Source organism: Magnolia sinica, chromosome 6 (assembly GCF_029962835.1).
Source record: "Magnolia sinica isolate HGM2019 chromosome 6, MsV1, whole genome shotgun sequence".
Lineage (NCBI taxonomy): Eukaryota > Viridiplantae > Streptophyta > Magnoliopsida > Magnoliales > Magnoliaceae > Magnolia > Magnolia sinica.
The window spans coordinates 2,658,016-2,730,104 of record NC_080578.1 but is presented as its reverse complement, the minus strand read 5'-3'; the positions used below and the strand labels follow the sequence as shown (position 1 = coordinate 2,730,104).

The window sequence follows — 72,089 nt, the reverse complement described above, 5'->3', positions numbered from 1 at the left end:
TAAAACCTATAGGCTTAAAAAAATAAAGATAAGCCGTGGGCTAATCTTATAAAAATAGGCAACGAGTTGGACATGGTAGTAGCTGTGGTGTCAAAAGTTTTCCTTATAAAAAATTTGGAGTGGGTACTAGACGCTTGTACAATTAGGCATGTGTGCAAGGATCCTAGCATGTTTACCTCCTACCAACTATTACGAAATGATGAACATGTGTTCATGGGTAATGCTAGAACATCTCCAGTTGTAAGAAAATGGAAAGTACTTTTGAAAGTCACTTCTGGGAATACTATGCTATTGAATGATGCCTTACATGTGCTTGATATTAGAAGAAACTTGGTTTCTGGTTCACTTCTCAATAAGGCTGGTGTCAAGTTAGTATTTGATTCAGATAAGCTTGTAATGACTAAGAATGAAACTTTTGTTGGTAAGGGATACAGTAGTGATGGTTTATTCATTGTAAATGTATCTAATGATAATAATAAGAAGACATCCAATTCTATTTATATCGTTGAACCATTTTATCTATGACATATTAGATTAGGTTATGTAAATGTAGTGCCTTTGAAGAAAATGAAAAGATTGAGTTTATTACCTAATATATCTAATGAAAAATTCGATAAATGTGAAACATGCGTATAATCAAAATTTATTAGAAAACCCTTTAAACAAATATAACGATCATCTGTTTTATTAGAGTCAATACACAGTGACTTAGGAAATTTTAGAAATCGCACGTCCAAAGGTGGAAAAATTTATTACATAACTTTTGTAGATGACTACTCTAGATTCACTAGAATATATCTGTTAAGGAATAAAGATGAAGCTTTAGATGCTTTTTCTAAGTCTAAATTTGAAGTTGAAAATTAATTAAATATAAAAATTAAAAGACTTAGAACAGATAGAAAAAGTAAATATAAATCTTCTTTAAACTTCTTATGATTGGTCATGACCCTCCAAAAGCTTCGTTTTAGATAAATATCGATCAGGTCTAAATCTGCCATTAATGGCGAATCGTCTCCCTAGGAAATCATTGGTCATTGTCCTACTATTTGTTGCATTATGAGTACAACTGAGAGGTGGGAAATGGGAGAAGGGAGAAAAGAAAAGGAAAAGAAAAAGAATAGATAGAAAGAGTGAGAGTGAGCAGCTGCCCTGTACGGCAGCAGCTTGAACCGAGTCGAGCTTAGGGTGCACTGGCTCGCTGGGCCGATTAAACCACCAGCGAGTTGCTGGTCGCTCTTAGAGAAGAAGCATGAATGAGAAATAAAGAAATAAAGGAGATGAGAGAGTAAAGAGGACAGAGAGAGAGGTGGTGCGTGTTGTACCAACTCCAACCGAGCCGAGATCGACTCGCTGATGGGTTGAGTTCGAGTTCAGGTCGAGCGAGCTGGGTTGAGTTGGCTTGGGTCTGCTCCAGACCTCATTGGAGTCCTAGCAGATGAGAGAGAATAGAAAGGGGAAGAAGGAGAAGGAAAGCAGGGATTCGAGTTGGGTTGCTGGTGAGTCAATTGGACTCAACTCGGTTTGAGTTGTAACTCAAACCGGTCAGTCTTCTTACTGGGATTTTCCAGTGGTAGGAGAAGAAGGAAGAAAAAAGAAAGGAAAGGAAGAAGGAAGGAAAGAGGAAGAAGAGGAAGGAAGAGTTGAGCCGAGTTAACTCGTACGCCAAGCCGAGTCGATTTAAGTCGAACCAACTATAGGTGCGTTTCCTCTCATACATTGCATTGGGACTCTAAATAGAACATTAGTGGATTATTTGTGCTATAACTGTCCATTATAAATAAAGATTTCATTAATCGAATAGTAGTATTTTAATCGACTCTCTCAAATACTATCCTTAGTAATGGATCATGGTATTTATCATCATCATAACAATGGTTATTACTATATTAACTAGTATTAATTTTAAACTAAGGTTAATAAATATTTTCTAGCTATTTAAGTCAACGTTGTAAATTATTATACACCAACTACAATTCAAATCCTAGTGTTAGTTACAACTAAACTCTATGATAAAACCCTAAACCTAGGTCAAGACTGTAACTATGATCACTGTGATTATCAAGCATGATTGAACATGGACTGATTCTTCATGCTAATATTAGATGTTATAAACAAGCCTAAGATTATTGGACATTTATATTTTATTTACTATCCTTGAGTATTATTATGAATAGGTCCAGAATAACTATTATTATCATCACGAAAAAATGCTATAACTTTCATTATGAGATGAGCATAAGTATTGTCAACATGAATATCATTATTAAACATCATCATATTATCATTAATAAATATTCTATCATTATTATTTGTGCTATGTAAGAAATTATTAGTTGTTATAAGAATATTAGATAATGTCGGTACATTTAAATATGAACATACGAACCATCATTATCAACATTGATGGATTAATACTCCTATCATGAATATTACTCGATCCGTTATATAATAATAATGATAATAATAATATTAATATTAATACTAATTTTGTCATGCCCCGAACTCGGAAACCGGGCTCACAAAATTTTCGATTGCCGAATCTGGCGCCGACAGCCTCCGTAGAACCCCTATTCTCGGCTCCCGGTACCCATTTACCAGGTTCCGATCCTAGGATACTATAAGGATGATTTATAATTATCAGTCTGATTCATAATGAGCATAACTAAAAGCATAACCCACGAACAATAACCACAATAACACCATCACAAAATTCACTATGATAAAAAACTTTTGGATATAGTGCGTATGAAAGGAAAATACAATATGACGAAAGCAACAAAACTCTAGAAGCTTGTTTGTACACTCCTACTGCTACTATGCTACGGCTGCATCCTGGCGTCACCTGCACGCATCAATCGTGCATAAGCCTATAGAAAGCTTAGAGGGTGGTGTAAGTGTATGCGCAATATAAGCATGCTCAGAATACAAGGTTAGAGTAATTCGGAATCATGGTGATGAGTACATGAATGCAACCAGCCGTACTAAGGCTATGCAGTGCAAGATATGAAAGTTATCGACCATAACACGGCCATGCGATACGAGATGCAACTTAAGCATGCCAATCATTATCATATATCAGCATTTTAGATACTCACCGGGGTTCGGTACACTCCAAATAGCACTGTCGCTCTCCTAGCTGCACAGTCCAAGTGAGCGTAAAAAACTTCACTATCTGTCTGGCCAATAGTCTACCAATACCTATCTGTCACGTCGATAGCAGACCCATTCACGAGCTACTCAAACTCAGCCTAGTATTGCCCCCTACCCTCGAGCAAGTAAGGCCACGCCCCTTTTTCAACCGACCACGACATAGTGAGAGACGCGACCTCCTGGTATTCGACCCTCGTGCGCTCATATATCCACTTGGTCTCGACGTTGGAGTCAGACTCTGGTACCATCGGGTTTAGAAATTTTCACCCAGGGACATCTATGGCACCCCGATGCTTAGTAACAATATTTTCGGTATCCAATCCAGCTACCCACGATGTGTCTGTGGAGGCTATGGCCCTGATGTCATCAGGGCATATAGTAATCACAATCACACTAATGCAAGTGCATGAATCATACTATCAGACATGCAACAATCCTGTGCATACTGAGCGCTTATGTGGGGTAACTCCACCTGTCAATGAGCCCATAAACGATCTGCCCGAAGGCATATGCTATGATCAGTCACTTCTCATATCAGGCATACATATGATGCGTATGATCATGAATCATGGATCTATATTATACATGTTATGTGGCGATGGGCTCTGATCAAAACGAAGATGGGCTTAGACGGCCTACACGTTACAGGTATGGGCTTATCAAAGGGCCCTAGGGAGAGTGACAATGCACACATTTAACCAACATCATCCTCGCAATGTGGACATCAAACCATCATTGCCATGGTGGAATCACCCTACAATGGGCCTTATGCATGTCCTAATGGGCCTCAACCCATGGGCCTCTGATACATCAAATGGCCTCATATCATGGGCCTTATATATATATCAGTGGATGGGCCATAATTACATTAAGATGGGCTTAATCATATGGGCCATATGTTCATTACAATGGGCCATAACCCATGGGCCTTGCACACATCACAATGGGCCTTAGACAAATTAAGGTGGGCCCAACTTAATCATATAGGTCTCGTATATGGGCCATATGTTCATTGCAATGGGCCATAACCCATGGGCCTTGCACACATCACAATGGGCCTTAGACAATTCAAAGTGGGCCTCGATGAACGGCTCACAAATACACCAAGATGGGCTTCATCACACGACCTTACATGTTTCAAGGTGGGCCTCATAAGGTAGCCAATGATTTGGCAAACAAAGATGGGCAGAGGGTTAAACACGTACATCACGGTCGGTTCCACGTGTTATGGCGGACGACGTGGATAAAACATTCATCATGAGAGGTCCACTGCCTATGGACGGTGTGGATAAACACCACATTAGTATTAAAGTAGGCCCCACAGACCTTGGTAACATCACTACAGCAGCTATATAACTACAATGACGTCCACCCCAGCCACCCCACTCCCCACACGTGGGGATAGAGTGGATAAAATACTTACATCAGTGGGTCCCACGTGGGGCCCACCATAACATTTATTTATCATCCAACCATTGACACGGTCACACAGTCTTGGATGAGCAGGAAAAACAAATTCCATAATTGATGACAGCCCAGAAAGGTTTCAACAGTAGACGCTCAATTAACACTGTTCATGTGGCGTGGGCCACCCATGTCCCATGTACGACTGATCTTTAGGAGGGGGCCCACTCACCTATGAGTCTATCAAATGGATGGTGTCGATGCACACACACATCATGTTGGGGCCCACGGCTGGGACCGTGGGTCCCTGCCTCTTCCGTCCACGCGGCAGCGGCGAACGCTGCTGCTGCTTTTTTTTTTTTGAAAATTTATTTTTCTGAGGAATTTCTTAGGTGGGGCCCTCATTAGTAAAATCCAGCCCGGCCATTAGTCCCCACGGCTCAATACAAACCCATCAAGCCTAATATTGGATGGGTTTTGATGTACAGCAACATCAGAGTGTATTTCAACGGTAGGAAACTTTGTTTGCTATGCTATGGCCCACCAGAAACTCGGATTGAGTTCTTTTTTTTTTTGGCTCAACGCGTGAAATGAGCTGGGGAACAGGATAGATGGCGTGGATTATATACATACATCAACGTAGGGCCTGCATAAGTGGCCCACCCCTTAAAGCATACTTTTAAAAAAAAAAAATTAGCTTTGTTAGTACACACCCCTGTCAGTACACGAACTCCCTGTTAGCTACCCCTGCCTCACGACGCTGGACGACTGGGATAAACACTGCATCATGGTAGGTCCCACATGCACGTGGCCCACCTATTCGGATCAACATGATATTTGTGCTTTTCCTTCCATCCAGGCCCACTAATGAGCTAGACGGTGTAGATCCATTACATCCGTTAGGTGGGTCCCACATGAAGGTGAATGACATAGATAAAATTTAAACTTCATGGTGGGACACATATAACAGATGGGCCACACACCCATTCATCATCACCATCATACAAAGAATGAGAGAAAGGAAGAGAGAGAGAGATACGGTGAGATAGAGAGGAGGGACCCTGCCACTATGGGCCCTCCATTGATACATCACATACATTGAAATGGGTCCCACCAACAAGTGGGCCCACAAATCATGAAATCAACGGTAGAAACTCAAAGATCACTCACCTCTGGGCCTCCTCCTTACTCTCTTAGCCTTCAATGCTCCTTGCCTTGACTTTTGATGGTGGTTGATGGGATTTTGATGGTGTGAATGAGAGATGAAAGAGTAGGAAAAGTGGGCCACACTTGGCATTTAAGAGGGGGAAGCTTGGACGTATGAAATTTTTTTGCTTGGGAGACAGTTTTTAAGAAAGAAGAGAAATAGAGAATTAATGGATGAAAGGATGGGTGGAGTGGTGGTTGTAAGGAGAGGTATGAGTTGGGTTGAAATTTTGGTAAAAGAAGAATGGTGAGGTGGAGAGAGAGTGGACTTTTGAAAAATGTAGGGATGAGTTGTTGTACTTTGGGTAAGGCTTGTACTTGACATTGATTGATAGGACATATCGTAGAGATTCCCTCAATATTCGCAACGAGCGGCGTTTCTTCAAAATAAACGTTGGCCTACATCTCCTGGCCTGGGTATCGGTTCGATGCGCGAGTCGTGGCGTTGGAATCGCGGCGACGACGCGGTCGCTAAGATATAGGTTTTGGTTCGAACTGACTTAGGTATGCGGGACCTGATTTAGGATCGCGCGTAAACGACGGATACGATGTGAAGATTGCTGGAATTCGACCGGAGGGACCGCGAAAGCTAATGAAACAGTATGGACTAGGACATGGGTCTTACAAATTTAGGATTTAGATCTTAGAATTTATGTTTAAAGACTAAACCCTAATCTCACATCGAAACCCTAAACCCAAGTTACCCGAACCCTAGGTTATGATTTTAACCATAGGAAACGTAAAAAACTTGTATCTAACTATAAACTTTACGATTTATGGTAGGGGTTGACCCTAAGGGCGTACACACTTCCTATCAATGACGCAGACGGTTTAAAACATCAGATGATAATTTCTTCCCCCCGAGCTTTCCAATTTTCCATTAGCTTAAGTTGTAGTTTTATTTTAATTTATAAATGATATCTCCATTCTATAACCACATCTGTTAACTGCTGGAATTGAGGTGCTACATCACATGCTCAATGTTATCCTGTATATTTAATTTATGCTATTGGATTACTTGTGGATTGTTTCTGGGATTTAAACTGGTATATTAGTAGGAAACCCCCACTTATAAATGTACACCCATACTTATGATGTAACTCGATTGATGGTGATTGCAATGGACCTTCGATCTAGTCGTTATTGGGTGGTGGTCTAAATTGATCATTGATGTGGGCCTATCATCCAGGGTTGTTGTGTCCAAGTGGCTTTCAAGAATGATCTTTTATCGCATGGTTTTAATATTTGCTCTATGTGGCTTATTTTGATAATTGCCCTATGTGGCTTATCTTGATATTGGCCCTACGTGGCTTTGTTTTGATATTTTTCATATATGAATTCGATATTTTATACGGTGCAACCATGTGATGGTAAGCCTCATATACTGAATATGATTGGCTACTAGTCTATTGAGTTCCATTGGACATCCTAATGTGGTAGTCTCATGAGCCAGTGATGGTGGAATGAGACACTATGCCTGAGCTGTCGGCTTGCGCTGGGCTCTGAGTTCCTCGTAGTGACCTTTGAGCTTATTAAACCAATTGGTTGTAAATGGATTAATAATGGTTGTGCTAATCATGCATTCATAACATTCAGGCAATGACGGGTGATTAATTCTGGATGTTGTAGCACGTGCCTAATATAATTTAATTGGGGTATCGTTTCGCTATCTCCCAGACCATCAACTATCGCCCCACTTTTGGTGAGTTTGGCACTACTTATGTACTATATACTTTCGCTGGTGACGGGCCACATTGCATGGGTTTTTCCCAAAAGCAAACTGGGTGAGCATCCTCAGTTGATGTGCATTCATACATCAATGCATTTAATAAGACTGCATCATGTATTGTTTTATATACTTTGTATGTTTTCATAAATATGCTTACCTAATGCAGTGATGTATAATCTTGAGGGGAATTCACACTGAATTGGTCACTCATCTATCAAATATATAACTGTACAGGTAGTAGAGGTGGCCAATGTGATATTCACGTTCTTATTAATGAGGAGCAGACTATAATTGACAATGTCGCATAATTGTATCTGCTAAGGATTGCTCCAGGATTTTACCTCCCAAGATTATTATAATTTATTTTATTTCACATGTAATATTATTCTATTTCAAAATTGTTAATTGCAAAGACATTGGTTGTATAAGTCATTATGAGCAGCTTCTTATATATTTGAATGATCATGCAACTTTCCTTTACATTTGATTTGTCTATACTACGCTAACTATTAACTCTAATAAAAGAATATATATATATATATATATATATATATATGGAATTTGACTATTTATAGGTTAACACTCTAGTTTTTAGGAAACGGGTCATATACCTGGATCTTGAAAACACGGGGTGTTACATTTCCTAAATGGAGATTTAGAAGAATAAATATATATAGAGCAACCTGAGGGTTATAAAATATTAAGTAAAGAAAATAAAGTATGTAAACTAATTAAATCACTATATGGTTTAAAACAGACTCCTAAACAATAACATGAAAATTTTAATAATGTTTTAAAATCAATTGGTTATCGTATAAATGATATGGATAAATATATATAAAGTAAAATTTATGGAAATGATTAAGTTATTATATGCCTTTATGTCGATGACATACTTATTTTTTGAACTAATATTAAATTATTTATTGCGACTAATAAATTATTGTCATCTAAATTTGACATGAAAGACTTAAGAGAGGCTAGTGTAATATCGGGTATTGAAGTAACTATGAAAGATAGTATTATTGTATTATCACAATCTCATTATATTGAAAAGTTACTGAGAAAGTTTAATCATCTTGACTATTTACCTGTCAGTGCTCCTTATGATTACAATGTGACTTTCATAATGAATACATGAAGTAGTATGTCTCAATTAGAGTATTTCAAAATAATTGGTAACCTCGTGTATCTAACAAAGGCTGGATCAGAAGCCGTGTGACTTAAAAATATCTTAGTTGATATACCATCATGGTCAAAGCCTGTATCAACCATGTTTATTAATTGTGATTGCCAAACAGCTACAACAAAAGTAAAAAGTAAAATATATAATAGAAAGAGTAGACATATTAGACTCAGACACAATACAGTGAAACACATGTTGCCTGATGGAGTCATATTCATTGACTTTGTGAGGTCAGAAAAGAATCTGACAGATCTTATGAACAAAAGACCACCTAAAAGATTAGTCAATGATACATCGAAGGTAATGGGGCTGAGCCTAATATATGAGCTGTCAATGTCGGCAATCTAACCTATATAAGTGGAGATCCTATGAGATAGATTCTATGGGTAAGCAACAAGATACGAGGTAGACGATTGCACTAAGTTACATGAGCCCCTTATATGGTGTATAGTGTAAACAGCAACGCAGAAATATGAGTTTTTTAGAACTCTTAATGGATCCATAGCCATATATTTGGTGGTGCATACAGTTGTTGCATACATTTGATGGAATTCACCTATATGGGTGTGGAGGTGGATGTTGCTTTATATGAGAATTTAGGCTAATTTTTTAAAGCACTCATGAAATTCAGGTAATGGTGTATACCCGAAACGCACCAAACTACAGAATCACTTGCAAATGAAGAGTTGTGTGGGTGACATGTACTTACGATTTACATTAAAATGATTCAGGTTCAAGACTATTGTGTCACCTGATTCCCGTATACCCGTTTTGCTTACTCTAATGTGAGTTCAAGTCTATTGTGACACTGGTACCATTGCACAACTATCATGCTTTAACCCGAAAGATTTTTTATTTTAAAAAATGTGGGACATTGTTGTATTTTGTTTCAAAATAAACATTAAAAATTGATTTTCAAATTTTTCGATCTCCCTCCACATTTGAAAATTTTGGTGCTTTTGGATTATGGGTTTTGTTCCACATCGGATTTCACAAAAAAAATCTTCTTGTATATAGGATAAGCTTTTTGCGTTTGGGCTTGAGCCCCATTTAGGAGGCATGTGAATTTAGTTCTGTGGGGGGTTAAGCCAATAACTCTAATATATGCTGTTGATCATGCCTGCGTGCGCGCACTAAAGCGAGCCGTGCCGTGCCAAGTCTGAGTTCGTGTTCGTATGCGCGTGCGCGATGAGACAGGTTGCACTGGGCTGGGCTGGGCGCGGATGTGGCGCGAGTGTACTCGCATGAGTGTGTGTGTATGGGTATTCATGAGACTTTATTTGCGAGAGTGTACTCACACTTGCTCCTTTTCATTTTAAACCAGAGAGATGTATCCATTTTAGCTGGTCGCATCTATTGGGTTTAAATCCAATGGACCTAACCCTTTGTAAAGGGTGCTTATGCACCACTTCAGAGTTTATATAAAGACTTCAAATTCATATTTCAAACATACGAAAATCCTTTCATCTCTTACAAAACTATCTCTGCTATTCTGGTTTAAGAAATTTTGCTGAGTTCATTGCTGAGTCAACTTAATACTTTTAGATTAAACTGCAAGCGGTTCGAGCCTGCGTACAATGAGTGCATTGCCGGAACTGGGTCATAGTCGTTTTATTCTGAAGGTCGATTGCTCTGAAAACCTGTTGCACTTGGGACACTGTCAAGGGGAGTAAATTCGATTTCAAGTCGAGTAACTCACATCACGCCTCAACTCAGTTCAATAAGTCTTTAAAAAAAAAAATCTCAATTTTTTTTATATAATCTATTTAATTTAACATATATTCCAACACACATCACCAAACTCGAAGAGGAGAGAAGAGCCCAAAATTTAGCCAGTATAAGCAACAGGCTACCACACCAAAAAGAAACAGTGGACATCCACCAAACCTCATAAAGATTACACTTGAAGCAGTGGCCCGCATGATGGTTGGATTAGTCTTGAAGTGGTGGCCGACATAATGGTTGGATCTGGTGGCTTGTATGATGGTTAGATTAGCCTCCAAGCGGTGGTCCACATGATGGTTAAATCTACCTTGCTTTTATACGGTTGTTTTTTTAATTTATGGATGGCGGGAAGTCCTAATTGGGTCAGATCTTCTGCACATACACTGGTGAACCTAACGGCAGAGTGGTAAAATGTTCCTTATTTTACAAACGTTGCAGATGACACGCAGTGAGCGAGGCTCTCAATCTCGTACCGGGCCGTCTATTTCGGTGGCCCCTTCTGGTCCTCATGTCATGTCATCCATACCATCCAGATGCACTTGTATCATACGGCCACAGTGAAAAGGGGACGGATTGGCTACTCCCCCTGACACCAGCCCAGTGGCTGATGGTCGGTGCTCTGTGGGCCCCACCATTATTTATTTGTATCATCCATCCCGTTCATCCATTTTTACAAATCATTTTATGGATTGATGCAAAAAATTATAGAGATATAAATCTCAGGTGGACCACACCACAGGAAAACAATAACGATCGGATATCCACCATTAAAATCCTCCTAAGTCCCACTGTACTGTTTAATTGACATCCAATCTATTGATTAGGTCATAAAGACCCAGATGAAGGGAAACAATAAACATTAGCTTGATCCAAAACTTTCGTGGCCCCAAAACATTTTTAATAGTCAACGTACATTCAACACTGTCTCCCTTAATGTGGTCCAATTGAGATTTCGATATATCTCAATTTTTCTCATATAACATAAAATGATCTATAAAAATAGATGGACAGCATGGATGAAACACATACATCATGGTGGGGCCCGTAAAGCACCGACCATCAGCGATTGGCTGGTGGCAGGGGGAGTAGCCAATCCGTTTCCAAGTGAAAAATTCTCACTGATAGGAGACCATCAACCGTGGTGGGAAGGTGAGTAGAAGCTGTTTTCTCGAACGTTGTTTGCTAATCACTTGATAAAATGATGAGAATAATTTGCCGAGGGAGATTTTTCACCATAAACCATCTGCAGCAGACACTTCTATATGAACGGTCTGGATCAGAACATGGCTGGACAGAAACGGGCCAGGCTCTACGGACGAGATCCTTGCTAGATGACCTCCTCGGCCTACTTTACTGCACCTCGTTAATTTACCCCAAACGGCACACCTACACCCTCCAAGTCAAAAGCAAAAGGGCAGAGGGGCACGCACCTCGAAGAAGCCAGTCCAGCGTGGCCTCCATCTGGTCGTTGTATCGGGTCCTTACACGTGGTTCACCTACAGCGGATCCAGCTCAGAAAATAACTTCGGTACTTTCGCATGGTCTGACACTAGGTCATACATTCATACAAAAAACGTACACGTACACACATAAACCTCAAATCAAACCGCCCAGATAATTCGTAGAAATTGTACACTACAAAATATGATCTAAAATGTACACGTACACACATTACAGATTACAGATTGATCATGGGTCGAATAATACACTACAAAATATGATCTAAAATGGCTAATTCGTGGACATTATTTGGACTGTTAAGAGGGAATGCTCACCGGTTGAAGATCGACAAATAGATACCTTTTGATCTTCGGTTTAGATTCATTTGATCCTTCTGATTCGGGGGAGACCCACCTACAGCTGCCACAATAGCTGGCTAGTTTGTTGCACGTGTACATGCGCGGTGAACATCACAGTCCACCGGAACATTTAACTCTTCTCTCTCCTTTTGTCTGGACTGCCCCGCAATGGGAGTGGGTTAGGTGCGGCCCTGGCTACAAACCAACGCGGTACGGCCCTCATGTTAGAGCCCATCTTGGTGTATATATTGTATATCCACTCCGTCCATACGTTTTAAAACTCATTTTATAAGTCAATATTAAAAAAAAGAAATCAAAATTTCAGGTAGAACACAGTAAAGGAAAGAGTGGTGATTGACCATTAATAACTTCTTTTTTTGGATAGAAAATATTTTTGGATAAATATGATATATTTTTTAAAAATTTCATACATATAGTTTTAAAATTATCAACAGGTTGGATGAAAAATAAACAATACAGTGGGTCCTAGGGGAGTTTTTAATTATGAGCGTTCAATCACTACTGTTTCTTGTGGTTGTTATAAATGAGATTAATCTATTTAATTTTTTTTTCAGAACCAAAATGATCTTTAAAAACTTATGGACGGTTTGGATTTATGGTAAATAATCAATATGAGCGTTATGATCAGAGCCGCACTGTGTTGGGTGATGCCGCGGCCGCTCCTAATCCACTCCCTGCAACGATGGGCCGTGCGCCTGCTCCGCTCTTATCACTTTTGCAAGAGAAAAGCTTTGATACTCCGCAAGACTGTGGTAGATGATACGCAGACACTTAGAAATTACACATGTGTAATACAATAGTCAAATAAAACCGTTTAAAATTTTTATATCCATTATGAATGTATCATAGACCAAACATTAAGCTGATTTGATTATCTGACCATCTGATTGTGGATTTTTACTGGACGGTTGAAATGAAACGAACATTCTATTTCCACAAACAAGTGTCCACGAATTAGAATTTAGGATTGTTCAACAAGGAACTGTGACCCGGAGACAACGAATTTCACAATTTAGCCAGTCTTATTTGAGTGAAGTCTGCCACGTGTATAAACTCCGACGGCCAAGCGTCAAGCTCAATAGAGAAAAAATTCTCCCGCCAAAATATCGGCCCGCATTTTCTGAAGCTAGAAGTTCCAACAACCCCCTAATCTGTTTTTCTTGCTCCACTGCGTTCCGACTCGGAGACTTGAATCTGCTTGAAAACCGCCCCATTTGCCCTAGCTTTATTAAAGCTAGGGTTTTTTCCCCCGACAATGGAGGGCGAGGAGATTTTGCGCCGATCTCCAAGAGGCCCGAAATCTACCTCTTCCGCAGCGTCTGAGAATGGTAGCCCCGAAGCTCCGTCGTGCAAGAATGGCAGCAGCAAAGCTCCTTTGCCGAAATCGGCCGCTTCGACAATGTCGGGGGAGAAGATCTTAAGGAAGTCTCCGAGACTGGTGAAATCCCCAGAACCAGAACTGGGCTCTTCGACAATGTCGAGGGAGAAGATCTTAAGGAAGTCTCCGAGAATGATGAAATCCCCAGAACCAGAACTGGGCTCTTCACCAGTGTCGAGGGAGAAGATATTAAGGAAATCTCCGAGACTGACGAGATCTCCGGAACCAGAACTAGGCTCTTCGACAATGTCGGGGGAGAAGATATTAAGGAAATCTCCGAGACTGACGAGATCTCCGGAACCAGAACTGAGCTCTTCGACAATGTCGGGGGAGAAGATATTAAGGAAATCTCCGAGACTGACGAGATCTTCGGAACCAGAACTGGGCTCTTCGACAATGTCAGGGGAGAAGATCTTAAGGAAGTCTCCGAGATTGACGAGATCTCCGGAACCAGAACTGGGCTCTTCGACAATGTCAGGGGAGAAGATCTTAAGGAAGTCTCCGAGACTGATGAAATCCCCGGAACCAGAACTGGGCTCTTCAACTCCTGAAATTACTGGAAATGGTAGTAGCCGGAAAAGTCCGAGGCCAAATTCTGCTGATCTGAAGGTGGAGAAACAGTCTTCGAAGAAGCCAAAGGTGGAGAAACAGTCTTCGGAGAAGCCGAAGGTTGAGAAACAGTCTTCGGAGAAGCCGAAGGTGGAGAAACAGTCTTTGGAGAAGCCAAAGGTACATTCTTCATCGAAGAAAAAACAGAGCGAACCAGACGGTCTGTGCGTCTTTATGGGAGATCCGATCCCTATGGATGAAGCTCGGAAGCGGTGGCCTCGACGCTACGAAGAAACGGTATTTTGGGTCTCACGTTCTTTATCACATTTGATTTGGTAGCTACATTGGCTTGTGACTCTTAGCTCATAATGAAAAAATAGGATCCTTTTATCTTCTTTGGAGCCATTTTTTTACCCCTACCATTACTGTGTTCTGGTGGTACTTTTATGACACTTTTCTAATCGAAGTTGCCTTGCCGGTCTTTATCCTTTATGTTGATTCTAATAATAGAGATATAGCAAAAATGGAAAAATTCAGAAAAAGAAAAAATATGGAAATAAAAAAAGGGAGATATGAGGCACACTACTTCCGCTCTCTTAAAGACAGATTTGCCCTCACAAGAATCAAATACTCAATGCACTGGGTCTCAACACCTCTGTCCCCGGGATACAACAACTCTCCTTGATGATGGATGGCCTGGATTAGGTGCACGCACGATCAAAGACACTTGAAGCTTGATGAAGTCGTTAACATGCAACTGATTATTGAATTGTAGAATTTATACCTTAATATAGGGCTCTTTCACATTTTAATAATTGAATGATTCTATCATTGGTGTCTTCACAATTTAGGGCCGCCCGTGTTGGTTAGGACCTCGATGGGGACCTTCCTCTATATGTCCACGTGCTCTAACTTTGGTCTTCGGATTCCCGCTAAGTAATATATATGACTCAATCTGAAGGCTTTTTGGAGAGAAACTAAGAATATAGTTTGTCAATTGAACAAAATGCTTTATGGTTTAAAACATGCGTCAAGGTATTGGTATACGTGGTTTGATTTTTTAATGTAGCTTGGGATTTTAGACATGCAAGGCTGATCACTGTACCCATGTTCGTGGAAATGGTAATAGTGACTTAATTATCTTGTTATTGTATGTTGATTCCATGTTAGTTGCCGCTTTAGAGGAAATATTGTAACATTAAAAACTTATTTGGCTAAGAATTTTGATATGAAGGATTTGAGTGCCGTGAATCAGACTCTTTAGATGCCTGTGCTTAGAGTCAAGAAATATAGTAAAGTTTGGATAATTTTAAATAGTTATGTTAAAAGAGTACTCCACCACTTGAATGTGCAAATTGCATTCCAGTAAGCACTCCATTTCTTATAAGTTGCAAGCTATCTTTTGATTTGTCTCCTAGCACATAAGCGGAGAACTCAAAAGAGTCATGTTGAAAGAGTTCTCCACCACTTTAATATGCAGATTCCAATCCAGTAAGTACTCCATTTCTTATAAGGTACAAGCTATCTTTAGATTTGTCTCCCAACTTGCAAGCAGAGAAGGAAAATATGTTTTAAGTACCATATCACTGGTGATAGGAAGCCTTATATTTGCCATAATGTGCATTGGGTTAGATATTCCACAAGTAGTGGGAGTAATCAGTAGGTACATGATGAATCTAGGTAAAGATCGTTGGATTTTACTAAAGTGGATCCTTCATAACTTGAAAGGTACTTATGAGGTGGCCATTTGTTACGAGTGGCCAAAATTTGTACTTGGTTGGGTTCGTATGTGTAGATTATTTAAGGGGTTGAAACAAAGAAGATCAACCATTGATTATATTTTCTCTTTAATCGGCGGCATTGGTTGTCAAAATTATACCCTATGTTGACCTTGTCTATTGCGGAAGTAAAGTTCATTAAGCTACACATGCATGCAAGGAAGGTATTTAGTAGTATTGGGATAAATGGCTTCTCTTGGGTGTGTTATCTATAAAAGGGGAAATAGACTAGAGAGGCGATCTTCCTTGTGAGAGATCGTTGTGTATAGTCAGATAGTGGGAGAGTGATGTAGAGTGGGTCGCGGACAGTTTAATGGTCAAGATGGATACAAAAAGGCCCGATCGATGACAAAAGTTATCAAGACCGTCAGAACCTTAAAACAGACATATCTCGCAAATCGGAATGAGTTACTCGACGTACCATATATGATTTTGGGGTAGGACGAGCTAATTTAGCCAACCAACCCGGCATAGCCAGGTTGCCTATGCTGAATTTGCGAGATTCCATTGGATTGACGGTCAAATTCCATGTTTATTTCCATTTTTACTATTTTTAGTAAGTTTTAGTTTTATTATAACTCTTCATCCGTTGGGCTTTAGGAGTTGTGTCCAACATGAAAAGTGTTTAGAAAAATTAGGGGAATAATGTGATTGAGCCACATAGGACACTTACTATAAATAGAAATTTACTATTTATAATAAGTTACGAATTTTAGGGAGTTTTAGTTATAGTTTAATTCTTAAACTTATTCCAAGTCTTGGTATCCCTATTTAAAGGGTTGTAGACTCATTTATTTCATCAATCAATCAAATTACGAATTTATTTCTATTCTTCTTGCTTTCTTTTCTTGTGGATTTGAGAAGTCTTTGTGAGGAGTCCAGAGAAGCTCCGTGGATTCAGAGTAGTTATCCTTGAGGAAGACGGTGATCAACCTCATCACGTTCATCCCTGCGTCAATTGATATCAGAGCAGATAGTGATGAATGGACGGGCGAGGATCGCAACGAATCTCTAGTTGTGAGGCGATTACTGTACACCCCACGGAAGGAATTACATCTGCAACGACACAATATATTCCGTATGTGGTGCACCGTCAACGGCAAAGTCTGTGATCTAATTATAAACAGTGGCAGTAGCGAGAACATCGTCTCACGAGTGATGGTGGATAAGTTGTAGTTACCAACGACAAAACATCCTTCCCCATACTCAATTCGTTGGATAAAAAAAGTGACAAGACCGAGGTAACTGAACAATACACTGTCTCGTTTTCAATTGGTAAAACTTATAAATATCAGATACTTTGTGACGTGGTAGATATGGAAGCATGCCATATGTTACTCGGTCGACCATGACAGTCAGACTGTGATGCGACCTACCGAGGACGAGACAATATTTATGTCTTTGTTGAGGATGGTCGAAAGATAATCCTTGCCCCTATGGCACTAGAGAAATACCCCGAAGCTTCTAAAGTGAGGGGAGCTCCCTCTTGACCATTTGAGGTTTCGTGGAGGAATCTAAGAAAGCCGGCGATGTATACGCCGTAATGGTAAAGGGCGATGAATTGAAACCCTTAAACATTCCTCCAAGCTTAAGGCCTTTCCTGAATGAATTTAAAGAAGTCTATCCTGAAAATTTACTCGATCGATTGCCCCCTATGAGGGACATCCAACATTACATAGGCCTTGTCCCTGAGGCTAGCTTGCCCAACCGCTCTCACTGTCAGGTAAGTCAGAAAGAATGTCAGATCTTGAAGGTATGAGTGAAGGAACCGATCGATACTAGTCAAGTCAAGGAAAGCATGAGTACATGTATTGTGTCAACTCAAGAGCCTAATGCCAAGTACAAGAAAATGGTTAATAAACATCAGCGTCAGAAGTTATCTCAGAATCATGAGTAACTTGAGGAAGAGTTTTTTCCAAGTTGAGGGGTCTGATGTAGAACTTATCACAGATACATCCCTAGCATGGTTGGACCAAAAGAAGGTGGACCGTAAATTGATCATAACTTTTGATCTGGGTATCGTTACTGCACAATAGACCAAGTATCATGAATCAAAGCAGCACGAGAACTTAAGGATGAGTTTTTTTAAAGTGGAGGGGACTGATGTAGAGCGGGTCGCGGACAGTTTCATGGCCAAGATGGATCAGAAAAGGCCCGGTTGATGACAGAAGTTATCAAGACCGTTTGAAGCTTAAAACAGACATATCTCGCAAACTGGAATGAGTTAGTTGACATACCATATATGATTTTGGGGTAGGATGAGCTACTTTAGCCAACCAACCCGGCATAGCCGAGTTGGCCATGCCGAATTTGCGAGATTCCATCAAATTGATGGTTAAATTTGATACAGGACATGAAAATTAGATATGATGTGCAAGATTTCAGGCTTTAGATCATAATAATTTAGAAACAATCACAATAATTCCACATCCCACATAAAGTCAAGCATTCAACAAGGGGAATCTACGAGGGTCCAAGCCTATACATGTTAGGACTGAATTAATTAAAAATTATAGACCAAACAATGCTCAAAGGATAGTAGATTCATCCACACATGTAAAGGAATATTTCCCAATCGAAGGGATTCTTACGTTTCAATTCGGGAAAACCTAGGGTTTCAAAAATGGAATAGAACTTGGGGATTTAAGATGATCTAGGGTTAGAGTTATGGAAACAAGGTGAAAGAGGAGTGAAATAGAGACGAGAAGGAACTTGTGATAAGCCTGCACGTGTGGATAGCAAACCGGCCCGACGCAAATGCGTGGATGGCGGCCCGCATGTGTGTGAGGTCCACAAATTTGGAATCGGTCAGGGATGGGCCACCTTCCCTCCAAATTTTAGGCCAAACGAATAATCGGTTTGAACACGGTGCTCCGCCAAAGTTTCAACCTTTCTGCAGGGCCAGATTTTGAAATCTGCTGTAGGAGAAAGATTAGCTGCAAACGTGGGTGGATTTGATGAGAGGATGGCTGTAGGAGATGAGGAATATGGAGGGTAGGAGATGGGGGCGATTTGGGATGGGTGTGGCTTCGTACCATGGTAGTTAGCCCTTCGAAGAAGGGAGGCTTTCACACCCAAATAGGTTTCCACAACTCAGAGAATTAAAGAAGCAAGAAAATGTAGAATTTTATTAATCATATTCAATGAAAAAAACCCTACAAGGGGTTGCCTATTTATAAGAAAAACCTATACCCCAAAAGCCGTGCCATGTGCACATACTATTACTGAAAGACAAAATAATAAAAAATAACAACTAATCAATATAATCTAAACTGTTCATGATGTTCCTAATAACGGTAATAAGCAAAACTCAAAGTCCTAGGTCACCTAAGGTAGTGGGCCACGATCATGAGATCAAATGATGGGATCCACATGATGATCGGGTGCACTCCAAGGAACCAAAACACAGTCCTCTAAGTAGGAGGCCCTCCATGGATGTCGTCATCAATCCAGATCGAAGGTGAGGCCCTCTTCCTTGCGTACATGCGTAAGGGGGGCTTGCGTGTGCGCGAGATGTCCCCATCAAAATTCCATGTTTATTTATGTTTTTACTATTTTTAGTAAGTTTTAGTTTGATTATAACTCTTCATCCGTTGGGCTTTAGGAGTTGTGTCCAACATGAAAAGTGTTTAGAAAAATTAGGAGAATAACGTGATTAAGCCACATAGGACACTAGAAATAGAAATTTACTATTTATAGTAAGTTACGAATTTTAGGGAGTTTTAGTTATAAACTTATTCCAAGTCTTTGTATCCCTATTTAAAGGGTTGTAGACTCATTTATTTCAGCAATCAATCAAATTAAGAATTTATTAGAATTTATTTCTATTCTTCTTGCTTTCTTTTCTCGTGGATTCGAGAAGTCTTTGTGAGGAGTCCAGAGAAACTCCGTGGATTTGGAGTAGTCATCCTTGAGGAAGACGGTGATCAACCTCATCATGTTCATCCCTGCGTCAGAGAGGAAAGAGTCCTTGTATTCTCCTTGCTTTCTTTTGTTTTAGCAGAGGAAAGAGCTCTTGCAATATTGCTGCCTTGTGGACATAGGCAATATTGCTGAACCACATAAAATCTCCGTGCCTTGTCTCTTGTTATTGTGTTACTATTTTCTCTTATGTTGTATCGATTGTGCATAAGGGTTTTCTGCAACAGATTGATAATGTGTTGGGCGTTGAGTATATTGCGAAAGCACCTTGATATGCATGTGGCGACAACAATGATTGGGAAGTGGACCATAGAGAATGACCAAAAAAGTGGAGCAGTTCGGCAATCCACAATTGGTCATATTTTCTACTTTTGGTGATGTAATAGTATAAATCTTATTGAAAGTAGAAAATAAACGGTGATTTTATCAGTCAAAGCGTGGTGACGATATTAATTCATGTTTTAATGAAATCTAAATAGTAGATGTGGAAAGGTGATCTAGACAACGCTTTCACATTTTGCATTTGGGGATGTATCTCATTCAAGCAGAGTCTTCTTTAAAGAAAGTTATAGTTTCTGTTTTGGACTGAACTTGAATGCATTGCGGATAGACAGTTATAGTTTCTGTTTTGGACTGAACTCAAATGCATTGCAGTTAGACTGTTTATAGATGATTATCTGAGTTAATTCATGTTTCAAATTGTCTATGATGATGGGGTTTGGTTGCCCATCACATCGCACAAGTGGTGGCCTTCTTGTCTCCACCTTGCACATGGTGTGTGAATGATGATTGGAACCATTCACTTGATGGGATGAGCCACATAGAAAGATGGTGTTCCTAGCAACAGTTGTATAATTGGATAGCCCTAACTATCCCCTAGTAGCCCGTAAATGTGTAAAAATGAACATGGGCAACTGTATGGTGGCTAAAATCCATAGATCTGATGGTTAGGATTGTCAAATCGTGCTTCTCTTTGGTCATTACCCATTCATGGTGATCCCCACTGGATGAGAAGCCACTGTAACTGGGCCACATATAAGGTGGAGATTGGTGCCAACCGGCAAATCTGGTGGTGCGGTGGGACACCAATATCTTTCCCAGTCATTTATCGCAAAAATCTTGTGCATGTCGTTATTGTTTTGTTCTCATTTACTTGTTATCATCTTAATTAGTGAAAATATCTCTTGGAACTAATTCCCGCCACTAGGAGAAGCTTGTTTCAAAGAAAAATAATTATTGGTATTTTTCTCTACATATTTTATGGTGAAATTAGTAAGATTGCTACTATTTTGGTAACAAAGCGTGTTTTGTCAACAAATTTGTTTCTTGCATTTGCAGGGTAAACAGAGTAACGGTCGGAGCAACATCTCCACGTAAGAGATAAATCTATAAAATCATCTCTTTAGTGTTCACCTTGTTTGTCAGTCTCTGATGTTCGTTTTATTCCCCTTTCTTCCTTGCTAAATATTGTGCATACTCTTGGGTACAGAGATGATGATGAAGATGAAATTGTTTTGGATGTCAAATGCCACTATTCCCAAGCTGATGTAGCTCGTTGTATTATTAATCTTGGGGATTGTGCCTATGTGAAGGCAAGTTTTCGCATTTACATTTTGCTGCTATATTTTGTCCAATTAATTAGCTATTGCAAGGTAACCTTGAAATCATGATGCAGTCCAAATGAGAAGCTTGATTCCAAGACTGAGCCATTCTTTCTTTGACAACAATTTTGCCAGTGCAGTAACTCATTTATTATTTATTTGTTTTAGAAGTTCCTTATAATTATTATTTTTAACCTTCAAAACAAATAAGTACTCGTTCTCATGGGTAAGTTAGGATTGAAGTGGAACCCATCCCAGGTTGCATCACATACTGCCACCCAATTAAGATAGGGATTCAATGCCTGGATTGAAATGTTTATTAGAAACCTTTTCTTATCGCAACATGCAACCTATGAAAATTTCATTGATGATTGTGAGACTGATAAGGGAAAACCTAATTTGTATATTGCAAGCTTAGTGTTTTGCTGTTGTATTGAGTCAAGGACCTGGTTGGAAAACTTGAGACCTGGCCTGTTGCAAATTTGATTCAGGATTTTTCACATTTCTCTAAATATATGCTTATTTAATCTATATGAGGAACATCATAAAAGAAGGAAATTTAGAAGAAAAAAGTAGATCAAATATGTTTTGACTTGGCAACTAAGTATTTTTCACATTTGTCTATATATATATGTATGTATGTATGTATGTATTTATAATCTATATGAGAAACATTATAAAGGAAGGAAATTTAGAAGATAAAAACTAGACTAAGGATTATTTCCTTTTCCTCCTCCTATCACCAAAAAAAAAAAAAAAAAGAAAACAAAAAAAAAGGAAAAAAAAAGAAGAAAGAAAGAAAAAGAAAAATAACTCCAACAACCTTAATTATTTTCCACAAAACAGAAAATTTTCAATTACGACTTTGAGATTGGCAATGGGAAAACCTAATGTGTATGTTGTGTTCTAAGTGTTTTGTTATTGTATTGAGTCAATACTACTCGAGACTTGGACTCACTCAGCTTAGTGCAAAACTTTGACATGCGTCAGGATTTCCTCACATTTTTGTAATATACATATATTTATATCCGAGTTTCATCATCACTGGAGTTTTCTTGTCCTTAAACCCTTCATTAACAGAACCCTGACCTTATTGAGACCCAAACTTGGGTAATATTTATTTTGTACGAATTCAGTAGTTACTGAATTATTTTAAATGAAGTCTAAAATGCCCTTATATTAGTTGATTTGTGAGAATCTTTTCAGTTGGCAAACTCATCAAGCCATGATTCAACAAGTTTAACTTGATTGTGTAGGGGTTTTGAAATAGAATAGAAATGGCTTGACTAGGTTGAATTTCTTTTGGAGAGTTACCAAATCATGTAAAACTCTGGAAAACTTGGATGTCAAGTCTTTTTTGTATAGGGTGAGTCTTCTGCAATTTTGACTATGTTTGAAAAATGGGTAGACTCAGAGTTTTTCAACCTTGGTCAATACCACTGCAATTTTGAGGTCAACACCAAGAATTTTGTAAGTCAGTCTTTGGGTTTCTCAAAGTCTTTCTGAATACATATTGTGCCTCATGAGTTTACCATAAAGTTGGAATCATGTTTACAATTAGCTTGTTTGCAATACGTTCCCTCTATTTTTTAGACACTTTTGCCCATGTAATCTTATGTAAGCACAATAACTTCCAAATGCAAATTATGTTTTTCAGGGTGTAGAAGGAAGACCAAATTATATTGGCAGGATTTTAGAATTTTTTGAAACAGTGGAAGGACAAAACTATTTCACAGTCCAATGGTTTTTTAGAGCTGGAGACACTGTGAGAATCTTGACTCTTGGGAAATTTTGTTATGAATTTGATTTAGTTTCATCCATATTCTTACAACTGTGCACATTTTCTGCAGGTTATGAAAGAAGAAGGTGCTTTCCATGATGAGAAGCGCGTGTTCTACTCTGACCTAAGGAACGATAATCTATTAGAATGCCTTGTTTCAAAAGTCAAGATTGTACCAACAGCTCCTAGGGTACACTTTGATCTTTATTTTTGTTTAAGTTGACAATGCCTTTTAGCAGCCATTGCAATTTTATTTCTGTATGAGAGACTTGGAAAGTGATCATGAACTGTCCCATGTTAGTTTGTTCATATGATGTTTCTTCTATTGCCATTCAGTTAACAGATAATTTTGTGACAGGTAGGCTTACAACTAAGGACAAAATCGATTCCTCCATGTGACTTTTATTATGATATGAAATACTCTGTAGACTATACAACATTCAGTACCATGGCAACTGGTAAGCCATTGACTGCATCAAAGTACTTTCCTTTTTCTAGGCAAAGATTATCAATGTAACTGACGTTAATAGCCAATACCCTGATATGGACATGGATACAAAAACGAGTGTGCAGATGGGACATGGGTATGGATGTCCCTCTAACATATGAGGACTTTCCATATAGAATAAGATAAGTGATATCATCTCTTTATTATTCTATACTATTCATAGATATTTACTGTATATATTGTTTAAAAAAAGGAAAAAAAAGATATTTACATTATATTTATGATACGAAGTACACATACAAACATATGTACATGTGTACATACATATAAACACTGTATTAGGTACAATCATGTTAGCCTTCTTGCAATTTGCGTAGGTTTGTCAATGGGCACCTGGAATTGTGGGTATGCGAGGAACTTGACCTGATTTAAATGGGCCTAGATCCAAAATGTGGGTCCAATCAATAATTGGATTGGTTGAGGTCCATAGGTTTAGACTGTCTGAGAATTTGGTCGGCCCGGGTATCCAATATTTCCTTTTAGTTTGTAATATATGTATGATATAAGGGTAAACTTGTAAATTTTAGTTTATATCTGCAACTACAGCCCTATCCCCTGTTACATCAACTGATCATTTCCCATCCCCACAGTAACCCTAGCTTGCTTGCTGCTACTACCGTCTCATGTTGTGGACAACTCACAAGCATTGGTGCCCTTCTTCATCTTCCTCTTAGGATAGGTGGTTCTCGCTACTTAGTTTGCATGAGTGGAGCCCATGGTTCTATCATGTACTGTTGGTCTAATGGGCCCAACAGCGGATCTTAGTTTGTGTGAGCGCAGGTCATGGCTCAGTAATGTAAACCAAATGATATTATTGGGCCCACCATTTCCCAAGAACCACGCAAAGTGGAGGATCCTAGGCTCCTAGGCATCTCTATGGTCCAATTATCCACCCAACAGCACTTGAATTTGACGAATCCACCACCTTACATATTGCAGCTATACCTGGACCTGATAGAATACAAACTTGGTTCCCTGGGGCTCAGATACTGGTGACCCAAGACCTGGATCTACCTTGACGGTCTGACCCATTGATAGACTTAAATATGGGGGTCACTTTTAATAGGTAGATTGGTGAAAATGTTATGATTGGCTGCCTAACGTACATGATACATCAACCTCTCTCTTCCACTAGGCCAGAGAGCCATTAATAAATTCTTCGAGTCCGTCAAGGTGAAGGACAGAAGAAACTGACTTTTCTACGAAAGACAGTTGTGGTTTCTGAGTTGAATGGAAGTGTTGGTAATATTCGAAAGACAGGATAAGGGGCTGAAATAAAATAGAGGAAGTAGCAGGAAAGTCAGAGGGAGGAGAAAGAAGAGGATTGAGAACATGCCAGATACACAGTTACACACATTGGAGGCATGGCTTGGGCTTAGGGTTTGGACTTGGATAAACAGAAAAGAAAGAGAAGAGAGGGTGTTTGGTCAAGCGAAAGGAGAGTACGATAAGACAGTCTACTCAAAATAAATCTGAATTTTAAAATTTAAGTTTCAAATAAAGTGGATTAATTGCCCCATGTCCCCTTCTCTTACAACCTATGCCACATGGATTCTTCTAAATGAGCCACGTATCCATGTTTGATTTGCTGGATTTTGACACTCCAGGGATTTGAGTGCTGCACTTATGGATAGCTTTTATCATTTTCTTTCCTAAATTATGCACTGTGTTGATTTACATCACTGTAATTTTTTGAGTTCGTGGTTATCAACAAAAAGCTTTTATCTGGAAAATATTGCATTGCATTTGTATCCCATCATAATTCACCATACATAATGCAATATAATGTTGTTAAATTGATTAAAATAGATTGTCAAACTTGTGGTTCCTATTTTTGACACTTGAAAGCTTGGCATTGTGTTGTCATCCTTTGTTTGCATTTGCATGAATGTGCATATTTATGGAACATCTCATCAGTTATATCATATCGAGGCCATTGACCTGCAGTTCATGCACATATAACCTTTTTCAACTGTTAAATATCAGCATTTGTCATCTATTTCTTTACTTAATAATAATCCGCCTTATTCTTATTGTGTTTGACTACTGCCATATATTGCTAATCCTTGTATAAACTAACTTTTCCATTCGAAAATACCATTTATCTTTATATATTTTGATGCATTACTTCATATGATATACTTATTTGCCATGAGGCATCATTTGTTCTTTCCCTATTTTCTGCAGATAATTCAGGGGAAAGCAGTAATATATCCTCATCTAGTTGCATTGAAACAGTTCGAATGGGTGGTATTGAGATTCAATCTCATTTGAGTTGTAAACCTGACGAGTCAGAGGTAGCACTATTAGATCTCTATTCCGGTTGTGGTGCAATGTCAACTGGATTGTGCCTCGGGGCCAAGTTCTCAGGTGTAAATCTCGTAACGGTAAGTTATTTACAATTATATCAATTAGAATCATTGTCCCCCATATTTTGATATTGCATTACTTTGTTTTGTTTGCATGCTCCAACCACCATCTGTCATATAGAGATGGGCTGTTGATTTTAATGAATCTGCATGTCAAAGCTTGAGACTAAATCATCCAGAGACACAAGTAAGCAGTAGCATTCCCTCTTTGTTAGGACTACCTTGGAAATGTGCAATGATACCTGGTGGTGTTTCCCTTTTTCATGCTTGCTTTAACAGGTCAGGAATGAAACCGCAGAGGATTTTCTTGACCTATTGAAAGAATGGGAGAAACTATGCAAATGGCATGTAGATACTGGTACTGAAAAAGTGTGGAAATCCTGTACACGGTTGTCGAGGATGGTTGATACAGAAATAGATTCCCATGATGATAAGATTCCACCTGGGGAATATGAAGTTTTGAAGCTAGTTGATATCTGTTATGGTGATCCTTGTAAAATGGGAAAGCGTGGGCTCAGATTTAAGGTATACCAATATATCAAATTATTCATTAGAGAAGTACGTTTTATATTGATCAACTTTTACTTTTAGCATAGGATTTATGAAAAGGTTTCTAATTTGTTGAATTTGCACTTAATACTTTTTTGAGTACATGCGATCATGATTGTCATGCTCACCTTTTGAGGGTTTTCACTTATCTAAGCTAACTCAAATGACATCTGAGACTTTTGTAGGATGAGGATATTTGAAGTGAAGGAAACTTTGAGAAAGATGAAAACAGGAACGTCCCTTGAACTAGATGGTTTGCCATTAGAGGTTTGGAAGTGTATGGGAGTTATTGGGTTATTTGTTGACAAAGTTGTTCAACAAGATGTGATAGAAAAAAATACTAGATGAATGGAGGAAAAGTATCATAGTACCTAATTTTAAGAATAAAGGAGACATGGAGCTGCACTAATCATCATGGGATTAAACTTTATGAGCCATACTATGAAAGCGATTGAGTGAAGACTAAGGCACGCGATGAATGTATCCAAGTCTCAGTTTGGCTTCATGCAAGGGAGGTCTACCACTAAAGCTATTTTCCTACTCAGACAATTTATGTAGAAATATAGGGAGGGGAGGACCTCCACATGGTCTTTATTGACTTAGAGAGCTTACGATAGGGTTCCTAAAGAGTTAATTAGGTGGGTGTTTGGAGAGAGGATTTTTAAGAAAATATATTGACATGATTAAGGATATGTATGAGGGAGCAATAACAAATGTGAGGACCACTAGTGGAGAGGCAAGTGAGTTCCCACTTACTATAGACTTGCACTAGGGTTGGCATTGAGCCCTTACCTTTTTGCATTTGTTATAGGCTAGTTAACGAGGCATTTATAGGAAGAGATCCCATGGTGTATGTTATTTCTAAATGACAGTTTTGATTGACATGACGAGGGGCCCTAAACATGGAGCTAGATTTGTGTAACGCCTCAAGTTTTCGGAACCCAAGTATATGACTCGTTATCCAAAAACCTGAGTGTTAACCTTTAAAGATGGTCAAATTTGGGTTATAACGATCTCTGGGTCAAGGTGTGTCCTGGCCTTAACCTTGAGATGTTAACTATGGCGGGTCATTTGCATTCTTATGGTCTGGCTGTAAAGGTTATGTCGTGGGACGAATACTCCATCTTTGGGATGGAAAATGTATGGGTTCTCATCTCGAATATTCCATTGGAATGTTGGTATGATGAATTTCTCATCTCGGCAGCTTCTTTCTTAGGATTCTTACTAGAAATGGATTCCAAAACAAAGTTAGGTGTGGAGGTGGGAGTCATTAGAGCTCGGGTGAGGAGGAAGAAGGGATGCCTCTTGCCTTCCCACTTGCTGATGAAGGTAAACAATCGGCAAATCAAACTCCCGGTGCAAAAGGAGATGCCAAGAGCCGCCTACCCAGATGGGGTGACCTTTGGAGAGCAAAGGAACCTGCTCCTCCATCTCCAGACCTTGGACTGGAGAAGACAACTAGTGAAGGAGCACGCCTTCCATGCTCCAGCGGACCTCCATTCGTGACCCCCACCAGCACCTCTGCTGTCATCGTTGATCGCCCCTGCATCTAGCTCGTAGGGGGGTACGTGGCAGGATCATTGAGGCCTCTGCGCCATTTCCTGACGATGCTGTTTCTTGCTTTAAGGACAAGCAATCGTGGGAGTCGGAGAACAGGCCGCGTGGTTTGCATGTTGCATTGGCGCCTCGAGCGAAGGGCCCCCTCATCGACTGTTCGGCAGGGTCAGATACGTGTGTGGTGTAGATCTAGCCACGTCAGCTCATGGCAGATTAGTTCCCGAGGCGCCCTAGCGTCGAAGAAACTATATCGACGGGATTTAGACGCGTGGCTACTGGGTATCCCGAGGTGGGCTTAAACTCCCTCCACGTGGCTTCAAGATCGTCCAACTCGAGGTTAACTTCTCTAATTGATATCGGATCCGTAGAACCGAGTCTGTTTTCGACCCGGATTCGTCTCTCCCAAAATACCTTAATCCCATCAATCGTATCCGAACCTGAGACCATATACCCTATACACGTTCCTAAATCATCACCCCTACCCCACCCACCTCCCATTCTCGAAAATATTCTCGCCCATCTCCACAAACCAGTCTCTCCACAACAACCACTACTCTCCCTTGTTGTCAGGACACAATCCCCTACACCCATGGGTGATGATTTTTCCAGAGGTGAAGAATTAGATAGCCGATTCTCCGAGTCCCAAACCTACCCTTCGCTCCCCACATCTCCAGTCACTTCCATACCTCCTCCTCGTGACTGGGCCGATCTGGGCCCCATAACCCTTTTCCAGGAAGCCATACCTGGTGATGTGATAGTAGCAGAGCCTCTGCAGATGCGTGCGGATTACCCTCACCATCAACAGGAAGCCATTGATATGGTCTTCATCGAGGATAAAAGCAGAGAGGAATTATTTGACTCGATCCAAAATAAGAAATGGATCAGAGATGCGGTTGGACATGTTGGAAGATCCCTGGGATTATCATTTGGAGACAGAGATGAGGACTACATCGCTTTATTTCAGTGTATCGAAAATAGAGGAAGACCTCTCTCAGCTCCCAGAATTCCTACCAAACAGTTTCCCAGAACCATCAGCAATTGGGAACTCCAAAGCCTGCAATCGAGTCCAGGCCTTCTAGCAGCGTCCAACGCAAGGCAAGGATGAAAGGGGAACCGGGTAAGCTCCGTGCACCAATGAGAAATCTTCTTTTGGAACGTGAGGGGTTTGGGTTCAAAACAGAAAAGGTGTCTGATCAAGGAATCCATCGGAAGGAAAGACCCGGACGTCATATGCCTTCAAGAAACCAAGGTCCCTTGGTTCAAAGATGGACTGCTGGCCACTTTGTGGAAATCCAAGGACGCTAAGCGGGTTACTCTAGATGCCTCTGGCTCTTCGGGAGGCATTCTAGTAGCATGGAAGTCTTCCAAATGGGACTTTCAGTCCTCCACAATAGGGGATTTTTCGGCGTCAGTAATACTGCAAGATAAGTTCTCTAACTTCTGCTGTCTCATTTCTGCTGTTTATGGTCCTAACGAGGATTCTAACAGATCAAAATTTTGGGATGAACTGTCTAGTATTAGACAGTCTTTCACAGGTCCGTGTTGCTTTGTAGGAGATTTCAATGTGGTCCGATTTGTGGCAGAGCATTCTTGTAGAAGGAGAGCTTCCTCGGCCATGGAGGCCTTCTCAGAGTGGATCCAATCCCAGGAGCTGGTCGATCTTCCACTGTCAGGGGTAAGATTCACCTGGTCTAATGGGCACAAGATTCAAATTCAATTAGACTGGATATATTTCTCCTGTCCATTGACTGGCTGGAGGCCTTCCCAACAGTGTCCTAGCTGGCTCTTCCCAGAACTACGTCGGACCATTGCTCGATCCTACCGTCGATTGAAGAAGACAATTGGGGCCCTAAACCCTTCAGATTCAATTCCTCGTGGCTCAAGATTAAAGGATTTCATCAGAAGATTGAGGAGTGGTGGCCCGCCTTCCAGGTCGAAGGATTTGCTGGTCATAGGCTTCTTTGCAAGCTCAGACTTCTTAAGGAGAAGCTTAAAGAATGGAAGGAAGGAGAGCTACACAAGCGAGAGGTTGATATAGAAGCTTTATTCGCTGAACTCCAATGCATCGACTTCGAAGTAGAAGGTGTCTAGAAGTGTTGAGCAGGCGCATCCAAATCATCCAATCTATCTCGGCCAGGGCACTGGAAGATGAAATATCCTGGAAGCTGAAATCGAGGGCCAGATGGATTTCAGAGGGTGATAAGAACACTAGATACTTCCATAGCATAGCCAACATGCTTGCCCAAGCTAAAGCCATTCTTAGTATCATAGTGGATGGAATTCATATTGACGACAAACAGGAGATAGCTGTGCACGCTGTCCTCCACTTCAAATCCCTTCTTTCTGCTTAAGAGTGGATTAGACCCAGCCTCGATGGCATTGTATTCAACTCGCTCGAGGAGACAGGTGGATTTTTTGGAGGCTCGGTTTACAAAAGAAGAGGCCAAAGTAGCCATTGAATCGCTGGGGGGAGACAAATCTCTCGGTCTAGACGGATTTCCCATGGTGTTCTTCCAAACATTTTGGGAGACCATCCGCCAAGATGTTATGGAATTTTTGCATGAATTTCATCACAGGGGAAGATCATCCAAAGGTCTAGGTGCATCCTTCATTGCATTAATTCCTAAGGTAGCTGGCGCGAGCTCCTTCTCTAAATTCCAACCTATCAGCCTGATTGGGGGCCCTTACAAGATTCTGGCTAAAATCCTATTGACCAGATTATCTAAAGTGATGGGGAAGTTAATTTCGAAGTACGAGAATGCGTTCATCAGGGGTAGACAGATAGTTGATTGTGCCTTGATTGCTAACGAGTGCATTCGTGCCTCAAGTCTGGAGTGAAGAGCATTTTCTGCAAGCTGGATATTGAAAAGGCCTACGACCATGTGGATTGGGGATTTCTTCAATACATGCTAATCCGAATGGGATTTGGAGAGAGGTGGAGGAGGTAGATCAAAGCGTGTGTCGGTTCGGCCCATTTTCTGTCCTTCTCAACGGCACTCCTAAAAGTTTCTTTAACAATTCAAGAGGTATTCGCCAAGGTGACCCCTTATCCACTCTCCTCTTCCTCTTGGTGGGCGAGGCCCTATCACAGATGCTGCTACGAGGATAGGATGCAGGGATCCTCAAAGGGATTGTGATGCCAGGGGTGCCCACTCCAATCTCCCACATTTAGTTTGCAGATGACACTCTCATCCTTTCTGAAGCGGACCCGGTGCTCATCGACAATTTGCGCACGACTCTACGTTGCTTCGAGGCTGTCTCGGGACTAAAAGTCAATCTGGCAAAGTCTAAAATTTACGGCGTTAATTTATTGGATTCAGATCTATCCAGCTATGCCGATTCTCTCGGATGCCCTGCCGCTTCCTTTCCATCCACTTTTGTGGGGCTCCCCCTCGCTATCGGCCCTCCCTCGAAATCAATGTGGGACAAGATTGTGAATAAATTTCAGAAGTACCTCGCTAGGTGAAGTATCAATAATTATCGATGGGAGGATGTTTGACTCTCATCAAGTCAGCCCTCCCAAACCTCCCCATATACTACATGTCTTTGTTCCAATGTCCTTCGTCGGTTTTGCAACTCATCGACAAGCTTAGATGAGACTTTCTGTGGTGCGGGAAGGATAACCAATAAAAACTTCATCTTCTCGATTGGCAAGAGGTCTGCAAGCATTTCCAGGAAGGGGTTGTCAGCATTAAAAATCTGAAGACAATGAATCAGACTCTCCTCGGCAAATGGACATGGAGATTGGGCATTGAGGGAAGTGCTCTCTGGAACACCCTCGTCAAAGGCAAGTATGGCATTTCTTCCGGTGGATGGTGGACTAAAGACTCAACTTATAGTGCTTCTTTCATTTGGAAAGGGATCTTGCGATCCAAGCAAGTAATGATCGACAATATCAGCTTTGAGCTTGGCAATGGATCGACCATTCGATTTTGGGAAGATCAGTGGGTGGGTGAGGAGCCACTGAAAATCAGATTCTCGAACATTTACCGCATGGCTCTAGATAAGAAAATTCCTGTTGCTAGCAGCTATGTTGCTTCCGATGACAGTATCGTTTGGGACGTGAAGTGCGTTAGAAACCTTCACGACTGGGAGGTAACTGAATTTGTGGGTTGCTTGATTGCATTTCTAAGGCCACGTCGGACAATCTAATTTGGACTCGGGACAACCAATGTTTTTTCGGTGAAATCCTTATACTCATATCTTGCTCCTTCCCCCAATCCAGCAAGCCCTGCTTCCCCTTTCATCTGGAAGTATCCCCCCCCCCCCTAAAAAAAATAAAAACGAAAAAAAAATCTGAAATCTGCTTTGGCTGGTTAGTTGGAAAAAATCGGATCCTTACAGTTGTTAACCAGAGAAAGAGGGGCATGCAACTTGTTAATATCTGCCTTTGCTGCATGCAAGAAGAAGAATCAGTTGATCACATAATGGTCCATTGCCTGTTTATTGCCCAGATTTGGTCGGAATTCTCTAAGAAATTCAACATCAGTGGGTGTATCTCGAAGTCCTCCTCCAACATGCTGGCGTCTTGGCATGGATTCAAGTTGGGCAAAGATAGAACTCGGATTTGGAGAATGGTGATCCTTGCCATATGGTGGTCAGTCTGGGTGGAAAGGAACGACATATGCTTTAATAACAAGCAGTCCTCCGTTCAAGTAGTGTGTGCTAGGGCCAAAAATCTGATTGTAGAATGGGTGGCTAATGTTAATGGTCTTAAGGATTACGACCTCTTATTTCTAGGCTTTTAGTCTCTTCTCCTATCTCAGCGGTTTCTTTTCTTGTACTTGCTTTTATTCTTAATATAATCCCATTATCTTTGAAAAAAAAAAAAGATCTTTCATTATAGTCTCTCTATAGGATTTACATATGTTATAAGAATGACGTTGAAAATGAAATATTCCGTGGAAGCTAGTGCCATTTGCTGTTGGATGGGTGATATGGAAAGAGAGAATAATAGAATCTTCAAGGATATCCAGATCCCCTTAGGTACGGTAATTGAAAACGGGTGGGATATCTATTTCTGAGATATGGCTTGAATGGTTGAATTTGGTGAACCTTTCCCTCTCCCTTTGCTTAAACACTTTGTTTACCAAAAGGAGCTTGTTGTGGTCACCTAGGTCATTTGGTAGCTTGTGGCTTTGCTTTCGTTGTATATTGGCCCTTTTGGTCTTGCTTTTAATGAATTTCAGTCATGTGCTCCAAACAGAAATGTGGCTTGTAACTCCTATCCATACAAACGGGCTTAAGTAATCTAGTCTAGTGTGGAGAGTATGCAAGGTAGTGCCTTGTGCATTTGGGTGCCCCTAATCTAGTAAGAGTGCCCCAACCCTTTTATAAATCTTGCGTTTTATCTTTATTTAGTTTGTTTATCCACTTTTATATGTAGAAAATAGTGAATCTAAGTCCATTGCAAAACAACTTGCTAGAAGCGAAACAAAGGAAAGAAGAGAGAAAAAGGAATTAGTGAAAATAATTTCATCAACATATAAAAGATGGATGATAAGACCAAAGTAGTTTGAGTGAAGAAACATTAATTAGTTTATAAGGCTACAGTTGGAGCCATGCTAAAGTAAAACACTACTAATTTGCTTAACCACACATTCAGAGCCTGCTTAAGTCCATAGATGGCCTTGTGCAGACGATAAATATGGTTAGAGCGAGAGGAATCGTGAAAGCCTTGAAGTTGTTCCAACTTCCAACAAACATTTTTATGAAGAACGACACAGAGAAAGACATTCAACAAATCAAGTTGTTGAGTGCACCAACCTCGAGAGACATCAACACTGAGAACAATGTGATCAGTTGCAACTTTTCACCACATGACTAAAGGTTTCATCAAATCAAGATCTTGTTGTTGATCATACCCTTTGGCTACAAGATGAGCTTTGTAGCATTCAACTCAATGATCAACACAAAACTTAATTCAATGGAACCAATATTTGCCAACACCATTCATATTGTGATAACAAAGGACAAGGGTCCAAGTCCCATTTGCATTTGAAAGTAGATATCTCGTTCATCATAGCTTGACGCCAATGAGGATACCTGGAGGCAACGACGTAGGTAGAAGGTTCAGACTTAGCTTCAAGAAAGGCAAGAAGAGCATAATGAGCCTCAGAGGGAGTAGGAGAAGGATGAATTGGGTGAACATGAACATGAGCAAGAGAGAACTTTGCATGATGAGGATGTGATGGAGCAGATGAAGGGAAAGAAGAAGGTTCAGTAAGAGGAAATTAATGGTAGGAATTAGGAGACAAGGAAAGTGAATAAAAAGAAAATTGTGGGAGTGAAATTAGTAGGCCACATGATTGGATATTGAAAAATTGTGAATGCTAGAGAATGGAGGGGATAAGATCGGCTAACCGCATGAACAAAGAACAGAGTTGGATAAGAGTTTTGTATGATACCATGAAGAAAGTCTTGAAGAGAGGGGATGAGCAACTCAGTTTCTCATGTTATTTGAAGGCAAAACTTTATGTGGCTGAATGGGCCTCTTATTTTGTTTTTTGAAAGGATTGTAATCTTCTTTTTGCTCGATTAGGTTGTTTGGTTTGGGTGCCATCTTGGCGCTTTTCTAATAAAATCATCTTTGCCTTTCAAAAAAAAAAAAAAAAACAAGAGAGAGAAAGCAAGTGTGGGAATTGTTTCTTATTAAATGAATAGATGCCATACAAATGTATAGTATTTGTAGGCTTCCCAAGGCTATCTTGGAAGATCCTAAAAATCTTCTCAAGCTTATGTACAGAGATCTAAGTAATGGTCTCATGCCCATCTAAAGGATTTACATCGATTACAAGAATGCCTTGTAGTGTAGGAATTACATGAATATCCTCCACCAATCTTTCTTAACATATTCTAGTTGGGCAACTAGCAACTTAGGATTGAGTTAGGAAGAACTAGTATTTTAAATAGGGAAAAACATGTAGCATAGTGTTCACTCCTTTGAAGTGTTTGGCCTAATCTCATCCTACTTCTAGATTTTTAATCAAGGTTGCACTTGGTTGCACCAATTTCATGATATTAAATTAGACTGATTAGTAATGAAATTTAACAAATTTTCATGTTATGTGGTGCAGCCAAATGCAACCTAAACTAATTTGAAAGGGCAATGATTAAGTATAAAGGTAAAGAAAGAGCAACAAAACTTAATACTTTTACTTGAAAAGATTAACCAACTTTTATTGAAAATAAAAAATGTAACAAATCATTTATAACATTAATTGATTTTAATGCTGTATTGAAAAATAACTTGTAATCCTAGCTACGTAGTCTGCAACTACGGTTGTCAATGGGCTAGGCTGGCCTGCCTCGGGCCAAACTTGGGCTGAAGTATTAGGCCCGAGGGCTTGGGTTGGGCATAAAATTCAAGCCCTTTTCCAAATTGGCCGGGTTTGAACCATGTACAATAACCCATAGCCCGATCCAAATCTGGCTTGGCCAACATTACCGTAACCCTTGATTTCTCCTCCATCTCTCCGCCATTTCCCCTCCGTTCCAGCCCTCTCTAAAATCCAACACTCGAAATCATCAAATCAGACCCTAAAGATCAGATCTAACTACAAAGAAAATGAAAACGAAGAGAACCGATTCTTTCCTTTCCTTCCATTCTCTTGATTTTTCCGCATCAGCTCCATAACCTAATCAGAGGATTTTCGGCGGTTTCCACTTAAGAAGCTGAAATCCATAGCTCAAGACGGAGAATTTGCATAGGAAATGTCAGGTTTCTGGTAGCCTCAGAGAGTCGTAGAGGAGTGAAAGGGGGAAGTGGATTAGGTTTGCAGGGGCAATTTTGTAAATACGAAAAAAAACCCAACCCTCCCATCTCTCTCTCTCCCCCCCCCCCCCCCCCCCCCAAAACCTCTCTCTGTTTCGGGCTGGGCCCAGCATGAATATTTCGGCCCGTCACTGGCTCGGGCCAGACTTTGGCCTATGTCGAACAAAGTGGGTTAGGCTTGGACAAAGGTTGCCCCAACCCTAACTCGGCCCATTGACACCCCTATGTGCACCGTAGTCTATGCAGCATGTAGCATAGGCTACATGCGACTTGAGCTAATTTCATGAGCTACGTAGCATTATGGCTAAGCTACGCTACATAGCATAAGCTACACGCTATATAGCGTAGCTATTTAAAATATTGGGATGAACATTTTATCATGACTATATATACTTTCCATTGAAGCAACTTTTTAAAGATCATGTACAAAAGTGCCTGGTTTATGTTTCCATGCCCTTTTGTCAATTTAGCATCTCAAGTAGTCAAGATCGCTGAGCTAGTAAATAATGATTTATTTTCTAGTAATTTCCAAAAGACAACTAATACCTACTCCCTTTTTTTATCCTTAAAAAAAGGAAAAAACTAATACCTACTCTTGCACCGTCTACCAAATATACTCTATTATTTTGTACTTACGGCAAGGCAATAGTACTACTTCCACATTTTCTTGGCATAAGTAGAAAACAGATGGTGTACTCACCATTCAGGGAAGGTGTAAAGTGCATGCCTTCCCAAAACATAGTAAATCCTGTTTGAGGGGGCTTCTTTTATCCATAATGCTTTTGTGATCAAGGTTTGCTGCAATGATAATAATCTTGACTTTAAACGGTGTTCTTTTTGGCACATTTACAAGGATGGAATACTATTACTCATGTTTAATACCTGTATAAAAGTCAACTATTATAATACTAAACTCTAATGATTTCTATATTTCATTTGTTCTCTATTGAAGATGACATAGGAGTTGCTAGTTAATGTATACTAGTTGTTATGGTGGGGAAGAGCTTCTAAAGGCACTAGATATTGATTCTACCCTGTCAACGGGGATCAGTCAAACACATGTATCTTCTTATTTACAAAGGAGCTTTTGTTACTTATAACTGGGGAAGGTAATTGTTGACTAATTTTAGTCGCGGCTAATTATGTAGCACTAATAGCCAGTCTAGCACACCATTTGGACAACCTAATGTGCAAGATTTCTGACCTTGCATATTATCAATAATATTTTCACACGTTCTCTTGTTTGACTACTCATTCACATTCTCTTCCATTTCCATCAGTGTTTGTATCTTTTTGTTTTTTCACCTATAGTTAGTTTAACAAAAGAAAATTGGTGAAAGTGACTAGTGATTTTTTTACTGTATTGATTCATCACGTGCAGGTTCGCTGGGCCGGTTATGGTCCAAGTGAAGATACATGGGAGTTGATTGAAGAATTGAGGTATGGTTCTTTCTAGGTATTAGAAGTTCATTGCTCAATTTTGGTGCTTATTCTCTGAGAAATGTGTGCATTTATCAGTAATTGCCAAGATCGAATTCAAGATTTTGTAAGAGAAGGTTTCAAATCAAAGATATTGCCACTTCCTGTAAGTTTCTCTTTTTTCCTTTTACTTTCCCATTCCTCTCTCTCTGCTATACTTTCATTCATATCTTTTGTCTAGACTTGGTTATGGAAGTCTAAAAGCTAATTTCATTTGTTGCCCATGGCTCATCATCATCATCATCTAAGCCTTATCCCAACTAATTGGGTTCAGCTACATGAATCCTTTTCCACCATTCCACTCTATCAAGGGCCATAACTTAAGTTAGACCATAGGTTGTCAATGTTTTTTACTTACTACCTCCATCCACATCCTTTTGGGCCTTCCCCTTATCCTTTTAGAGCCTTCAACTTGTACGAACTGACTCCTAACCGACACAGTTCATGCGGGAAGTTTTAGCATAAGTTTGATGCCGGCTGCCAACCTGACACTACCCTCCTTTATCCAGGCTGGGTATTGGCAGTGAGAGCATAAAACTCCCACAGGCACAATGTAATATGCTACTACATACTTTGATTGCAATCAAGCGCTATCTAATAGTCTATTGCATAGGTTGATCACAAATGATGAGTTTGTTGCCCATGGCTAATTTAGAAAATCAATAGATCACTACACACTACTCTTTTTTCTTGTGTAGTTCCATGCATTATTATACCTCCCTTTTCTCTTCTAAAGGTGAAATATTGTTCAGGGTGATGTCGATGTGATATGCGGTGGCCCTCCATGCCAAGGGATCAGTGGTCATAATCGCCATAGAAATGTTGATGCTCCTCTTGACGATGAGCGGAATCATCAGATTGTTGTTTTCATGGATATAGTGAAGTTTTTGCAGCCTAAATATGTTTTGATGGAGAATGTGGTCGACATCTTGAAATTTGCCAAGGGTTGTCTTGGACGATATGCTTTAAGTCGGTTAGTCCATATGAATTATCAAGCAAGACTTGGAATTATGGCTGCTGGTTGTTATGGCCTTCCACAATTCCGCTTGCGTGTATTCCTATGGGGGGCTCATCCTTATGAGGCAAGTTATCTTATTATTGGGAGTTTATGTTAGAATTGTGTAACAATTTGATAAAGTTTTTGGCTTGCAGAACCTACCTCAATATCCACTCCCTACGCATGATGTGGTTTTACGAGGTTCTGTTCCAACTGAATTTGAGGTATTTCCCATGATTAATTATATTTATTGTCCATTGATAAATTTTGAGTGATCTAGTTCTTTATGTGGATTCATTGGACTTTTAAAATTGCAGCGTAGTACTGTTGCTTATGATGAAGAACAGCCTCGGGAACTGGAAGATGCCCTTCTTCTCAGTGATGCTATTTCTGAACTTCCATCGGTATGCCCAGTTTCTCGGACTCGGTTGATGTGACGCTTTCAGTATATTTACTCCTTTTGCTTGTTTAGGTCACAAATGATGAAACTAATGAGGAGATGCCCTATGGCAATGCTCCACAAACAGAGTTCCAAAGGTTTATTAGATCTACCATCGATGGTGAGTTGGTTCTTTCTGTTTAAGACATAAGTGTTAGTTAATGATGATGGCTAATTAGACCCCATGCATTTTCTTGTTTTTTTTTTTGATGTCTACAGTTCTTTTTGTCCAAAATCTATAGGACAGTCATGTATGTGTAGCACATTCCTTTTCTTTTGAGATTCAACTTTACATGTATGCTGGTCTTATATTGGCCTTTAGTTAGACATCTGACATCTTTATTTTTCATCTTACCATCATGAAAGCGTGCTTTTGGGCCTTTGTACCTATGCAGGCAACCTAGCGGATTTCTTGTTAGTTTGAGAACATTTGAAAATCAGCCCCTTGTTTCGCAAAGTTGGCGGTCCAAAGACTGTCAGTGTCATACTTGATTGTCACCTGCTTCTGTCAATGTTTTTTCTACTAGTCATTTTTTAAACGCAACTTCCTCCAGATGAGTCATGCAACGTACATGTCTTTTTAAGGAAGATTAGAGTTGGCCGTTAGCCTTGTTCCTTTTGCACAAGGTCAATATGAGTCTGATTTTTTGACTATAATGTTTTTCATGGTTTATATTTTGTCTTTATTCCTTGAGCTTGCTATCGGCTCTTTTATCTATTCAGCAGAGCTGTTGTTATACTTCATTTCTCACGTGTTACTGCTATTCCATTACCACTAGATGCACTTGTAGTGGCTTAGCGTACTGGTAGTTAGATGGCAGACTAACTTGTGTACTTGTATGTAATATTTATTGACTGACCTGGTTTTTAAGTTATATCCTTTCTGATATGTAGAGATGACTGGTTCAACATTCCATGGTGTACAAAAGACTAAAAAATCAGTATTATATGATCATCGCCCTATTCAATTAAATGAGGACGATTATATGCGAGTTTGTCAAATCCCAAGAAGAAAGGTTGGCTGCATAAGAAGTGTTTGACATTTACTTGCAAATATTCAGAACTTCGCAGTTTGTAAATCCTTCTCTTTACTCTGCAGGGAGCTAATTTCAGGGATCTCCCTGGTGTTATTGTTGGAGGCAACAATGTTGTCAAGTTGGATCCAACAATGGAGAGGGTATTATTACCATCTGGAAAGCCCCTGGTAAGCAATATTCTCCTTTTCATTTACTGTGTGCAGAGATGTTTATATTCGTGCTTCATGTTCCATTGTATAGATTTTCCCGTAGAGTGTAGACAAATTTTCCCTCATATCACTTTTTCGCTCACCAATATATGCACTTTTCTCCAATTTCCATTTGTTTTTTTTTTTTTTTTTACCCTACATATCTATCATTCTAATAGCATAGGCATAGATTTAGCTTGGTTCCTCCCTGTTCTGAACTAGTCCTTATTCTCTCTCTTCATTTCTCTTACTTCTTCCACACCCCACCTCTCTCTCTTACCAAAATTTCCATGCAAGCAAACGGGTTACATGCATGATGCATTAGATATGATCATAAGAAAAAAGACATGCATTGGAAACCAATGAACTTCCCTTGGAATATTTGTTTCGGGAGTAATGGAATTTTGTTAAAGCAAAGAATAATGATACATCAAGCAATGGTTAATGAATTCCAATGAACTTTCCTTGGAATATTTCTTTTGAGGAATGTTTGAGGCTTATTTTGTTCCAACTTCCAAGTATGTGATGATTCTAAGGGGATTCATAAGAGGAGGTTCATATTCTAAGCAGTAGTACAAACCAAGGACTGAAGTCCCATGCTGAAGACCCTCTTCCTTGACCACCCTTGTTTTTTTTGAGGAAAAGTTACTCGAAGTCAGTGTTCGAAATATCGGTATCGCACCCTTGGGATATAGATACGTATCTGTTATCGCACGAGATATATCGTTTGTATCGCATAATTTATCACATTTTTTGGGAAACATTGAGAAAATGGTTGAATTTTTTAATGAAACTTTGGGGATTGTTAAAAAAGCCCTTAATACACACTTTGAAATCATAATATCTCAAAAAATATATGCACATAGTAAGTTTCCTTTGTATAGGGTCCTAAGCTATATGATCTTTAACTGAACTAATGCAACTATATTTAAATTGGATGCATGATATTTATAAATATATCATAGTCATGTATGAAAACACAACCAATTCATTGAAAAGCAAAAGAAGAACTGAAGAAGTAAAATTTGAGAAATATACATATCAATGATAGGGACTAGTTGTGATCTAGACCCACATAGAGTTGCGTAGTGGCTCGTAATCATCATCTCCATCTCGACGGGGCTGGGCATAGTATTGTTGCTCCACAAATCGACAATATTGTGCCCAGCTCATAGTAGAGTGGTACCAGTTAAGATACTCCCTGACATAACGCTGGTACTCATCCTCTCCGAACTGAATCAATACGCTTATTCATGGGTATTGCGTAATCGTCACAGTCTGTAACTGATATGGATCTGGGAAGGGCACATATGAAGCTCCTTGATATCCATATTGTTGGCCATATCCATACTGCTACTCATATCCTTGCCCATATGTAGAAGTGAACTCTTGACTAGGGTTGAAAAATGATGTGTCGTAACTGTTGGAGTCACTCGTTGCATATCCACTAGGTACATATCCATGTCCATACTGTGGCATAGAACTCGAGCTATTCTCCTGTGTTTGTGATCCAGATTTATGTTGTGGCCTGTAACTCGAGCTCCCCTCCCTCGTCCGTGATCCAAATCTAGAGCTACATCACCTGCCACGAACGCTTGTGTCCCTCATGCATTTTGCCAGCAACTCCTCAAAATCTGAAAGTTTATGAGTCTTCTTTTTCTGCAGTAGCTTTTGACGCGTGTATGTGTTATTGTAAACAAGACGGGGTCGTGGTTCTCCTGGACGAGAACCATGGTCAGGGTCCTGCGTGGAATGATTGAAATTCTCCTCTTTGGTGAAAGGGTTAAGAGGCCTCTTATCCTGACTCCCACCTGCGTTGCTACCATCCTCGTCGCCATCATCATCATCATCATCCTTACTGTCATTAGAGTCATCGTCACCCTTATCGCCGCCATCATCATCACCGGACTAATTCCCCACATCACTCTTTGACTCAGTCTTGATGTCAGACAATGTTTTCCCGCCATGTGTCTCACGTGATAGTGATTGCCGCGGGTTGCCGTTCGGCCTCCTCGTCAATCGGTCGAATGCCTCAGCAGGAGACCTTTGCTGCTCCACATGTGCATTAACATCAATCCCTTATGTCTTTGCTTCCGCTGCAACATGTGTCTCTAGTCGCTCATTTGAGGTATCCAAGTCATCTGACCTAACTCACTGGTAAACTAGGTCATCCTCCACATCCTCAGTATATGCATGTTGTCCGACCGTCATCAGGTCCAGTGGGTCTTTCCGTGCTTTTCTTCTACCTTTCGTGCGGAGCAGCCTCTCTTGTAACTTCATATTGTAGTGACAATACACTAGCTTCTGAAGCCTCTCATACCCTAGTCTATTACGTTTATTTGTGTTGATGAGGGAAAATGTACTCCAATTCCTTTCACAGGGTGACGAGGACACCGTCTGTGCAAGCACACGAACAGCCAGTCGTTGTAACGTCTCGCAGTCAGTCCCGTACATGGACCACCATTCGCTTGCATATCATAAGATTCTTTTATTATTTTAGATTTTCCAAAATAATATAACAGTTAAGTTTACTGCAGTAACTCATGTCATCATGGTGTTCCTTGACTTCACTGCAGGGTGGTACCCAAACATTCCAACCGCGTCGCGGAATTTAACAATCTGTCGATAGCGTATAGCAACCAGAATAAGTATTGAATGGTTGAGATGAAGATAATGAGAATGTAAGTGTGTAATATATTTACCTTACTACTAAAGGTGCCTTTCCCCGGACAGTCGGAGAATAAGTGATCGTACACCTCATGTACAACCATCTTTAATGAATTATCTTCGAAGAGATTCCGACTGTAGTGGTATTTGGGATTCAGGAAATATGCTGAAAACCAACATACACACATCAGTACAACCCTCGTTTATTGTTGCATATGGAAACAAATTCATATAGGTACTTACCAGCCTGATGTAGTGCGTGAGAAAGCGTCTTTTCCCAACGGTTGTCTATTATTGCATGCACCCACTTATATGCATTGGGAGCTTTAACCATGATCGCCTCTTTCATCAGTTGTATGGACGGATACAGTGACCCCATTGATGGATTTGTCTCATTGTCCACCATCCTCAACACCACATAAATGGGCTCTAGAATACCCACAACACTGTGCACGCGATCACAAAATGAATTTTCCAACACCAGTTCCTTGATGTGGTGGGTCACTTTCGTCAACCTCTTTTTCCATTCTTCGTAATCATGAGACGCGAAAAGCTCTCGTAACCCCTGTTTGTGTTTAAGAAGGCTACTTAAGGCGATATAATTTGTGGCAAACCGTGTCGCCCCGGGGCGCACTATATCCCCACCACACCTTTCGCGCATTGCGGCTAATAACCAGGTATAGTTGTATACGAAGTTTGTGATGAGCCGTGCATCGGTAATTACGGTCTTCACCGATGGCCTATCTCTGATCGCCTCCAGCATGAGATCGATACAATGTGCTGCGCAGGGGGTCCAGTACATATGATACTTGAGTTGAATATCCTTCCCCGCCTTGACAAATGCACTCCCATTATCCTTAACAAACTACACAATATTTTTCCTCCCAACATCTTGCATGACGTCGTGTATTAGTTTGTAAATGTAGTTAGAATCTTTAATCTTACTACTCACATCTATACACTTTAGGAACACTGCCCGTCCCCTGGAATAGACCATGACATTTATGACTGACATCTTCGTTGGTCCGGTCCAACCGTCACACATGATGGTGCAGCCGTACATCTCCCATGACTGCTTATACGAATCGACGTATGTCTTCATCTCTGCATGTTCATCATCCAAGTACTTCCCCATGATCTGTGCGGGTGTGGGCGGTTGCACTCTCACCTCCATGTTGCACTTCACTCATATTTTTGATGTGCGTGCTTGCTGCGGCATTCGCGGGGATTTGATTGTATATAAAAAACTTCACTATAAATTTTTCAACTTTTTCCTCACATCCCCTCCACTAAACTTCTCCTTTATTTTCTTTTGTGTCCCTCCTGTCTCTTTGTACATCCTCGGATCTAAAGGTAGATCCGGCACCCACATGCTACTACTCTTGCCCATGCTCCATATTCCTCCCCGCCTACTACCCTCCCCTGATCCACCCCTAGGACTCTCCCCAGCTCCACTCCCCCCACCACGCTCATCGATAGACCCCTTAAATCTAGCCCTACTCGTGTCCCACCTGCTGTCCTGATCCCTCTCCCATTGATCCTGCATGGACTCTTGAACTGCGTGCCTGTAATCGGGATCATCATTGCTATCGAGATCTACTACATCCTCCTCACCTACATATGGTGGCCGCCCCAACTCCTCCCTAATCTCTCTCTCCCGTGCATGTCGTTCATCTTTTGACTTCATATTTTTTTCAATATGCTCCTCATCTCTTCTTGCACATCCTGTGTCCATTTAGAGTAATCCACAACATTGCGATACCCTCCCGCTAAATGCTCCTTTAAGCGGGTTACCCCACCACTCCTCGATACATGGCCACATAAATTACAAATACTCCCAAATCGATTATTGGGAATGGGCCAACTGTACGTCCACCCTATATCAGGTTGTCTCCCTCCTCTTCCTCCTGACATATTTTATCTGTAAAATAATATTTTATCTATCTATTAAGATTGGATAGAGCCAAAATTAGATAGATCCACCACTTAGATGGGCCACACCACATGGAATAATGAGAATTGATGCCAACAATAGGTTAGTAATTAGGGGCCACCATGATGTGGACCTTCAATCAAAGCTGTTAATCAGGTGTAACTCACTAAAATAAAGAGAAGGTACAAAATTCATCCTGATAAAAGAAACTCAGGTGGGCCTCACAGTGTGAATTTATCAATTTGGAAGAAGTTTTACATCGTTCCCATTGGTGTGGCCCATAATAGTTTTTTTTTAATCAGGCTTATATTTTGTATGTACGGATCATCGGATGAACGGTGGATTTTACATTTACAGCATGTTTTACCCTACAGAGCTGTGACTGTTTTATTCCCCACATGTTTTCACTTCATACAGGTGTGTATATGAACATATCAATAGGTCGGATGGAAAGTAAATGACATGGTAGACTCGGAAGTGACGTCACCAAGTTCTGTAGGGCCCACCATGATGTATGTGTTGTATCCACACTGTCCTTCCATGTAGAGATATCATTTTAGGCCATGAGAAAAAGAATGAGTCAGATCCAAAGCTCGAGTGCACCCCACCATTAAAAATTTCTAAGGGCCACAAAAGTTTTCGCTCAAGCTAAAATTTGTTTTTTTCCCTTCCTTCATGTCTGTCTTAACTTATAAAGAGGTTGGATCTCAGATAAACATCATAGTGGACCTTAGGAAGGTTTCAATGGTGGGCGTCCCTCTCCCCATTGTTTTCTGTGGTGGGGTCCACTCCAGATATGGATCTGACTCATTATTTGTCTCATGCCTTAAAATTATCTAGCCAAATGGATGGACGGTGTAGATACAACACATACATCATGGTGGGCCCCACAGAACTTGGTGACATCAATTCAGGAGGCGGATTGCGTACTGAGTAAACTTTGTGGGGTCCACTATGATTTATGTATTTTATCCAATCCGTCCATACATTTTACCAGATGATTTTAGGGCCTTAACCCAAAAATGAAGCAAATAAAAAGTTAAAATGGGCAACATCACAGGAAACCGTGTGAATTGAATGTCTACCGTTGACAATTTCTTGAAGGCCATAGAAGTTTTGGATCAACCTTATATTTGTTTTTTTTTTTTTACATTTGTCCATGTTTGTGTGATCTTATGAGAAGGTTGGATGACAAATAAACATCACTGTGGGGCCTAGCAATGTTTCAACGGTGGAAATCATTATTTCCACTGTTTCCTGTAGTGTGGTCCACTTGAGCTTTGGATAAGCTTCAATTTTTGGATCAACCCCTAAAATGAGCTGGAAAAGCGGATGGACGGTGTGGATTAACCACATACATTCACAATGGGCCCAACAGAGTTTACTCAGTACAATAAGAGCGTATTGAGTAACTCAATACGCAATCCGATTTCGTAGCCAGTCTCGCTACGCAACATGTCAGTATCTAATCCGCGTCCTACGCGGGAGAACTCCCCCTGACACCAGCCACGGTCGGTGCTCTGTGGGCCCCACCATAATGTATTTGTTTCATCCATTCCGTTCATCCATTTTTACGGATCATTTTAGGGATTGATAAAAATAATTATAGGGATATAAATCTTAGGTGGACCACACCACAGGAAAATAATAATGATTGGATATCCACCATTTAAATCCTCCTAAAGTCCACTGCACTGTTTATTTGACATCCAATCTGTTGATTGGATCATAAAGACCCAGATGAAGGGAAAAAATAAATATTAGCTTGATCCAAAGCTTTTATGGCTCCCAAAACGTTTTTAATGGTCAACGTTCATTCAACACTGTTTCTGTAATGTGGTCCACTTTATATATCGATATACCTCATTTTTTCTCTCATAACATAAAATGATCTATAAAAATAGGTGGACAGACTGGATGAAACACATACATCCTGGTGGAGCCCACAAAACACCAACAAACAGCCATTGGCTGGTGCCCGTGGGAGTAGCCAATCCGTTTCCTCTGCGCTCGGGTCACTCGGTACCCCACGCTTACTGTATAAATTTTGTGGGGTCCACCTGATTTATGTATTTTATCCACTGCATCCATCCATTTTACCAGATATTTTAGGGCTTTAACAGAAAAATGAAGTATATATATACCTCAAGTGGACCACACCACAGGAAACAGTGTGAATTGAACAGCTACCGTTGAAAATTTCTTGGGAGCCACATAAGTGTTGGATCAAGCTTGTATTTGTTTTTTTCCCTTCATCCATGTCTGTGTGATCGTATGAACAGGTTTGATGAGAAATAAACATGACTGTGGGCCCTAAAAAGGTTTCAACGGTGGAAATCATTATTCCAACTATTTCCTATGGTATGGTCCACTCGATCTTTGGGTATGATTAAATTTTGGGCTCAACCGTTAAATAAGATGGAAAAACCGATGGACGACATGGATAGACCACATACATTCACGGTGGGCCCAACAGAGTTTACTCAGTAAGATAATAGGTACCGAGTAACTCAGTACGCAATCCGATTTCCTCCTTCACCGGGCGCAAGCGACGTCACCAAGTTTTGTTGGTCTCACCATGATGTATTTTTTGTATCCACACCGTCCATACATTTGAAGAGATCATTTTATGGTATGAGCCAAAAAAGGGGCAGATTCAAAGCTCGAGTGGACCCCACCACAGAAAACAGTGGAGAGAGTGACGCCCACCATTACAAACTTATTAAGGGCCACAAGAGTTTTTGATCAAGATGATATTTTATCCGATCCGTCCATCCATTTTACCAGATAATTTCAGGGCTTTAGCCCAAAAATAAAGCATATACAATGTTCAAATGGGCCACACCGTAGAAAACAGTTGAATTGAACATCTACTGTTGAAAATTTCTTGAGGGCCACAGAAGTCTTGGATGAATGGATCAAGCTTATATTTGTATTTTCCCTTCATCCATGTCTGTATGATCTTATTAACGGTTTGGATGACCAATAAACATCACTGCAGGGCTGAGAAAGGTTTCAATGGTGGAAATCAGTATCACCACTGTTTCTTGTGGTATGATCTTAGATTTTTCTAAAATTTGGGATCAATCCCGTAAATTAGATGGGAAAACAGATGGACGGCGTGGATGGACCACATACATTAAAGGTGGGCCCAAGTGAGTTTACTGAGTACGATAAGAGCGTACTGAGTAACGCACCACGCAATTCGATCCATTTTTTACCCCCATCCGCGCCCCTCTCTTTCATTTTCCCTCTCCTTCACGCACGCAAGAGTTCCTTCCCCTCAAATCTCTTTCCGGAAGGAAGGATTCCTCAATCCGGCCTGATTCCTCGCCGGAATCTCCAAGAAATCAGCGAAGAAAGAGGGAAGTTGAAGAAAATGGCGAGAAAAATCATCGAAGAAAAGGGAAATCGTACTTACCTGTCGAATGGCCCACCTCCGATCACCGCTATAGCCAGGTGCTCTCTGATTTCTCTTCTTTTTTTTCTTTTTTTTTTCTAATTCAATTTTTTTTTAAAAAAAATTCTCCACAACCCGGATCGGATTTTTATGGTTTTTGTTGGTGGTTAGCTACAGTGGGGCTCGTGAGTCCCTTGCAATCCACCCGTGAGTGTCCGACTGTCCACGTTTGTCGATGTCTGATAATAATGGAGGACGAAATCACGCGATATTGACAATATATTGTGCGATATCGACGATATATCGGCCGATATCTGAATTTTGGGTTTTTTGTATCTTCCGGGGGTTATCGCAAGGGTGTTGTCTCGTAGGGGTGCGATAACGATAATATCGGCCGATAGTATCGATATTTCGAACACCGCTCGAGGTCCCATGGTGAATGTTGCTCTTCTTCAAGATTTGGTAATTTCACGAACACCTTTAGTCACCAGGCAACTGTTCATTACGTGAGGAGGCCCTGTAATCCAAGGTGGTTTCGTATATCGGATTAGGCAAAATCCCAGTGGATATTTCGAGATATAATGCAGTGATAAAACCGGAAGCCATTACCCTTATATTTAGTTTTGAAAAATGACAAAATTTATTAAAGAGCCTTCAAAGACAAATGCATCAAGGAATCAGAATATAATTACCTAGGCGAATAAACTCCCTAGTCACACCTTCTTTGGCCAAAGAGTTGGTTAAGTCATTTGCCCTTCTCCACACATGAGCATTGTTCCGAGTATCAGAGAGATTATCGATAATATCGCCGATATTATCTGTATCACTAGCTTGGCAATACTGATAACACTAGTAGAACAGTACTAGAAATTCCTAGTATTGGTGATATATCGCAAAGTATCACTAATGTATCAATATCGCCAATGTATTGCGATATTTTCGACTGTATAAATTCTAGATGTCATATGTATCACCAAATCTATCAGCGATATTATCAATAATATCGCCAATGTCTGGATATCGCCAAAAATCTATTTATTAAAAGAAAATTTCATTTCCATTTCAATTTCATTATATATATTTATGGGTGCATGGTTGTATGATGAAATGCATGCACGTGTGTATATGTATGCATGCATGCATGGATGGATGGATGGTTGGTTGGGTGGATGAATGGTTGGATGGGTGTATGCATGTCTGTGTTTATTTGTGTATGTGTGCATGCATAGATGGATGGATCATGCATGTGTGTATATATGGATGTGTCATTGTATGTGGGTATGCATGCATGCATTTGTGGATGGTTGGATGGATGGATGGATAGATCCACCAATTTTCTCATCTTTCCCCAATGTTTTCCCAAGTCAACGATGCATGCATTTAGGCCTCCGTTAAAGGGAAACTTATTATGCATGCATCCTTTTTGCTATTATTTGATCCCTAAACATGCAAATATATTTTAGCATTGCTGAAGTATCATTAAGAAATTCCACCATTTACCTGATGTTTCCCTAATGTTTCCTTGAGTAATCGTTCCATGCTTTGAGGCCCCCATCAAAGGAAAACTTATTTTCGATGCATCTTTTTTAGAATTATTTGATTCCTAAACATGCAAATATGTGTATTTTAGCATCTCCTGAAGCTTCATTGAGAAATTCCAACATTCTCCATGTTTCCTTAATGTTTCCCTCAGTCAGCGATATACTTCCAGTTATCAATCATAATGTTGGCGATATCGATACCTGTTTCTGTATTCCCGACCAGTGATATATATAACAATAATGATACTACTGAACAAGAGTTTATAAAAGTAAATGTCAGCTTCCATGGCAATTTTTGTTAACTGCCCAGATATGATATTATAGAGTCGCATTCTTTAAGCAAAGGCATGGAAAAAACTTTTAAGGTACCCAACCCTCCCCAGGGGTTTTTGGCTTCCAAATCCCAACGAAGTGTCGCTACTGGAAGGATTGGAAAAAAACATGGATCTCCACAATTCTAATTTAATACCCTCCCAGTTCCACTTGCTATCGCAGTAAAACTTTATAAAAATATTACACTCTAAAGATATACTTAATTTGCTATAGATAGCAAGATTTATCCCCAAACACCAGAAACGTTGACCGTTAAAGATCATTCATTCATTAAGAAATTAATAAGTACATGCTAATGTTTGGCTTTCTAGGCACCATAATCTTCTTACAATCATCATGTGCGCTTTACTTGCCTTTTGGTTTTTATTTTTTATTTTTTACTCTTGCTTGGTGTGTGTGTGTGTGTGCCCGCGCGCGCGCGTACATATCAATTCTTTTTTATATATAATTGTTTTACTTAACTCATCGTGATATTTTCTTCTCTTTTACTTTTTATAAATAGGTTCCTGATTATGCCCTTAGTTTCAATGGAGGGAAGTCTACAAAGTGAGAATAGTTCTTTTTGGAGTGTTTTCCATTGCTTTATCTTTTGTTATTATCTTGCTTAACACTTGGTGGTGGTAATTCATGTAGACCTTTTGGAAGGTTATGGTGGGATGATACCGTGCCAACTGTACTGACTAGAGTAGATCCTCATAACCAGGTTGGGTGCTCATCCCTATTTTGATTCATGACATATTGGTGTTTTTTCTTATTCAGTAGTTCTGGACCTTGCTTTTAGGCAACTATACATCCCGAGCAAGATAGAGTCCTCACCATACGTGAGTGTGCAAGATTGCAAGGCTTTCCTGATTATTATAGATTCTCTGGGACGGTTAGGGACAGGTATTCTTTGTTTCCTTCATCACATTTTCCTTTTGTGGCTCCACGATGCTGATATTTCTAGTTTAATCGCCCCTGATATTTTGCTTACCCCCCCCCCCCTCTTGTTTTTATCATGGTTTTTGTCACTGTTATTGTTTTACTTTTACCCAAACTCATTTACTTCTCACTCTCATTATTTGATTTGTATATTGAGAGAATGTGTCTTTGAAATCGGATATCTGCCCTGACGACTTGGTGTAAAACATCTTGTTTCAAGCATTCTGGAGAACTGAATAACTTACGAATCTCATGATTCTTTTGAAGCTTTACCCAAAAATTGGAAAGCCATTTCTGAATTTCTTAGAATTTGTTATGACCTTGATTTCAAACTTACAATTTGGGATATAGTGTTTCTCTATAGTGTGGTTAAGTGTTTTTCTTTCTCAATTCCCATATTGAGAAAGCTCAAAGTTGTTACTATCCTTTTTGTCAGGACCACCATTGTCTTTTTCAATCCTTTGTTCTCTTCTTTATGGGCATTGTGACTAGATTTCTTTTGTTTCTCTAGATGGTTTTGCTTTTTGTCGGCCCTCTCCAAAGTTTTTTTTTTCCCCTCTCCACCTTTAAAAACAGTATTAAAATCAGTTTCTCTTAGGCTACAAGCTCGATTCACCCAAAATATTGTCCTTAAACTAATGGTAGCTTGACTATGAAGACATGACTAGATGTTGTAGGTTTATACTGTCATCTCTGGTCAAAGTTTAGTGTGCTGGAGTGCTTTGCTAAAAACTGGTTCATCACTCATTGCAAGTTTAGAAAATTGCTCCATTTAGACTCAAGCAATCTGGTCTCCATTCTTCACTCCCAAAATGATTCTTCAATTTGAAAGAATCAAAATAATTCTTCAGTTTGAAAGAATTGTTTCTTCATAAACTTTCTTTCTGACTGTGGTCAGTACATTCATTTTCAGTGTTTTGCACTTGCAGATACACTCAAATTGGCAATGCTGTGGCTATTCCAGTCTCACGAGCCTTGGGATATGCATTTGGGATGGCGTGGCTGAAGGTTAGTGGAGATCAACCACTCTTGACTCTCCCACCCAAGTTCTTCCACTCGACCACTCGGCGGCTGCCTTCATCGTCTTCCGAAGTTGAAGGCTAATTCCTTTCACCTCTTTGCAATAGTTCTAATTCCAACATTGAACAGTCCTAACCCTCTTTAAATAAGAGGAAGCATGTGATGCTTGGTTGACAAACTGTACATGTGGTGCCACTTCTGGCTATCCAAATCATTCATATGCTGGGCCTCACCCTAGACTGTGTTACCCAATAGTTGTCCCCACCGAATGTTCCTAACCCTCCATTTGACCCCTGCTAATTTTGGTCTGTTGATTGCAATGTGCTTTCATTAGGATGGCCAGGATCCTCCTCTGATGGGGAGATACTAGGGCTTGAGTGATCTGATAGTGGGGCTACCGGATCAATGGCCCCAGTTAAAATGTGGGTCCCACCTTGGTCTAACGAAAGAAAAGTCTGTGTCTCAATTGAGCATCAGATACGACCTTGTTAAATAACAGGGTGATGATTTCCTTTGCTGCCTTTTTATTTTTAACCTTTAAGCCAGGGTCTTGATTCTTCGGCACCAGAGTAGATGATTCAACTGAAATTAACCCCTCAAAGAAAAGGTACACTCATAGAAACTATACAGTGCGCCCCTTTGGCTAATTTGTAATGTTTTACTCTGTTTTAAATTATCTTGTTTTCACTACAAGAAGCTCATTCTGGTTATGCTGTTCTTTTCTTTCGATATGGTTTTCATAATGTATGATTCTAAGCATCAATTGCTGATTGCCTCCTGGCGACGTTTGAATTCGATGGCAATGACCATTCCTTCATTTTAATATTTTATTATACTTGAGGGGACGTGGAGAGACTCCAGTGGGGTACCTCTCTGTGCACATGGTCATGAGCATCATGATCTTTAAGTACTCTACTGTGGTGGGCCATGGCCAAGGTTATACACCTATGGGAATGATCCCAGCCGTCAGGACTGCAGTGTGCAAATGGGAAGAAGGCAAGTTGTTCGTGGTCAGGTCAATCGATTTTGTCCTATCTACATCCAAGGTGATAGTCAGAGGCGCTGCTGACAAGTTTATTTACTTGGATGGAGATGAGAAAAGAATATGAAGAATGATATGATCTTTTCATCAAGAGGTTTGGATGTGCATATTATCCTTGGGTTATCATTTTTTATGAGTGCTGCCCACTGCTCTAGTGATCCAGATCGTTGATCTGATGTGTCCCCCTGGAGGGACTGTGCCTGAAAATTCTCCCAGAATATAAGCTCTTTAGCCATCAGATCTCCACCTTTTTTTTCTGTTTAATGTGGATTATTGCTGCATTTTCTTCAATTTGGAGCCCACCAATTGAATATCAGAATCGAACCATTTAGTAGATTTTGGGGCATGGTCTCTGTGATGGATCCCACTTGATCACTGATCCCAGGCCAGTTGTCAATCTGAGACATGAGAATGCTCTATGCATATCCAGGTTGAGTATCACGTGGTTCCCCAAACTCAGTAGTCCTAGTGTACGCTGTTTAGAAATAGGGCGCAAATTGTCATTATGTCCAGGTTGTTGACGGTGTTGAGTACAGTTCCAAATTTGAGTTTTGTTGGGGAAGTGTGAAAAGAACTTTCTGTATTGAGAGGCGTGGAAAAAGCTCATCAAATCAGCTGTGGATGACAAGTGAGCTTCATGCAGCTTATATCTGAACTAAAGCGCTCAATGGCCATCTCTAAATCTGGTTTTGCGTAGCAAGTGCAAAAACTCCATTTCTGCATTGAGTGCATTGGAGAAAGTCTGTCAAACCAGCTCTGAAGGGTGAGGTGCATCATGTGGAACAAAGATTAGAAATCTGGGCATGTTTGGATACGTCGAATCCAAGGGAAAAGAAAAGAAAATAATAATTTCTTAATGGTGATTTTCATTAGAACTATTGAAAGAATAGCAAGTGGAAATCTTGTATTCCTCTTACAAAAGTTGCCCAGTTTCTTGTGTTAAGAATATGAATTACGTAAAAATATTTTCCTTTTTTATTGTTTGGCATGGAATCCATGTTTCCAAACGTGGCCTCAGTGAAAAGGTTATTTCAGATAATGCCATTCTTCAAACACTACACTTCTTTTATATTGTATTCGGGGTATGGCACGTGCGACATGTGGAGATAGAGTATGGGAGGGTCAAACACTACACTGTTCTTTTATATTGTATTAGGGGTATAGCACAACACGTGGAGGTAGAGTATGGGAGGGTAAAGGGAGAGATGGAGGGTAAGGGTGCATTTACATACTATGCATACTATGCATGGGGAGATGAAAGAGGAGTGTTTTCCCCGGTGCGGAAGCTATGCTCACATTTTCCAGTGCTGTAGCCCACTTAAGGTGTAGATGTACCTCAATTTTGGGATGATGGTTTATCATGTTGGCCCCATAGCCTTTCTTGCATGGTTTCTTCCTAGTATCATTGGGCGTACTATGTGCTCTCTGTGGGTTAAATCCAAGCTGTTTAAAGGCATGTTGTGGGTTGAATTTGAACTGTTCGGTGGACAGTGGTCACATGTTTTCAAATTTCAAAATACTCTTTTAACTTTATTTAAAGTTCTCCACTCTAGAAAAACTGTCTCTGAAGGCAAAAAATATCCAAAGGTTGTCTAATTCATGGTATGGATAGACCGTAGCTTATATTAGTGGTATAAAATCTAAACTGCTCACAAAGTGCACCACGCTCTAGCGAAGTTACCATGTTCAGAAGTTCGGTTGTCTGGACAATCCAAATCACGTCATTTCAGGAAAAAAGATGGACGGTTAGCGTACTGAGTTACTCAGTAAGCAACGCGCTTCCGATTTCTCACCAGCATCATGGTGGTCCCACTAGCTTCCCACTGCCAGAAGAGGATGCGACTGTGATTTTGTGTATTTTATCCACTCCGTCCAGCCATTTTACCAGATAATTTTTGGGCTTGAACCCAAAAATGAAGCATATCCAAAGCTCAAGTGGATCACACCACTGGAAGTAGTGTGAATTGAACGTTACCGTTGAAAAATTCTTGGGGGCCACAGAATTTTTGGATCAACCTGATACTTTTGTTTTCCCTTCATCCATGTCTGCCCGATCTTATGAACAACTTGGATGAAAATAAACATCAATTTGGGCCCTGGGAAGGTTTCAACGGTGGAAATCATTATTCCCACTGTTTCATTTGGTGTGGTCCACTTGATCTGTGGATATGCTTCAAGTTTGGGCTCAACCCCTAAAATGATAAACTACATGTGCCCGACAAAGTTTACTCGTTGCGATAAATGCCTACTGACTACTGAGTTATTCAGTACGCAATCCGATTTCCCGACCGCGTACGGGGTCGGAGACTCGGAGGCAATTGGCGTCCTGTACGGTTAAGATTGACGTACGTGCACAAAGTAATCTGTGCACGTGACCCATATTAACCCAAACCTAACCATTCAAACAGTAGATCCCAACGTAGGTGGTGCGTAAGCCAAAAAATGCACATGCCCTTGAGCCTATCTGGGCGATTGGTGAACATGTGATGGACGGATGAGATTAAAAAAAAAGAAGAGACATTTACGACTGTACGACCCATTTATGGCCCACTTACGAGACGAAGCCCACCTCATTTCACTAACAAGAAAAAGCCGCAGCTGTACGGACACCTTCCCAAAGGTCGAAAATGCCCCTGCTTTTTCCATCAAGCGGGAAGACCAGCGCTGACGCTCCTCGATCTCCGAGTTGTACGAACGGTTCAAAAGAGATCAAAGTCACATGGGCCCCACAGTTATGTATTTACTATATCCACAACGTTCATCCATATTTCGAGATCATTTCGGAGCATTATCCAAAAAGAAAAAAATCATTTCCAAAGATCAACTGGACCACACCACAAAGAGCAGCGGGAAAATTGCTTTTCACCATTAAAAGTTTAGTAGGGCCCACCATAACATTTATTTTCCATCCAATCTATTCATAAGGTCACAAAGACCTGGATGAAGAGGACAAACAAATTTCATAATGATCCAAAACTTCTGTAACCCCTAAAAGGGTTTCAATGGTAGACGTTCAATTCCCCACTGCCTTTTAAAGTGTGGTCCACTTGATAGTTAGATCTGTCTTATTTTCTGTCTCAAGCCTTAATATGTTCTTGCCAAATATATGGACGGTTTGGATATAACATAGACCTCATGATGGGACTCAAAAAAAACAAAGATTCGACGTTAAATAAAAAAAAGAAAAGGAGATTTTTATTTGATACAAACAGATTTAGCTACGGATTATAACCGTAGCTAAACATGTCGGGTGGCCAAACGGGTGGACAGGGCGAACTAGCGGCGCCCACGCCACCGGCGGGCAACTGGCGACCTCTATAGCTACGAATTATAGCCGTAGCCATAGACGATTTCATATTATTATTATTTTTTTAATTTTATTTTTTACATGGAGAACTTTATTCCACCTACAATTTTCTCAAACACATACTTATATAAATATGTATATATAAGCATATAAATTTTTTTCGTCTCTTTTTTTATTTATTTCTTTATTCATTTAAATATCTTCTAAACCAAAATTAATAACTCGGTGAACTCTATATGGTCTTGGGGTCGGAGAAGCTACTTTAGCCAACCAACCTAGTTCTTTACCAAGATTCCATCAGGTCGATGTCCGCGAAATGCATGGAAATGACCGTGAAGGGAATTGAGTGAAATGCATGAAAATAACCATGAATCAACACGGAATCGCCGAGAATGACCGTGAAATGCATGAAAATGACCGTGAAGTGAAGCGAATTGATGGTCATTTCCACCGATTCCGTGTTGATTGACGGTCATTTCCACACACTTGGACCGTGAAATGTATGGAAATGACCGTGAACCGTGAAATGCGCGGAAATGATCGTCAATTCGCTTCACTTCACGGTCATTTCCATACACTTCACGGTCAATCCCGACGATTCTGTTTTGATTCACGATCATTTTCATGCATTTCACGGTCAATTCTCTTCACTTTACGGTCATTTCCATGCATTTCACAGTTAATTCACTTCACTTTATGGTCATTTTCATGCATCTCACGGTCATTCCCGCCTATTCCGTGTTGATTCACGGTCATTTCGAGGCATTTCATGGTGAAGTGTAGTGATTGGACCGTCAAATGTGCGGAAATGACCGTAAAGTGAAGGGGAATGACCGTAAAATGCACTGAAATGACCGTGAATCAACACGGAATAGGTGGGAATGATCGTGATATGCATGAAAATGATCGTGAAGTGAGGCGATTGGACCGCGAAATGCGTGGAAATGACCGTGAAGTGAAGGGGCATGATCGTGAAATGCGCCGAAATGACCGTGAATCAACACGGAATAGGCGGGAATGACCATGATTTTCATGCATATCACGGTCATTCCTGCTTATTCCGTGTTGATTCACGGTCATTTCAGCACATTTCACGGTCATGCTCCTTCACTTCACGGTCATTTCCGTACATTTCACGGTCGATTCACTTCACTTCACGGTCATTTTCATGCATTTCACGGTCATTCCCTCCTATTCCGTGTTGATTCACGGTCATTTTGACGCATTTTCATGGTGAAGTGTAGCGATTGAACCATGAAATGCGCGGAAATGACCTTGAAGTGAAGAGGCATGACCGTGAAATGCGCCGAAATGACCGTGAATTAACATGGAATAGGCCGGAATGACCGTGATATGCATGGAAATGACCGTGAAGTGAGGCGATTGGACCGTGAAATGCGTGGAAATGACCGTGAAGTGAAGGGGCGTGGCTGTGAAATGCATCGAAATGACCGTGAATCAACACAAAATAGGTGGGAATGACCGTAATTTCCATGCATATCACGGTCATTCCCTCCTATTCCATGTTGATTCACGATCATTTTGGTGCATTTCACAGTAATGACCCTTTACTTCACGGTCATTTCCGCGCATTTCATGGTCCAATTGCTACACTTCACCGTGAAATGCATCAAAATGACCTTGAATCAACATGGAATAGGCGAGAATGTCCGTGAAATGCATGGAAATGACCATGAAGTGAAGTGAATTGACCGTGAAATGCATGGAAATGATCGTGCAGTAAAGGGAATTAATCATGAAATGCATAGAAATGACTGTGAATCAAAACGGAATCGTGCGGGATTGACCGTGAAATGCATGAAAATGACCGTGAAGTGAAGCGAATTGATCGTGAAATGCATGGAAATGACCGTGAAGTGAAGGGAATTGACCGTGAAATGTACGGAAATGACCGTGAATCAAAACGGAATCGTTGAGATTGATCGTGAAATGTATGGAAATGACCGTGAAGTGAAGCGAATTGACCGTGAAATGCATGAAAATAACCGTGAAGTGAATGGAATTGACCGTGAAATGCATGAAAATGACCGTGAATCAAAATGGAATCGCCGGGATTGACCGTGAAATGCATGAAAGTGACCATGAAGTAGATGAAATTGACCGCGAGCTAATTGAAATTGATCACAAAGTGAATGAAATGAATTTTCGACCATCGACCTGATGGAATCTTGGAAAATAACTAGGCTAGTTGGCTAAAGTAGCTTCTCCTACCCCAAAATCATATAGGGTACATCAAGTAACTAATTTTGCTTTAGAAGATATTCTTGTTAAATGAATAAAGAAATAAATGAAAAAAAGAGAGAAAAATTTTTTATATGCTTATATATACATATTTATATAAGTATGTGTTTGAGAAAATTGTAGGTGGAATAAAGTTATCCATGTAAAAAATAAAAAATAAAAAATTGCGCACATCTATGGCTGCGGTTATAATCCGTAGCTATAAGGGCGGCCAGATGGCGTAGCCCTGTCAGATCCGCGCGGCGCCGGACAGTCTCTTAAACGGCGGATTGTGGTAGATGTAGCTACGGTGATAATCCGTAGCTAAAGCTCTTTGTATCAAATAAAATAAAAATCTGCTTTTTTTTTTTTACGTCGAATCTTTGTTTTTTTTGGGTCCCATCATGAGGTATGTGTTTTATCCAAACCGTCCATCTATTTAGCAAACTCGTAATAAATCTTGAGAAGAAAAATAAGACAGATTTAGCTATCAAGTGGACCACACTGTAAAAGACAGTGGAGGATTGAACATCTACGGTTGAAACCCTTTTAGGGGTCACGGAAGTTTTGGATCATTAAGAAAGTTGTTTTCCTCTTCATCCAGGTCTTTGTGACATTATGAATAGATTGAATGGAAAATAAATGTTATGATGGGCCCTACAAAAGTTTCAACGGTGAAAATCAAATTTCTGCTGCTCTTTGTGGCGTGGTCTAGTTGATCTTTGGATATAATTTTTTTTTTTTTTTTTGGGATAATGCTCCGAAATGATCTGGAAATATGGGTGAACGTTGTGGATATAATAAATACATAACTATGGGGCCCATGTAACGTTGATCTCTTTTGAACCGTTCGTATAACTCGGAGTTTGAGGAGCGTCAGCACTCGTCTTCGAGCAGCAGCCGATCCGCTTGAAAGAAAAAGTAGGGGCATTTTCGACCTTTGGGAAGGCGTCCGTACAGAGGGGGCTTATTCTTGCAAGGTAAAATGAGGTGGGCTTGATCTCGTAAATGGGCCATAAATGGGTCGTACAGTCGTAAATTTCTTTAAAAAAAAAAAAACACACACTTAACCACTCCACTAAAAAACCAAGCCTCTAGTCTGGGATCTTCCAATTGTGTTATGCTAGAGTTTGCAATTGGGGCAAACCACATGTGCTCCACCGTGATATGCTGATGACAGCCACTCAGAACATCATGCACGCCTCTTATCTGTTCGTGTGAGCCTAAAAAAATCTAGCTGATCCATGGCTCGGGAACATTTAGGAGTGGGATGCTCACCCTTTACTTGCGTAGGGCCGCACCCAAGCTTCGGAATGAGCTGATTTTTTATTTATGCTATCATCTGTCGCAGGTAGGGCATTTCAACGGATTGGATTTCATATAATCCATAAGGTAGCCGTTAGATGAGAATCAAGAGTGGACATCCCCTCTCAAGTTTTCTCTATTGTGTGGCCACATAGGTCATGGATTAGGCTGACTTTTGGTCTGACTACATAAGAGAGTCTGTATATGATGGAGTGGATTTCATAAACACACCACGGTGGGGCCCACAGAGGTCGTTTGCACTGCAATTGGAGTGAAACCGTTTGCATTGGACATTATTTCCTCATGGATATATGCCTCGCGTGTAATCGCGGTAAAGCTCTGCGCGTTTCTTTTTCTGTTGAGTAGCGTCCTCAGATCTCCAACAAAGAGAAGCCGAACCCTAAAAAAACACTAAGACACACAGACAAACGATCTCGCTCGATTGATGGAAAACTTTTGGAGTTGTCCTTTGTAATTTTACTTTTCGTATTTATATTGAAAAGCCCATCCAAAGACCAGTCGCTTCCGAGTTCGCGATATCCTAAATCGTTCTTGATTTTCTGGAATTCCGGTTTTCCCCCAAACGATGGAAAAGGACAGTGCGAAGTTCCGATGCCAGCGAATTGGCTGCGATGCCATGTTCACCGAAGACGACAACCCCGAAGACTCCTGCAGATACCACGATTCTGTATGACTCTCTCTCTCTCTCTCTCTCTCTCTCTCTCTCTCTCTCTCTCTATGTTTGGGTGGTTGCAACCATCGAATCCTTCTTTCCTGTAGAATTTCATGTTCTGGTTTCGTTTGCCTGCCCTTCCTGATTTTCTTTTTGTATTTTCCCATTTTTGTATTTTTTAATGTCTTTTTGTTTTTCTAATAATGCTAATGCCTCGAACTTGCGACTGTATGATTTGTTCAGAGTAGATGGATTGGATTTGTATGATTGTCGTTAAGTGCAGGTAATGCCAGTAAGGTGGAATTATAAATGGACTATGGGTTTTCTGATTGTACAAGTGTGGCACTGGATTTGGTGATCCTTTCACTGTAGATGGATGACGCAACCAAATCGAATAGATTACTGATTTGGATGAGTACCTCGCTCTTGAAGATTGAGTACCTGTTTCTTGAAGATTGAGTACCTCTTTCTTAAAGATCAGACCATTAAATTTCCCCATGGATTCTTATTCTTACTCCAGTGGGAGACTCTTATGAGTTTCAACACCTGGTTGAGGGTTCGAGTACCCATAGGAGGTGAAATCCCATCAAGGCATGAGCGTGTGCGTGCGTGTGTTAAAAAAAAAAAAAAATAAAAATAAAATTTCCCCATGGATTCAACGAAAAGATAAAAATAAGGACTGTGGATTACTCTCCAACAACCTACGAACCGCCATGCTAGTAATCATAATGAACCCCTGCTTACAAAGGGAAGCAATGCATGTTGTGGCCCAAGAAAAAACAGTATCTTTTTTTATTTCGTCATAATTCTTCAGAAAAGACTCTTTACATGTATATATATTCTTTCTTAAAGAAAGAGAAACCCTAAGCATTATCTTAACCTTCCATTGCTTATAATGCTAACCATCTATTTCACAGAAATATTAAGATGACAAAAATGCCCCTGAATCTGGCCGGTAAATTAGTTGTAACTCACTCAAATGGTTTCAGAATTGCAAGATATTGGGCTCGTTTGAAAGCCAACTTGGACATTGTTTGATACCTGAAAAGTGACCAATTCGTTTGAAAGCTAACTTGGACATTGTTTGATACCCAAAAAGTGATCTTAGGCTTTCAAATGTAACCAATTTCATGCCACTTGGACATTGTTTGTTACCCGAAAAGTGGCCCACCAAATATGTGATGAAAATAATAAGGGAAAACTGGTTCAATCCAACACATGAGGATAATATGGCATCTGATTGATCTAAACACTCAAATTTGTTCAAATCTTCAATCTAGGCAATTGGATGGTCTAGATGATCTTGTCTTAATTTTTGTTCTACCACCTTCTCCTAGTGTTTGGTGTCGTGACTTACTTTTTGGCCTGTGTTACATTATGGTTTATAAACTTCATGTCAATGTTCTTGATTTTCAATATGTGAATGAGAGCGGTCTATAGCAATGTGGTCTATCACGGAAATCATTTCTTCATCGTGTGATACTTCTGTTTCTTCAGTTGCCCTAGTTCTGAGTGTAAGTTTTCATTTAAATGTGGGAAGGTTTTGATGTAGCTGGCAGATTTTGTCTTGAAATTGAAGTTTGTGAGCATTCTTCACAAGAAATCTTAACTCCTTGGACAATCAAATGCATGTTTTGAGATTTGATAAGTGATTTAAACATCATTAGTGGTTCGGTAGTTGTAATTGCAGATTTTGTTGTCTGCAGTATACGCTGACTTGTATTTTTTCCCCTGCATTAGGAGCTAGTGAACTCTGGTGTTTTTGGTAAATGCCAACGTGTGTTTTTTCCTGTAGTGGGAACCCCTCAACACTTCTTTTTGTTATTAACTTGTGATTATAAATTTATTTGGTGTTATATACTAATGTTGCCTTTTTTTATTTAAAAAAAAAAACCATGCTTGGACTTCGTTCTTGTGGCTCTGCTGCTTCATATCTTCAGGGTGTAAGTAGAAATTGACTTCCGTTTTCATTATTTCTTTTGGGCATGATACTTTCTTTTAGTGTTCAATGTCTTGTGCTTTTATATGAGCTTAAAATGTTATTTTGTGCAGCCTATATTTCATGATGGTATGAAAGAATGGAGCTGTTGCAAGCAAAGAAGTCATGATTTTAGCTTATTTTTAGCACTTCCAGGGTATCCTATATCCCTTTCTCTTTGCCATAGGAAATTAGAATTGATTTTGGAAAGATACTGCTTTTTTCTTTATTGTGCGGACATCAGACACTTCATTCTGACTTTATTTGTTTATTTATTTATTTCTAGCAAGATAAAGTTCATGTATCAGTTCTCAGGTCACCTAAACAGAATTTTCTTGTAGCACTATAATTTTTTTTTTCCCTTGTAATTATCTAGGCTATAGAGGAGAAAGGCTTAGTATCTCATGCTTGATTCTCGATTGTAGCTTGTTGAGCATAGCATGAACTAGGTGGCAGCGATGCTCGGAGATTTGAAAGTTACGTAGATATCAGGAACAATATAGGTAATTCAAATATGTGTGTGTATTAATGTTGTCATATTCGTTATTGTATTGTAAATCGTAAAGGGGTCTGAATTGTATTGTATCGTTAATCGTATCGTAAATTGTAAGAATTTTTTTTTTTCTTCAGATTTTCATAAAAAATACAAAAATTGTAAATAAATAAATAAAATTTAAAAACACAAAAATCATCCATTTTGTCATTGTCTTGTATCATCATGTCATGATCAAGTTAAAAAAATAACATTTTTCCCAGTTTTCCATATGATTCAAAAAATAATATTTTCTCCATCCCCATTTACATGTATAATGTATTCTTTACTTGTTTCTATTAGTCAAAAAGGAAATAACAAGTCCAAATGAATCTATTCTTCGTTGGCTGCGACGGCGCCATCACCATCCTCTTCCTTATCACCAATGAGGTTAACATTATCAACAACAACTTCATCTTTAGAATTTGATGTCGAAATAAACTCCTTTTCCTCCTCTTCTATCACTTTCGCTTTTCCCTTCGCTTTACTTAGAACAACAAGTTTTCTAGGACCTACGAAATAGTTTTTGTATAATGCATTAATATAAGACTATTAATTAATAATTATAAGACTACAAGACTAAACAATAAGAATATGAGTCATACGACATGCAATCATACCACTTAACCCATCCGGTCTTGATGTGGATCCGCCTACATATTGCACATCCTCCTTCGGTAAATCATTCACCTATGTCCATTCGGGTGTTATCTGTAGGAAGTGCAGGATATTCTTTCTCCGGGATCCATTCATCACTAGATTCCATATTTGATAAGCATATAGGATCAAGCTCTTGGTCCTCTCGCTTTGCATGGTGGACTTTGAGCTGGGGATTATATTTTACAAAGACGAGCACATTCAATCTCTGTTGCTCGGGTCTTTCTCTCTTCTTTGAATGTATTTGCAAGCCAATGAATGTAATAACATAAGGTTATTGGTCATTACATGGTGAATTCATAAGTTGATTAATGAATTCAATAATGTCTCATATGCTCAAAAGTGCTCTACTTGCGGTCACAATCAATAGCACTACATGTCAAACTTAAAATACGAATAGTCAGCTTTTGTAATTCTGGACACTCGTCTTTGTAACTCTCCCATCGTAAACCTAAAACACAATCATATATAATTAATAAATTATATAAATAGATTAATTTATAAACCATAGGCACACCATCAAACTCAAAGAAGCAAAATAATTGTAAGTAAAATTACCTGGTTGCTTTGTTGTTCTAGTTAATTTTTCTGTCTCTCTTCCAAATAAACCATAGGCCCTTTTGAACGTATCCATCTGCTTATCAGTGATGATCCTCTGCCTTGAATTCGGGACTATTCTTTCAATATGGTCATACAGGTTGGTTTTAATCTACAAATTCGGATGAAAATTGTCATAATATTAAAATCTAGGATTTAAGAAATAAGCTGCTGCATGTAAGGGCCCATGCAACTGAAGATTCCACCGTTGGTTTATGATTTCCTATCTGGCTGAATATTGCTTGTTCACCTCTGCCATTTTTTTTTGCTATAGCTTCTCTTGCCCGATCCATCACTTCATAAATATATCCCATGGCCGACCTTTCATCCCAATCAACTAGCTATAGCACCTTGACCAATGGGAGAGTGTTCTTTAAGCAAAACTTGATAGATTACCAAAAATCTACATTGGTGGTGGAAACCCTCATCTATAAGAACCGAACGGTTGGCAGCTGATACTGTGACCAAACTGACACATGAACCCGTATGTACTGTGAAGCGAGCTTGTGGCTCATTTACGAACATATAGAGTTATGTCAATCTAGTTTCTTGCATTGAATGTCTGGGTTAGACATCTCTTCAAAATCAGTTGCTCAAGAATTTCTTCTATTAATGAAGATGTAAGACAGGCAAACATACAACTGAGAAACCAGTTACGAAGGCAGTTTCAAGCCAGAAAAAGACAATGCCAGGTCCAATTGCCGCAAACAATCAGACTGATGCATCGAAGCTGGATTGTTCGAGATGCCGACAAGGCTTCTTTTGCTCTGATCATGGTATTCCATCTCATCCTCTTAACTTGAATGTTGCATGCTTTTATTTTTACCATACCGAGTATAGAGGAATTTAGTCCTATCCATCAGGAAGCTTTTAAAATTTTTTTTTTTTTTTTTTTAAAGGATCACAATTTATTAATAAAAGCGGCGAAGCCGAAAGAATACAAAGAATAAGAAAAAAAGATGGGAACAAAACAGCCCCGCAGTTTGCTGAGTACAGGATCTGTATGTGAAGAGCCATGGTTCAGTGATTGAAATCATTGGTCTGATCGGTCCACTGTGGATGTAGAGCCCTAAAAAATTTGTGTAGATTGGAAGATCCAAACCCTTGATTGATGGCCTACAAGTAAATATTTTTGAAAAAAAAAATACAGCAACGGAATGGGCCAGGCCAAGCAAAATCAATATTTTGGATAGGGCCAGACAGGCCCAGCCTGACCAATACAAAATCTGGACAGGAACCAGCCCGAGGCCCGGTTCATTGACAACCCTAGTGATGGTCCACATTCAATAGAATGTGGACAATTCTACTAGGTGTCATCCAAGGATTGGGGGGCTAGGCTTCTTCTAGTCCGGGAAATTTTCAGGGCATCACCACATCTACAGCATGGTGCATCCGATCAACAGTTTGGATCACCAAACCGAGTTCCCATGTATACCCTATAATTCCTTGTAAAAAATTATAATATAGAAGGTCAGATTCTCTGTGAAGTTACATGATTGGGTTTTTGCTAATCATACGATAACTATTTTCGTGTTGACCCTTAATGATTCTTGGGTTCCGCCGGATTCTATGCCATCTTTTTTGGCCTCTTGGGATGGTGGAGGCATTGGAAAAGAGGGTAAGGCTGTTTGGCATTTGGCAGCCATGGCTACATTGTGGGTCATTTGGGAGGAGAGAAACAGAAGGTGTTTCGAGAACAAGTTAGATACGGCAGATCGATCCTTTCCTAAAGCTTCGATTTGGGTTAAGGATTGGGCTTTGGTGACGCAGGACAACCCTAATTATGATGCATGCTCATGGAGATAATTAAACAGCGGAAATAAAAGGAATAAATGATCTAAAATTCTAACAGTAATCATCATAACTGAGAAAATCATAAAAGAAACATGCAATGGAGCGGGCCATCACTACAACCATGAATTATGGAATTCAATTACTACTTAGGTTGGATCCGGCGAGGGATGAGACCTCCCGATCTTGCATGGTTACACCCAATCGATCAAAGAAGATCACTAGTCCGAAGAACCAAGAAGTTTCTCGGATTAGAGATTTGAGAATTTGGGGATTTAGGGTTTAGATCGGTTCTCAAGATTTTGATCGAAGAAGGATTAGCCAAAACTGAAAAATAGAAGGAAGAAAAGTATTACCTTGAAGAAGTTGGAGGGGCACAAGAAGAAATTAGAAGAAGAAGATCAAGGGGAGAGAAGAAGTACCATTAGAGAGAAGAGAGGAAGGAGGCAACCAAAGGGTTTGCTTTTCATTAATCAATAGTTGAAATTCGAGTTTAGGGCTTTACCCCACTTAAATAAGCAAATAAAGACATAAAATTACTAAAATACCCCTAAGATAAGCAAATAAAAATATAAAATTACTAAAAGACCCCTAATTAAGTCAAAAACGCGCAAATAACATAAGTATGGGAAAGTTTGAGCGCTCGGTCTTCTTTCTCCAATCTTCCTTCACATGTGTCTTCCCTAAGTGGGGCCTTCTATATGTCCAATCACATGTGAAAGGTCTTCAGCTCCTCAATAGTCGCCTATCCACAAGGACGACACTTGTGGTTGGCGCTTTTCACATGTGAAAGGTCTTCAGCTCCTCAATAGTCGCCTATCCACAAGGACGACACTTGTGGTTGGCGCTTTCTTCGTTGGTACACCTTGAATGCACTTGTGTCCGCATCAATTCCCCTCGGGTGAGAAAAACTCGACTCCGACGAGTTGAAACTTTTGTAGCGCTCAAGTAGATCTGAATCAATACCCTGCAATGCGTCACCCGACAGCTACGTAGATTCAGACGATGATTTGTTTTTCTACTTGACAAGATACCTTTGGAAACCTCCATCTCTCGTGAATACTATCTCGTCATCCAAGATTTCCTCAATTGCTTCTTTATGGGTAATGGGTGGAGGAGGGGGTGGAAGGGGTTGGGTAGCAAACTTAGAAAAAGGCCATGAAATGGACGATGTATCAACAATGAGAGTATGGGCACGGAATAGATCTTCCACATTAAAAGTTGGATTAATGCTCATTTCAGGTGGAAGGTCAACCCGATACGCGTTGGACCCAACCTTTTGTAATATCTTGAATGGTCCAGCACTACACGCTTGTAATTTCTTTGCAGATCCTTGAGAGAATCGCTCTGGCCTTATTCGCACCATTACATAGTCTCATTCTTGAAATTCTTGCACTCTACGATGAGAATCAGCTGAAACTTTATAATCATCATTGCTCTTATTTAACCGCTGTCTAATATGTGTATGCAAATCATGAATATGGCGTGCGAATGCATCGGCTGACTCAGAAGACCTTTGGGTAACAGACATAGGTAAGAGATCTATGGGCATTTTAGGTTTATAACCACTTACAATTTTAAAAGGACTCAACCCTGTAGATCTATTAACTGACCCATTATAAGCAAGTTCAACAGTTGATAAAATTAGGTCCCAAGTCTTAACATGTTCACCCACTAGACAACGTAGAAGATTTCCGAGGCTACGGTTTACCACTTCAGTTTGACCATCTGTTTGTGGGTGGTAAGCAGTAGAAAATTGCAAACGAGTTCCCATAATGTGCTACAGTGTCTTCCAAAAATAGCTAGTAAATCGAACATCACGATCAGACACTATGGTTTTAGGTAACCCATGGAGACGCACCACACCATAAAAAAAAAGACAAGCAACATGAGACGCATCTGACGTCTTCGAACATGGGAGGAAATGCGTCATTTTAGAAAAACGGTCCACAACGACAAAAACAGAATCGTGCTTTTTTATAGTCTTGGGAAGCTCAAGCACGAAGTCCATACTAATGTCCTGCCACGGAGCATGTGGCACTGGCAATGGCGTGTACAGTCCGGTATTTTGCTTTCTTTGCTTTGCCAGCTGACATGTTCGACACTGCCCTAAAACTTTGGCTACGTCTCGTTTGAGGCTTGGCCAATAGAAACGATCTTCCACGAGGGCAATGGTCTTATCACGACCAAAATGGCCAGCTATCCCTCCTGAATGAAGCTCCCAGATGAGGAATTCACGAAGGGACATACGGGGAATACAAAGTTTGTCTCCCTTGAAAAGAAAGCCATCTTTAAGAACATATTCACTCATAATATGCTGGTCAATAGAGAGCGACGCGTAAGTACCCCCAAAATCAGGACATATGGGGTATTCATCTTTCAGTTGCTCAAATCCGACTACCTCTACACTCAAGGAGTTGAGCAACGCCACTCTCCTACTAAGGGCATCCGCTGGTTTGTTTTCAACCCCAGCCTTGTGTTTCAAAACAAACGAATATTCCTGAAGAAACGCTACCCACTTGGCATGCCTTGGGTTGAGTTTCTTCTGAGAATGCAAATATCTCAAAGCCTCATGGTCAGAAAACAAAACGAATTCTTGCGGTAGGAGGTAGTGTAGCCAATGTCTCAGGGATTGTACTACCGCATAAAATTCTTTGTCGTAAGTGGAGTATTTTTATTTTGCCTCATTCAGTTTCTCACTGAAATAGGCCACTGGGTGTCCTTCTTGACTCAACACTCCACCTATACCGACACCAGACGCATCGCACGCTACTACAAAGACTGTAGAAAAGTCAGGTAGACGCATGACAGGATCTTCCACCATCTTGCCCTTAATTTCTTTAAAAGCCTTGACGGCGGCTTTAGACCACACGAACTCTCCCTTTTTTCATGCACTCGGTAATGGGAGCCATGATCGTGCTAAAACCCCTAATGAACCGACGATAAAAAGTTGCTAGGCCGTGAAAACTTCGCACCTCATGAATGTTCCTTGGTTCTGGCCACTCAACTATGGCCCTGACTTTTTCAGGGTCTGTCTGCATCCCTTCAGATGACACTATAAATCCTAAGAACACAACTTGGTTAGACATGAATGCACATTTCTTAAGATGAGCGTACAACTTTTCCTTCCTAAGGACACTACAGACCTTCTTTAAATGTTCAAGGTGTGATTTCTTAGTGGTACTATAAATAAGAATATCGTCAAAGTACACCACTAGGAATTTTTTCATGAACGGCCTCAAAGTTTGTGTCATCACCCGCATGAAAGTACTGGGTGCGTTAGTCAAGCCGAAAGGCATGACCAACCACTCATACAGCCCATCTTTCGTCTTAAACGCCGTCTTCAACTCATCTCCTGGGCGTATACGAATTTGGTGATATCCACTCTTGAGGTCTATCTTAGAGAATATAGTGGACCTGGTCATCATGTCAAGCATATCATCAAGTCTAGGTATAGGGAACCTATACTTGACAGTAATTTTGTTTATGGCACGACTGTCCACACACATGCGCTACGTGCCGTCTTTCTTTGGCATCAACAATGCAGGCACGGCACACGGGCTCATACTCTCTTGGATGAAACCCTTTTGCAGAAGCTCATCAATTTGCTTCTTCAACTCTGCATGCGCTGCAGGGTTCATCCTGTAGTGAGGAAGGTTCGGTAAAGTAGACCCTGGGACAAGATCAATGGCATGCTGTATGTCCCTCATAGGTGGCAACTCATTCGGTAAGTCTTCAGGAAATACATCACTGTATTCCTTCAGGACCGAGGTCACCTCACAGGGCAACTTTGATGGAACCTCAGGTGTAATTTCTCTAGCCACAAGGGCATACACCATAGAATCCTCCTTAGCCTCTTTCTCAAACTCTCTTGCGCTGATTATATGTAAAGACTTAGGTTTGGATTTTCCCATTTCTCTAGGCTCACTTGCCTTCTCATCCTTCTTCTTCTCTAGTGGATTCTCAGGTGGCATGGGATTAAGTTTGATCTTTTTACCATTATACATAAAAGTACACGCATTCGAACAGCCAAAGATCGTGACATCATTATCGAATAGCCACGGTCTACTTAGGATAACATGTCCCACATCCATAGGTAAAATATCACACCACAGGGACTCTTTGTATGACCCAAACTCGATGGGGACTAGACATTGCTGGGTGACAGGTAGGGATGTCTTGTCAACCCAAGAAACTTTATACGGGTCTGGATGAGGTGTGAATTTCAGTCTTAAGCGATCTAAGGTGCTAGTGGAAATCACATTCTGACAACTTCCACTGTCCACTATCACCTTACAATTCTTTTCACCACACTTGGCAATAGTGTAGAAGATAGTGCTTCGACGCCAGTCAACACTACTTCTAGACTGAGCTAACACACGCCCGACTACTGCAAGCGTTGCTTTTCCATCCACTTCTTCATCAGTAAGTCCTCATTTAGGGTGATACTCTTCAACTTCATAATCACCCTGGTCATCTCCACCCTCGTGGGACTCGCCTATAACTAAGGCTCTCCCATGGCTCTTCGTAGGACACTGATTAGACACGTGGCCAAGGTTGCCACACTCATAGCACCTCACTTGGCTCATGTTACTAGGACTGGCATCAAGAACCCCTTTGCCCTTGTCCTCCCTAGGCCTAGGTGGAATGGTCGCCTGTGCCCTAGGTTGATTACCAATATTAGGTCTAGTTCCTTGGGAACTAGATCTAGCATTGGAGTCTCGGGACTCAAAATGACGAACGACAGGAGCCTTCAGATACTGCTCTAACTCCTGCACGACTTGATATGCTTCATCTAAGTCCGTTAAGGGCCGAGTAATAAGCTCGCGCTGAAGATCCGCACAAAGGCCCATCTTAAAACGCGAGAGCGTTACTAGAGAGTCTTCTCGAATATCACATCGCATCACATACTCTTCTAATTTAGCGATGTAATTAGCGGCAGGCATTGACCCTTGGCGTAAGGATTGCCATTGGTCAAGGAGCTTCTGACGGTATGAGAGAGGAAGGTACTTCTCCTTCAACTTCTCTTTCATCTCATACCAATGTGTGATAGGGGCTCTACCAACTCTCTCTATCCTATGCTCGGTGTTGGTCCAGAAGAGCTTGGCTTGACCCATAAGCTTTATCTTAGCAAACCGCATTTGACGGTTTTCTGACATGCCATACCACTCAAAGTAGTGGTCCATGTCAGCAACCCAGTCAAGGAATGCCTTGGGATCCAAGCACCCATCAAAACTCGGGGCCTCAACTCTCACACTTTTCATTGCACGCTCATCTAGATCATAGCGGTCTTGATGACCACATGTGGCTCGTGCCTCTCGCACCATACCACAACCGTTACCACGATCTCTATCCTCACTACCACCACGTGTGGCAGCACGTTCTTCCATGATTCCTTCCACTTGGGAGTGCGCATCTTCCCCTATAGCGGGGTTTTCCTTTTGAGACGCCTCTAGTTGCTCCACCTTAGTCATGGAAGTGGCAATTTGGTTCTCAAGGCGGGCAAACTCACGCCTTTGACCCGCTTCTAGAGCGGTTATCTTTTGTATCAATTGAGCAAGTTGCTCAGATAACTGCTCGTTATTCATGGTAGGTTGAAGTCCGAAACCTCTACCTTTTCTTGTGGGCATACAATGAAGACTTGAACCAAACTCTACCTAACTAGACTACTAGGTGTCATGACTTTCAAGATGAATGCGATGAATGCAAAACTACTATGAACTGACACAATTAAGTTGAAACAGGAAACAACTCAAATCTGAAAATTTTCTAGATTAGGAACTTTCTAAAATTGGAAAGTTTCTAAAATTGAAAACTTTCTAGACCTGAAACTTTTCTAAGTTAAACCTAAAAATCAAAACCCTAATTTGATAACTCGATCTAGACAAAAACCATGCAAGCCTAGACTTTGATACCAAATTTGACGCAGGACAACCCTAATTATGATGCATGCTCATGGAGATAATTAAATAGCGGAAATAAAATGAATAAATGATCTAAAATTCTAACAGTAATCATCATAACTGA

At 40.3% G+C, this 72,089-nt stretch overlaps 2 protein-coding genes across 3 annotated transcripts in view; both read left to right on the top strand.

The window, feature by feature from the left end:
* The first annotated feature begins 13,183 nt into the window (after positions 1 to 13,183).
* Positions 13,184 to 52,762, top strand: LOC131247944 (DNA (cytosine-5)-methyltransferase CMT2-like). Of its 2 annotated transcripts, XM_058247917.1 has the most exons (21): positions 13,187 to 14,444; positions 21,185 to 21,219; positions 21,336 to 21,438; positions 23,105 to 23,212; positions 23,298 to 23,417; positions 23,586 to 23,685; positions 25,923 to 26,122; positions 26,226 to 26,291; positions 26,384 to 26,629; positions 37,366 to 37,424; positions 37,503 to 37,569; positions 38,216 to 38,545; positions 38,616 to 38,684; positions 38,778 to 38,864; positions 38,933 to 39,020; positions 39,794 to 39,915; positions 39,999 to 40,103; positions 50,501 to 50,544; positions 50,632 to 50,701; positions 50,780 to 50,883; positions 51,849 to 52,762. In XM_058247917.1, exons 1-21 carry the CDS (start codon positions 13,476 to 13,478, stop codon positions 52,021 to 52,023), a joined length of 3,267 nt encoding a protein of 1,088 aa, XP_058103900.1. In that variant the 5' UTR covers positions 13,187 to 13,475; the 3' UTR covers positions 52,024 to 52,762. The 2 variants fall into 2 exon arrangements, with proteins under 2 accessions (XP_058103901.1, XP_058103900.1); XM_058247918.1 differs by lacking the exons at positions 50,501 to 50,544; positions 50,632 to 50,701; positions 51,849 to 52,762 and having other exon boundaries at positions 13,184 to 14,444; positions 50,758 to 50,883.
* A 7,410-nt stretch (positions 52,763 to 60,172) lies between these two features.
* LOC131247943 (cysteine and histidine-rich domain-containing protein RAR1) overlaps positions 60,173 to 72,089 on the top strand; it is a 13,954-nt gene continuing 2,037 nt past the window's right edge. The window contains exons 1-3 of the mRNA XM_058247916.1: positions 60,173 to 60,522; positions 62,560 to 62,642; positions 64,890 to 65,047. Of these exons, the coding sequence (XP_058103899.1) occupies positions 60,421 to 60,522; positions 62,560 to 62,642; positions 64,890 to 65,047 (343 nt within the window). The 5' untranslated portion in view covers positions 60,173 to 60,420. The remainder of the gene's footprint in view (positions 60,523 to 62,559; positions 62,643 to 64,889; positions 65,048 to 72,089) is intronic.

Coding starts and splice junctions, on each gene's coding strand:
- LOC131247944 (XM_058247917.1), top strand. CDS start 13,476: ATGGAGGGCGAGGAGATTTTGCGCCGATCTCCAAGAGGCCCGAAATCT. Junction 23,686..25,922: donor ATTCAGTACCATGGCAACTG/GTAAGCCATTGA, acceptor TATTTTCTGCAG/ATAATTCAGGGGAAAGCAGT. Junction 39,021..39,793: donor TATTAGATCTACCATCGATG/GTGAGTTGGTTC, acceptor TCTGATATGTAG/AGATGACTGGTTCAACATTC.